The sequence below is a fragment of the Dryobates pubescens genome, chromosome Z, assembly GCF_014839835.1.
Source record: "Dryobates pubescens isolate bDryPub1 chromosome Z, bDryPub1.pri, whole genome shotgun sequence".
Taxonomy (NCBI): Eukaryota; Metazoa; Chordata; class Aves; order Piciformes; family Picidae; genus Dryobates; species Dryobates pubescens.
In genome coordinates, this window is record NC_071657.1 from 17988536 (window position 1) to 18060624 (window position 72089).

The 72089-nt window shown below is 40.6% G+C and overlaps 2 protein-coding genes across 2 annotated transcripts in view; one reads left to right on the top strand and one right to left on the bottom strand.

Annotated features, from left to right (window-relative positions):
- Positions 1-9371: 9371 nt before the first annotated feature.
- GRAMD2B (GRAM domain containing 2B) lies at positions 9372-46548 on the top strand. The gene is made up of 14 exons (XM_054178365.1): positions 9372-9476; positions 25944-26066; positions 26802-26889; positions 27190-27256; positions 27692-27795; positions 32757-32852; positions 33742-33813; positions 33937-34017; positions 34654-34762; positions 40064-40186; positions 40724-40811; positions 41208-41309; positions 42967-43060; positions 46465-46548. Exons 1-14 carry the CDS (start codon positions 9385-9387, stop codon positions 46504-46506), a joined length of 1281 nt encoding a protein of 426 aa, XP_054034340.1. The 5' UTR covers positions 9372-9384; the 3' UTR covers positions 46507-46548.
- Positions 46549-60046: 13498 nt separating this feature from the next.
- The window catches only part of ALDH7A1 (aldehyde dehydrogenase 7 family member A1), a 19029-nt gene continuing 6986 nt past the window's right edge, over positions 60047-72089 (bottom strand). The window contains exons 8-18 of the mRNA XM_054178412.1: positions 70155-70232; positions 68574-68671; positions 67628-67669; positions 66245-66339; positions 65295-65379; positions 64864-64970; positions 63097-63213; positions 62553-62650; positions 62318-62391; positions 61340-61415; positions 60047-60586 (exon numbers count right to left, since the gene is read on the bottom strand). Of these exons, the coding sequence (XP_054034387.1) occupies positions 60532-60586; positions 61340-61415; positions 62318-62391; positions 62553-62650; positions 63097-63213; positions 64864-64970; positions 65295-65379; positions 66245-66339; positions 67628-67669; positions 68574-68671; positions 70155-70232 (925 nt within the window). The 3' untranslated portion in view covers positions 60047-60531. The remainder of the gene's footprint in view (positions 60587-61339; positions 61416-62317; positions 62392-62552; positions 62651-63096; positions 63214-64863; positions 64971-65294; positions 65380-66244; positions 66340-67627; positions 67670-68573; positions 68672-70154; positions 70233-72089) is intronic.

Below are 72089 nucleotides of genomic sequence, written 5' to 3' on the forward strand. Positions count from 1 at the left end.
TTGCAACTCAAATGTCAGAGAGATATGTTCAAGCTTAAACAGAGAATAAGGAATTGGAAATGTTAACTAGTGCTCTCAAAGGTTTTTTACCCAGAATCACTTAGAGCCTGCCTTTTTAAAAAAAAAAATTCACATGTGTTTTTCTATGCCTCTTTTTATCTCATTTTTCAGTTATGCATGGGACATGAGTACATAACAGTATATGGAGGGTTCAACAGAAGTAGGTGCTGTTTAACCACCTCTGATTTGGCCAGTATAAAATTTGACCTCTTTCTCTATTCAGCCCAGAACACAACCAGCTGGAGGCCAGTCACTAGTGGTGTTCTTTAGGGCTCAGTTCTGGGCCCCATCCTGTTCAGTATCTTTATTGATGATCTGGATGAAGGAATTGAGTCCATCATCAGCAAATTTACAGATGACACCAAGTTGGAGGCAGGTGTTGATCTGTTAGAGGGTAGAAGGGCTCTCCAGAGGGACCTTGACAGGCTGGACAAATGGATGGAGTCCAACATGATGGCATTCAACAAGTCCAAGTGCTGAGTCCTGCACTTTGGTCACAACAACCCCATGCAGCACTCCAGGCTGGGGTCAGAGAGCAGTCAGACAGAAAGGGACCCAGCACCAGAACAAGAGGACACCATCTCAAACTGCACCAGGGGAAGTTTAGGCTCAAGGTGAGCAGAAAGTTCTTCAGAGTGAGAGCTGTTAGCTGTTGGAATGGGCTGACTAGGGAGGTGGTGGAGTCACCGTCTCTGGAGGTGTTCAAAAAGGGATTGGACGCGGCACTTGAAGCCATGGTTTAGTAGTCATGAGATCTTGGGTGACAGGTTGGACTTGATGATCTCTGTGGTCTTTTCCAACCTTATTGATTCTATGATTAGGCAGACAGAGCTGCCTACTTTTTTTTTTACCACTAGATAACCAGTACACAAAAAAGCTACCACATATGCTATGACAGCAACGTGATTAGCCCTCACAAAGAACAGAGTCCTTTGCCTCAGATTACTCAATAATGAATCTGTCTGCCAAGTAGCAAGCAGCACAGGGAGGCCTTCTAGAAAACCAGCTTACTCAATTGCTGTTTCAGTAAGAAGGATAATTCAATTATAAAGCTCTGCTGTGAAACTATACCTCTGACAACAGCAAAAACAGAACAGCAGGCTACAAGTACTGGACAATCTAATAAAACAGAATGCATGATTGCACACAATGAGCTAATAGATGGACATACCAAATTTGCTTTTCCTGTGTTTGTCAGTCTGGATAGATTTACCCAAAATGAGCCACATGAGAAATCAAGGAAAATGCTTTTCAGAAAAAGAAGTGCAGACTGCATTTTTAGGTACTATTTTCAATGCATCCCTATTCACTTAAAGCATTCTTCCCACATAAAAAGATCCACAATTTTCTATACTAATGATTGCTCTCGTTTATCTGTTTATGGCTGAAGACAAAAATTGACTATATGCCTAAAATTTTACTTACCTTTGTTTTCACTTCACTAATTTTGGATGAGCACAAATTTGACAGAATCCAGTGGGTCAGTAACATTTCCAAGAGGGAAGCTCAGAGTTCATCACCATAGGAGCATGCTATTTCTGACAGAGCAGAGCTGACTTAAGAAGCAAATTAAGTTTCTGGAGCTATAGCTTAAGTGTCAGCAATAATAGTTTGGATATTTGTATTGATATAAGTATTGGCCATATGTGCTTGCTGCATTTTATCAGCATGAATGTATAGAGCTGTTCTGACATTTTAAAACATTTTCCAATACTCCAGATCAAAATATTGACAAAAACAACAGGGAGCTGACCCTCCACCTGGAAGATTCGTAACAGGATCTGGACAGGTTCCTGTTCAGTTCTGGACCTGTCACTATAGTAAGATATTGAGGTGCTGGAGCATGTCCAGAGAAGGGCCTTATGAAGAGCCTGGAGCATATGACATATGACAAATGTCTGAAGGAGCTGGGGTTGTTCAGTCTAGAGAAGAGGAGGCTGCATGGAGATCTCATAACTCTTTAGAACTACCTGAAGGGATGACAGACTGAGGAGGGGGCCAGCCTCTTCTCCTTGATGACAGAGGAGGTTTACATTTTTCTTTGAGCACAAAACCAAATCTGTACATTAATATTTTCCCTCTGAACATTTTTGGATGGGAATGAGATTTGTTTAAGGAAACAATCTAAACAGTTGTGGTAAAGAGACAAGCACATACTTAAAATCTTCGGAAAATGTGTCATATGTACAGTTCCATTATGAGCACCAGAAACACTGGCAATCATTTTACTGCTCAGTGACTTGAACCTATGATTTGGATTTCACCCTTTGTGGCCTTGCTATGCAAGACATACCTACATTTGGTTTTGTTGTCACTGCTGGGGTGTTTGTTTGTTTGTTTTTCCCAGAGTAATGTAACTCCTAGTTCTAAATAAGACAGAACAGTGACTCTATCTGGATGAGGAGAACAGCTTATTATTCACAACCCATCTGGTGTAAAGCTGAACTGATATCATGATTCATGCTCTCACATAATGTTGCATCCCTTACTTCCTCTCCTCAGGCTAAGAATCCTTCCCTAAGCTCTTGGAGGTCTGGGCACTGGTTTTTTCTTATGGAAGATTCAATTTATTCTCAAAGAAGTTGTGTCCACTTTCTTACATATTTAACATACTATGCTGCTGCTGCTCTTCAGAGACTTCCAGATGACTAAAGGTTTCTTTCAACACCATGTTTAGATATATCATGAAAGTCTGCCTGCAGGCATGCATATCTGGTTCAAAGAGGCATGTGCAGTGCTTTACCATACATAGATTCAATACTTACACACATGCATGCACACTATTCATTATATGCAAATAATTTTGATGTCTTAAACATACTGGTGCACCTGGACTGAAATTTCTGTCCATGTTATCTGATACAGAGAAATTACACTTGGATATCACCTGGGATTTCCCTTGGACATTCATAAGCAGAGGATGAGAAATCAAACTGAGATGATCCACAAGAGTAGAACATGTAACATTTTTATTCATCTTTTCCTGCCTGGCTTGCCAATATATATGATAATACATATATAAATAAACCATATAAATATACATAAATAATGCTTATAAATGGAGACAAAATGCTTTTCTCTGCCAAGAGTTTCAGTACTTTCATTATAAATGGGAGGATCTAGGCATCACAACATTTTTACAATGCCATCTGTGAGGTGTCCAGGGCAAAATATTGCTTGGGAAATCTGCTGACTGCTTTTGTCTTATTAACTAAGTGGAGACACTGACTGTGTCAGGTGGCATATCACAAAGTTGTGTTTTTCAGAATATGAGAAAGTTGCCATGAACAATTTGGAGAGAGATGGACGTTCCTTTATTTTACCCATTGTGCCAACAGCCCTACTTCCTATATTGTTCTGATTAGCACAACACACAATAAGACACATCAGTAAGACAAACAGTATGCAATGTGTCTTCTGTGACTCCATGCAGTAAGTTGTGCATCAGCCATTGGTATCAAAATGGCAGTAAACGTGCTGTTGGGAGTACAATGTGTTACATATACACTGTAAGAGGGGGTGACACCCCATTACTAATATCCCAGAAGTTCAGTGTGAGAATTTCTCTCCTTTTTCCTGTTGGGTGCTGCAGTACATAATTGTAGAGTAGTGTGTTTCTTCCAATTGTTTCAGTATTCAGCCTTGGCATGCTTCACCAGGTTTGGTGAGGAATACTCCAACTAGCTTTCAGCCTGGCTTACTTCCTTTATATGCCCTATGCACTTCCCTGCCCAAAGGGCAGTTCAGCCAATACAGTAATCCAGGCTCCCTTAAACAAAAACCAGGAATGCACAGGCAGATGCCACTTTTTACCTGATATGGATGTATCTATAAAGGAATCTCACACCTTTATAAACAAGCAAAAAAATTACTGAACTCTTAATCCACGCAAGTGACCTCATTTCCTTGGCCAAAACTGTTTTTTCTTTAATAAAGTGCACTACTCACTGTGTTCTGGCCCTAGTTATCTTCTATGGACTATTTAGGACTTTGGAATGCACACTCCATTTATTTTGAGCAAGTATGAACTGAACTATGCCAAGTAACTTGCAGATGTTTTTGAACATTCCTGCTTGAGGCAGGACTATCACCAGCATCAGCTCAAATTGGGTATGGCTTTGCTTAGCTGGGTCTTGTAACCTCCAAAGACAGAGTACACAGTCTCCCTGTGCAACTTCCTCCAATGATGCATCACTCTTTAATGCATTCTTTTTTTGGTCATTTTTAGTTTCCACCTCCCAGGCTGCAAACCATTTTGTTCTGGCTTGTGGCTGACTTGCATATATTCTAGAAATCACATTTTTTCACTGTTTCAATGCCTTTCCAAATGTCTTACAGTTTGTGACTCATACTATTGCATCCTCTAGTTCTATGCTAGCTAACACATGACTGTTTTCCTATCATTTTTCAACAGAGTAATATAAGGACATATTTAGCAGGTCTTCCATCACTTAATAACTTCCAAGGCACTTGTGTAGCTTTCAAAAGAATCCTTTCAGAATCCTTCCAATACAGAGTATCATATAGAAAACTGAAGATAAGACACGTAGTGAGCCATAATCAAAAAGTTCATATAATAAAGTACCATTAGGCTGCATCTATTCTTGCACCTGCAAAGAAGTAAAGAAGAATTCTTTACTAAGGAGAAATGTTCTCAAAGTATGCAGAGTGCCAGAAATCACTGTACTCATTTCCTGCCTTATTCTTTCCCAACAAAGTCTCCTCACATCCAGGCATGGTGATACTCACCACATAGGATGAGAAATACTTTATTAATAGCCCTAATGACCACAATGAAACAAAACCCCAAGATACATAAATATAGTTGATTATGACAGTTTCCAACCCTGTTCATTTCCAGTTAGATTGTCTATATCATTCATCAGCAACAGCCTATCCAAGAATCTCTAGGCACAGATAGCACTCCTGCTGTGTTTTATATTGCCCTTTCCAGTGTATCTCACTGGGCTCCTTTAACTTTCCTTTCCTCATGTCATTCAAGACAGGATTCTTAATTATTCTGCTAAACTGAAGAAAGAACTTGAAAGAACACAGTGACATTCAAAAAAGGATACACAGGTCATACTTAGTCAAATCTAACAATCAGCTACTAACATACTAGAGAATAATATCTCAGTTGTCCTTTATAAAAACTTCACCAGGTCACAGCGGTTCAACAATTAAACCTGAGCCAGGCTCACTCTGCTGTAAAACATTTAAATACTTACTACAAAATACAAACAATGGTAGTGTGTATAGGACTGATGAAGTAATCTTTTAATCTTGCCTCTATGCAGCCTTAGTAAAGCTTCAGGTGTTGAGCTGGAGCAATGCACTTCAGAAAAGATCCAAAACTGTTACAGACAGTTCATAGGAAAAACAAAAGTCCACAAAATACAATTTATACCTTTTACCCAAGGCTAAAGAGAATAAGAAAATAAAGAAAAATGAAAGACAGTTTTTCATTCTTCTTTATACTGAATAAATTAAGAAGCAATGGATTTAAATATTTCAGCAAGGAAGATTCAGGATCATGTTAGCATGGAGGACTTCCCCTGGAACTGATTGGACATTGCTGACTTTTAAGAATAGCTTAGATAAGAGTCTGGCCAGGAACAACACAGGAATAGCAGGCCTTACCCTGGGATAGGGAATGAGCTTGATGACTCAGTCCCTTCCCATTCTGCTTTTCTGTAATGTCATATGTATCTTCAAATCTATTTTTACAATTAAAGTTTTTCCTATTACTTCATGTCATCCTTTGCTGTGTTACATATCATGTTGAAAGCCCTGATTATGAAAAACTTGTAACCCTCTCTAATTTAATGTAGTAACTTCAGAGAAAGAACAACATTGAGGTCCTGGAGCATGTCCAGAGAAGAGCAACAAGGCTAATGAGGGGTTTAGAGGGCATGTCACACCAGGAGCAGCTGAGGGAACTGGGGTTGTTTAGTCTGGAGAAGAGAAGGCTAAGGGGAGATCTTATTGCTCTCTACAACTACCTGAAAGGAGACTGTAGTGAGGCCAGGGTTAGTCTCTTCTCTGAAGTAACTAGTGATAGGATGACAGCAAATGGGCTTAAGTTGTTCCAGGAGAAGTTCACACTGGTATTAGGAAAAATTTCTTTACTGAAAGAGTGGTGAGGCGTTGTAACAGTCTGCCCAGGAAGGTGGTAGAGTCACGATCCTTGGAGGTGTTCAGGAAGTGTGTAGATGTGGCACTTCAGGATATAGTTTAGTGGTCACAGTAGTTGGATTACAGTTGGACTCAATGATCTCAAAAGTCTTTTCCAAACCTAATAATTCTGTGATGCTGTTTTTGCCTACATGGCACCACTGCAAGCACTAACCAGTAGTCCCCAATTTCACAGTACAGCAATTTCTCTTTCTCTCACTTATCTGCACTTCACCAGTTAGAGAGAAACACAGCCCAGATTTCCACACGATTGCTCAATCTTCATATACTTGCTTTACAGTTATCTGTACACATGACAAATTGTAACTATACCGTAAAAGGTCAATTGTGCTTTTTTTTTGTGCATAAAATTTGCCACAGCATAAAAAGAAAAACATTTTGTTTTGAAGTATATTCCACCCACATGAGTGGCTGCACATTTATTTGTTTAACCTAAGACACTCCTCACTAGATATTACTGAGAATCCTAGCATTCAGGACTTTATTGCTTGGGAGCACTCTGAAGCTGCTACACCACAGAGTTTGACACAGCCTGGCCAGAGAGTTTTGTTTTTCAAATCTTAAAAAAAAAAAACACACCCAAGATATAGTAACTGCATATTACTTCCACTATCATTAAGAGATAGTCACAAAATGCAATAAAGAGGCAGGTACAGACAATTTATCAGAATCAAGTCTCTGACAAGAGTTAACAGTATCATGAAATGGAACAAAAGTATTTAATATGGATTCATTTTCAGTATCTAGGCTGCAGAAATCAATGTATCAGAAGGTAAGTTTCTTCTGCAGTAAATACCGTGATTAAAAGAGAGAGCTTTGCATATCTTCATAACAGAGCCAGATGAAATTAAAACACAAACTCATCAGCAGGGACCCAGCAGCTCCTTTCCAGTTCTTGCACCACTGTGGTAGAAGCAGGAATCTCTGGAGACAGTCAGTAGTAGCTAAATCTGCCAGAGGCTGAAAATCTAAGCACTCAAGAGGCAGCTGATTTTATTTGTTCAAATATTTGTAAGTCAGATTCTCACCTCCTTTAAACCAGCATTGTTCTGCTAGAGTGGGCTGAACTACACAAGAGTTACTCAGCTATAAGTCTGCCTCCAGCATCAAAAATAGGCCAGATATAGCAAATGATGCCTTTCTAGTGTAACAAAATGCATCCAAAAAATTAGGTTAAGGGTAGGCAGTCACTTTTCCTACTGATTCCAGACATACTGTGCATGTCTTGGTAGTACACAGTGATGTGACAACAACTCACAGTGAAACCAAAACCTCACACAGGCTGCTACAGCTCAGCAAAGAGTCCTGGGTGCAAACAGAGGATGGCAACCTGACATTCCCAGGCTCTTTCAGCTCCAGCCCTAAGCACAGCCCAGACAAGCTGAAAGCTTATCCCCTAGATAAATGGGATGCCACTATATAGCTACAGGTTGCATCAGGCATAAGGGGGTGGGAGAGGTTCTTACAATGCAGTGTACAATGCAATTACTCAGGCACTCCTCAGGGGAGCATAAGACAGCAATGTTTCACAGGTGCAGGACCTAAACTTTTCTGTAAATTACATCTCATTTCTTTTCCATATGTGCCTTGGTTTTAATGTTAAATAATACACAAACATTAGTTAATGATGTCTCCCAGAACTACAGCCATCTTAAATGCCTTCCTTTCTGTGCAGCTTGGCACACAGTCTTTTTCATTTTTCCTCGACTTGAGGTAACTAAACTAACCTGGTCTAGCTCAGACCACAAAGAAATCTCACATTTTCTACAGGATCTGTGTGCCCAAGCAGCTAATGGTGTTCCAAGACTTTCCACCTTTAACATCTCTTTCTTGTGCAGCAATACCTAATACTTGGTTCTTGCACCTTCAAAATACTGTGTATCAAGCAATCCTAACAATACCATGGGGAGGTGGTAAATTTGCTTCATACATCTTTTAATCTGAAACGTGTCTGTCTCCTATCTTGATGTTCACTGACCCTACTCCCCTGTATTTATTCTTTCACTCCCTGTGAACAGCCCAGCAGTTAGGGAGAGAACTTATTCTATTATTAATTCTACTATATATTCTAACACACTGAATGATGAAAACAGATGGTTTTCTAAAAATGCTACTTTGAACCCTCATCCCAAGGTTGGCATTCCTTAGATTGCATATATAGCCAGAGACTGCACCTTTGCTTTTTAAAAACCCTAGTTCACCAAACTGACTATTAACTAGGTAAAGAAACCATTTTTCATGCATACATTGACAGTTGTGTCTGCCACACAAGATTACTTGTGGCAAATGCTGCCATCTGACTTTCTGAGTGCAACTTCCCCAACAGTCCCACCAGCAAAAACCAGGGGAAAGCCATGCACTCTTTTTTGTAGGCTACCAGATAATTTCCTGGACAGACACACCAGCCTAGGGTGATGAGCAGAAAAAGGAAACAAACAAACAAACAAACCCACACAACACCTGAAACAGCCACAGATGTGGCTAATCACCACAGTTATCGTTAGTACAGCTGTCTGGAGGCAGCATCGCTATCTGGACTACTGTCCGCTTCAAACAGACACCGGGGAAATGCGCTGACGGAGTGGTGGAGTTACTGCCAGCCTGCAAATTCCCTGCCAGGTTGGACCGTGAAACCGTGTGGGCTACACAGCTGCCTTCACCTCAGGGCGCCGGCTTTCGGTCAAGGCGACCTCCCCTCCTCAGACCACCTGTGTGTGAAACCACATCTACCGTCCCTTCGTATGAAACATTAAGGACAGCCCTTGTTCAATCAGCGGAAGGCTGCGTCACACCCGACAAGTTCTGACTAAATAATATAAGGCACTTAACAGATCGGCCGCGCAGGCAACGTGGGTCCCGGCGCCGCTACTCGGGACCGCCAATCACTCCGCAGCCAGGGCTGGCCTCCAGGCCGCGTCCCGTGACAGCAGCCGAGCGCCAGACTGACGAGCGGAACCGGATTTCAGCGGCTTCCCACCTCGACACCAGGCTCCGGATCCAACCGGCCCAGGACGACTACAGCGTTGTGGCCCGCCCCGGGGCGGGGCTGCCGGGGCGGGGGCGGGGCTGTCCGACTCGTCGTTTTGAGTGCTGAGCGGCGGCGGGTTGTAGAGTTTTGTCGGGGTGCCGATGGTGCTGATGACTGAGCCGCGGTGCGATGCAGATGAGCCCATGGCTGGGCGGGCCGCCGGCAGGCGGGAAAACAGGAGCACCTTGCGGCTGTGAGTATTGCCTAGACCGGGAGGCGCTGGCGGCTGCCTGCTGGGACCCCACGCAGCTCTGCGGGGGACGCCGCTTCATCCCGGCCTGCCTCGGCGGGGAGAGGCGGCGACGCGAAGCTAGTCGGCGGAGCCACGGCGGCCGCCAGGCCCTGTGAGGCGGTGCCGATGGGGTGAAGCCCCAGGGTGGCGGACGTTGGGCTCGGCGGCGTGTTGGGGGCTTCCGTAATTGTGGGCGTTGGCTTTGGTTTAAAGTTCATAGGGAAAAGTCGCCAAGGGGTCTTTGCTTCTAGGTTTAAATTTAAGCATGAACATCCCTGCTTAGTCCAGGTCTGCCCTCTTCAAGAGGCAGCCCTGAACCCAGCGTTGAAGTTCGAAGTCGTACTTTTAGGAGCAAGGCATACAAATACTGCTTGCAATAATTTGAGCAACAACCTGGAAATCTTTTATCAGCTGTGACACAGGAATCCATCAGCCATGCTTTTTCACTTAGAGTAATCTTTATCACTTACAGTAATGTTTATCTGCTCCAGTGGGAAGCAGTGAGCCTCTTCTCTGGGTGCCAGAACTTTGATGAAAATTGACAGACTTTGGTACAGGCAAGATGCAGTAAGATGGGAGTCCAGTCTGACTTTCATCCCAGAGAGAGACTGGTCATTCTGGCAAGGTGGTGAGAACTCACTTGCCTCGAAATGGGTTCATATCTTACTTCTTGCCCAGCACATACCTGGAACTGGCCTCTTGCTTTTTGACCCAACACATACTGAAAAAGTTGGACAAAGAGATCAAAAATCCCTGATACTGTTTGGGAGAAAGAAGAGGCCACAGACCTGGCTAGCCTCTGATAGTGCCAGGAGAAGTCAGGGCTTAAAAACTGCATCTCCTGCATTGGCCCTTGGCTTCCTCTGGAGGTTCTCTGGTTGGTCAGGTACTTACAGGCTATTGTATTGTTTGGACTGAGCGGGAGTTAATTCTCTTCATAGCATCTTTCTAGTACTGTGTTTTGCAGCAGTAGTTGGTAACACAGCAGTGTTTTGGCTAGTGTTGAGTAAGTATCCAGGCAGTGTCCTTTCAACAGTTTCCTGCCCCAAGATTACATTGAGGGGTGGGAAAGATCTTGGGAGGGGACATGGCTGAGCCAGCTGACCCAGATTGGCCAAAGAGGTATTCCATACTGTATGATGTCAGCTCAGATATAAGAACTGAAGTGAAAAGAAGGAAGTGAGAGGATTTGTCCATGGCGTCTGTCCTCCCAAGTAACTGTCAAGCTTAGAGAGCCCTGCTTCGCCAGACCGACCGTCATGATGCTGGTGGGAAGTAGAGACTAAAATCTCTCTCTTTGCTTTTTGCTTCTGCGTGGTCTATTGCTGTTTGCTTATTATTGTTATTAAAATTTCTCCTATGCTATTACTGGCTTTTGTTATATTTTTTCCCCCTATCTCCCTGTCCACTTAAGAAGGGGGAGTGATAGAGTGGCTTTGGTGAGCATCTGGCTTCCAGGCCAGGGCCAAACCACCACAGCTACGGTAGTTACCAAAGCTTGCTGCAATAAAGCAGTTGTCTGGTTTCATATGGAGTTCTGAATTCAAGGACGCTATCTGAGAAGTTAAGCATCTGTGAAACAAGAAACGAAAAAATCTGGGGATTTCTCATCAAACCCACAAAAAATTACTTTCTTCCAATCTGGGATGATTCGTCTCCCCAAAGAACTTTTCACCACAGAGGTTTAATCATCATCAGTCTTCAGAAAAAAAGAGAACAAGTTACCAGCTACTAGCTCTTTCTCTGGAAAGAAACTCTGAGGTCTGTGATTTGAGGTTGCTTTTTGGGTTGGTTGGGGGGTTTTGTTTGTTTTGTTGTTGTTGTTGATGTTTATGGTTTTGTGGGTTTTTTTTTTCCCCAGGGGTGGAGGTGTTTGGGGGTTTTCTGTGTTTGGTGGTTGTTTGTGTGGGGTTGTTGTTGTTTCATTTAGTTGTTTGTTTTTTTTTTTTTCCCCAACTGTTGTATCCCTGGTATCTAAGCAGGTGTATTCCCAAAGTGCATATCACAGTGAAATTGTTGCCAGAAATAACTTGCTTCTTAAAGAGCACTGGGGATCAAACTGTCTTCTAAGTGTCCTTTATCCTGTATGGTGTCATCACATCAGTGACTTTGCTGTGTGAATGAGACCTAATTCCTTGACCTTCTTCAGAGTCTTCTGATTTCAAGTCAGGTCCTGATCTCCCCCACCCTTGATCTCAGAATTATGCCAGTGAACTTAGTGAAGGTTGTGCAGATCTGTATCTGACTGTCCAAAACAAGTATGCAGAAAGCTTGATGTCAGAGACCTTGCACGTGTTCCAGCTAACTGACCTTCTGATTTTCCCCAGGTGTTTAATCTTTCAGTGCTGAATCAGCTGTAGTTGTAGAAGTGAGGTTAGTCTTAACCAGAATGATAAATGGAGAAGTCTCACTTACTATGACTCTCCTTTTTTATTAGTTGTCAATTTTTGCTGTTCAGTGTGAAGTAGGTGTCATGCAGGGGAAGGCTAGGCAGTCTCTTACACTGCAAGCTACAGGGTTCAGAAGTACTCCCTGGGCAGCAGGAGGGTAAAAAGACTGGTGTAGGCAAAAAAAGTTGAAATGACTTGTCTTAAACTAGAAAATTACTTAAGCATTTGCTGATTGGAAACAAAGTTGGAATTTACTTGCTTGTCCCATTTAACTGATAACCTGGATCCTTTTGAAAAGCTGTCGTGTTTATTTGACTGAGTTTATCTCAGAAACCGAGTAACTTTGGCTTGACTAATGTGAGGCTGCAGGGGTGATTGTTCCACTGAAGAACAAGAACAGAATTTTGGTTTTGATTCAGTTAGAAGCGAAATCACTAAAAATTGGATTGCTGAAGACTTGTTTATAGAAAATGAGTGTGTATGGTTAGGGTAGTGCTTTATTACCTTTATGTAGTTCCAGAGAACAATATGCAAACAGAGAACAATATGCAAAAGGTCAGCTCATGCCGACCTTTATTTGAAAGAAATCCTAGCAGAGTTACAGAAGTTCAAAGAATTTTTCAGTGTTTTCCAAAGCTCAGGGGAGAGGGATTTGTGTGTTTACTGTAAGTGTACTTAAACTGTCTTCCAGTACGGGTAAGACTTTGTAGCTCAGTATGTGTCTGCTGCTACCATAGATGCTTCTGAAGGATTGAAGCTGTAGAAGTACTCTGTTTTGGGAGGGTTGTGGGTTTTGTTTTGTTTGTTGTGCTTTTTCTGTTGGATTGGGATTTTTTTAATTATTTCATGATTGGATCAGAGAATACTATCTGACAGTGATTCAGGAACTTTACTGATTTAGAAAATGGGTTGCTCTGACATACTTACCTATAGTTGCATCTTGCAGAATTTGCAGTGCATCTCTGTGGGCTCTCAGTGTTATCACAGAGATAACACTGTGGAAGATAGGCACTGTTACTACGCAGACCTAGAATAGCAATGTACCAAAAGTTCCTCCCAGGCAAATCAACACATCTGGACAGAAAGCACCTGCAAACTGTCATTCCCTGACCATTACATCCTGATCCTCAGACCAAAATCGAATTAATCCATTGTGTTTTGAGGACAGTGTCCAGTTTTGGGCTCTCCAGTTAGAGAGACATGCTGGAGAGAATCCAATGAAGAGCCACGAGGATGATAAGGCGACCTGAGCATCTCCGCTATGAAGAGAGACTGAGAAACCTGGGACTGTTTAGTCTTGAGAAGACTGAGAGGGGATCTCATCATCATCAATGTCTATAAATATCTGAGGGGTGGGTGTCAAGTGGATGGGGCCAATCTCTTTTCAGTGGTGCACAATAATAAGGAACAATGGATACAAACTTGAACAAAGAAGGTTTCACCTCAACATGAGGAGAAACTTCTTTACAGTGAGGGTGACAGAGTGCTGGAAGCAGCTGCCCAGAGAGGTTGTGGAGTCTCCTCCTCTGGGCACATTCAAAACCCACCTGGATGCATTCTTGTGTGCACTACCCTACGTGATCCTGCTTTGGCAGGGCAGTTGGACCTGACAATAGCTGGAGGTCCCTTTCAACCTCGAATGGTCTGTGGAATGTGTTTTGTTTGTGGTGGTGCTGTGGAACCTGCCTCAGAAGCTGTCAGCGCTGCTGGAACAGTTTGTGGAACAGAGGTGGTATTGTTGCAAAGAGGGTGTGGTACATGGATGAGAAAAGAGAAAGTGCTAGTTATTACACTTTGTATTCCATGTCACCATCTTTCTGCTTCACACATACTTGCTTCTTTTGAAGTCATTTGGGTGTTGTCTGATTTCCACACACAGTACTTCACCTAGTATGATTAAATCACTGCTGAGTTACTGTATGGTACAATACTGCTAACATTAAGTAGTACATTCTGTCCCTTTACTGCATAAGATAATGTCTAGTTGCTGAGTGTAGTTTAGAGAAATGAGGAGGCTAGGACTTAAAGGGATGCAAAGTTTCAGATTGTTTTTTATTTTTTAGGAAACACATTGCAGATGCTATGGAAAATATAGTGCTAAAAGTAGTGGAAAATGCTTACAGGCAAAGTACATACTCCTTGGAAAAGAGAGAATGTGATTTTTACAGTTGGTATGATGTTCTATGCTACTGTAACATGTTTCTTAATGACTGTTCATCAGCTGATAAGTTAAAAGATAATTAATCACATAATCATAACTCACTAACTTTCTTTTAGTCTCTTACTTGAGTGAAATGCAAATGCAGAAAGGGGAGATTATTCACAGTGTCACAGTACATTAGAGGTTGGAAGTGACCTCCAGAGGTCATTGAGTCTAACCCCTCTGCCAAAGCAGGGTCACTTAGGCGTAGTCTGCATAGGAATGCATCCAGGTGGGTTTTGAAGGTCTCCAGAGAATGAGGCTCCACAGCCTCCTGAGCAGTCTGTTCCAATTCTCCATCACCCTCACTGTAAAGAAGTTTTTCCTCATATTTAGGTGAAATCTTCTATGTTCAAGTTTGTATCCATTGTTCCTTGTCTTATTATTGCACACCACCAAAAGGAGCTTGGCCCCCTCCACTTTGATTCAGGTTAACTCCTTTTGATCAACCAAAATTCTGCTATTCTTGTGACAGGAAAAAGGTATAGATATATGCCTGTATTAGTCATGTTCTGTACTTTAAGTGGATTGAGATGCTTAAATACTAAGTACTGTCTTTTTGATTCTTCCCTGGTTGGTGGCAAGTTGTAGTACATAATCTGAAAAGAACAATAGACCTGCGAAGTGAAACATTTAAATTTGAGGTGTGACAGAAAAGAGGTTTCCAATCTGAACTACCCTCATGATGATGTTCATGCTGACTTTGTTGTTTGGTTTTTTTTTAAGTTGCTTGTATTTTTCCCTTTTTTCCTATCATTCTCACTTTTTTTTCGCTATATATGCATGCTTAAGGTATAAACTGGGCTTTTTAAAAAGAACTCAGAAGGGTATAAATGCATGCTGTGAATCAGGGCATTATTTTCTTCATACCAAAGTGCGTCACTGGCTAATATGAAATACTCCCAGATTTGCTGCCTTCACTGGTTACATGTAGTCTCTGAGAAATGCATGTTAAGCAACCTAATACTATAGATAAGCTTGCAGGATTTAGTGCTGGTCTTTGACAGATGATGCATAAACATGATATCAGAGTATTGACTTCTTAACCACCATGTCCATACATGTTGCAGTCATGTGGTTAGAAATTAGTTATATGCTTATGTAATGATACCACTTCCAGGATGAATGATCTTAATGTTCTGTACATAGCAGTTGACAAGTCCATATATAGCCTTTCCAGTTAACCTTTTCAAACTTGTGTTACTGTTATACCAGAGAGATCTTGTGTTTGTTTCTCTTTACAGAAGAGAAGATCAGATGAAAATTAATAGATAGCTGTCTGGACCCAACTAGGCCCATCAGCAAAAGTCTCTCAAATATTGTTATCATGAAGCTATTTATTTGCAAATAATAGGAAAACAGTAGGAGAAGTCATCTTGCCCTGTTGCCACACTTCTCCTTGAAAATAAATTTCTGGCCTTATCCATAACATATCTGAGTTACTCAAAATTGCAAAAACATTATATTTTCTTGCCAGAAAGCAGTAAACAAATATTATAAACATGCTTTTTTTTAAATTCCAGAGATAGTGCAAGGGTCAGTGAGGGATTGCAGAAGGACATGGGCCACTGCTCCCTGCCAGCCCACTATATAGGACCCTTGTCTTCTCTTTGTAAAACAACATGATGTGCTGTACCATGCTGAGGTGATTGTTACAGTAATGGAATTAAATACTGGAGTGCTGGTGGGACACTTGAATAAAAGGTAAAACCAGGGGTATTCGGGGTATGTAAACAGAGAACAGTTGCCTCTTCTTAATTACTTGGTAACTGAGCTTCAGTGTGGTATAGTAGTATTCACTTTCTTTAACTAAACTTCTGCTTGGCACTGACTTGCTTATACTATCCATCCTTGAAAAATAGCACACTAAGGTGGGGGAGGTATATAAACTTCCAGAAAGAGTGGCAGGAAATAATGATCAAAGTGCAGATATGGAGCAGATAAACTCAGAAAGGTAGAGGATGTGGAGGCAGACTGCAGCATTATTCCTCTGTGACTAGGTTAGCTTACTATGAAACTGGTTTCTTTAGAAGAAACACCAGTTCCTTACATCCCTTCAAAAATCAACAATACCTAAGGCATATCCTCTGTGAAGATCCACTCCTATAGGCACCTCAGTGGTTTAATATTCCAGGAATCTTAGTTTAGGCTGCTTATGGGGGATGGACCACCTTGGCAAAAGACTACTGATGTAATTTTTTATCTGCCATTTACGCTACATGATTTAGGTTCATTCAGCATTTTTCTGGACAAGAAGGAATGTTAGAGTTTGAAAGTCCAGTAAATAATATAAGTACACATATGGCCGTGTAGTTTTGTCAAATTTTACAACAAATGTGAATATACTAGGACCAGCATAGAAGAGAGCAGGTGTTGCCAAAGGTGAAGACATATGCTGAAGAGCTTTACAGAGTGTTTAGGCTCAGTATCCTGATGAGAGAGAAAAGAGAAAGTCAAGCTATTTCTAGCAGGAATATGGCCATCACATATCACATCTGATTCAAGTAAGAAAATCTGTTTCCCAGAATTCTGAAGGAAAATGGTTCCTTGTGTTCAAAGGTACTGTTGTGGTCATTGTCAATTAGACCCATTGTTGGAAGCTACTATTTCCTAATGTGAAATAATAGCTTTTGTATTAGGTTATCTACATGTTTGTTTCCAGGTCTGTAAGAAAAAAATCATCAGCTGCAAACACAATTCTGGGAAGTTCAGCATTGCTAGACTCTTGCTGCACAGTGATTTCATTGTGATCTGCTTCTGTCCGTATGCAAGGGTGATGAAACAGGGTGGACTGACACAATTAGAGGTTCCATCTTCATCTCAATTCATGTTTTTCATTAGGCCTTTTTGTGCATTATTCTTCCTGAGAAGTCTGAAAAAAATACTGCATTCAGGCATCCCTTGAAATATCTACTTTAAATTTTCCCTGCTCAATTAATGTTGCCTTTTAAATAGAGAGATCTCAGTAATGCTTGTGGCGTATATGTTGTCAGTGTCAGTTCTCAAAGAAACTGCTGCATGGTGAAACCCAAACATCCTTCTGTTTGTGTATAACCTGTCTGAAGAACAAAGTTTTTTACCAAGCAGGGAATACATACATAGAATACATACATAGAATACATACATAGAATACATACATAGAATACATACATAGAATAAACCAGGTTGGAAGAGACCTTCAAGATCATCGCGTCCAACCCATCAACCAATCAAACACCACCCAAACAACTAACCCACAGCACCAAACACCCCATCAAGTCTCCTCCTAAAAACCTCCAGTGATGGTGACTCCACCACCTCCCCAGGCAGCCCATTCCAATGTGCAATCACTCTTTCTGTATAGAACTTTTTTCTAACATCCAGCCTGAACCTCCCCTGGTGCAGCCTGAGACTGTGTCCTCTTGTTCTGGTACTGCTTGCCTGGGAGAAGAGACCAACATCCGTCTGTCTACAACCTCCCTTCAGGTAGTTGTAGAGAGTAATAAGGTCACCCCTGAGTCTCCTCTTCTCCAGGCTAAGCAACCCCAGCTCCCTCAGCCTCTCCTCATAGGGCTTGTGTTCCAAACCCCTCACCAACTTTGTTGCTCTTCTCTGGACTCGTTCCAGCAAGTCAACATCCTTCCTAAACTGAGGGGCCCAGAACTGGACACAGGACTCGAGGTGCAGCCTAACCAGTGCAGTGTACAGGGGCAGAATGACCTCCCTGCTCCTGCTGGCCACACTCTTCCTGATGCAGGCCAGAATGCCATTGGCCCTCTTAGCTGCCTGGGCACACTGCAGGCTCATGTTCAGTCTATTGTCGACCAGCACCCCCAGGTCCCTCTCAGCCTGACTGCTCTCCAGCCACTCTGACCCCAGCCTGTAGCTCTGCATGGGGTTGCTGTGGCCAATGTGCAGAACCCAGCACTTTTTTTTCCTCCAGTACAGTGGTTAAAGCAGTTTGTGTACAGCATGTTAAATCAGTATTTCAATGCAGCATATTGAGACAGTCTTTCTAAAAGTACCATAAAATAGTAGCTTCTGGTCAAGTGTTTTGTGGAAGCTTCATTTTTTAATTTTGTTTTTCTTAAACAGCAAAGAAAGAAATAAAGGTGTTGGAAAGAATGCTCCCATATTTCTGCTATCATCTCTGTTCTTTATTTTTAGTAGAAGCTGTTAAGAAAAGAGGCACCAGCAATTTTGTGGGTTTTTTTGGTTGGTTGGTTTGGGCTTATTGTTAGGTTGTTTGTTTGGTGGGGTTTTGTTTGTTTGGGGGGGTGGGTGGTTGTTTTTAATTGTAACTCAGTCTGATACAATCACTCATGTTTTCAAAAACACAAATTAGTGCTGGAAAACCATGTGCCAAGTCTTCTGTCATATGGAGGCATGTTGATCTGGATTTCTTAGTGTGGTGAAAAAAAAAAAAAGGCCATCAAGAGCTGTAGGTTCAGATAATGAAATCTTTATGCTTCTATTCTAGTGATCAGGCTTCTTTTGTAAAAGTCAAATGGTCAAAGGTTGTTCCGGAGCAAGTTTTGTGCTGTTTCTGCCCAAGTTAAGGAGCAGATCTAATGAATAGTTGCTTATATGGTCATGCTGAACAAGTGGATTGTGTTTAGATGCAGTTGGTTGTTTTTTTCAATTGAATTCAGAGTAGAACAACTGGTAGATCTGACACTTAAGTGCTTGTGGTGGTTTGGGCTGGGTGCTGGCCCCTGATGCCACCTCACATGCCACACCTGGGATGTCCCAAAGGGGGCCCAGCCCAGTGGGTGGTCACAGGAAGCTAGGTATTTCATCCCATAATGCCCTGCTCCCCTACAAAACATCAGCAAGGGGTCCTCACTTCCTCTTTCTTCCCTCGCCACTGCCTAGATAATGGTGTGAGCCACCTCCCTTGGGCCTGGTTAGGTCCAAGGCTGGGTTGGGGGCAGAGAGGGGAGAAGGAGCCCTGGGCCGGGGGGGAGGGGGGTGGTGTTGGGTGTCCCCCCAGGTGGGATGCTCTTGGGTATGTTTTGGGATATCTCTCTCTTTTGTCACAGTGCTTGTGGTTTTCTGTAAAACTTTTTCATTGGTCTTCCATTTAAACTTTCCACCATTTTTGCTATCCATTTTGTCTGAGTCTTTCTTTTGCCTGTGGTGGGAGAACTGGTCTCTCAACCTCCCACAGTGTTTTGCTCTCTATTCTGCACCCTGAACAAATTGTAGATCTGGAATTTTTACTTTTCCCTTTTTTTCCTGTTACCACTGGAAGCTAAAAATGTGATTTGATAAAAGGCTGTAGTAGGATTAGAAGACAAGGTTGTCTAAAACTAGGAGATAGAAAAACGTTTCCTCCTAAATGCTGCCATCAAGTTGGAGAATGAAAAGAGCACACAAGCAGATGAATGAGCATCTCCTATAAGGTCTTTTGATGAATTTCCCCCCCCCCCCCCCCCCCCCAAGAAATGCATCTCTCATGTTTGTCATGTGCAAGATTTGGCCATGCCTATGTTCAGACAAGTCGTTGGTCAGCCTGGTGAGACTCCCGAAACAACTGCATCATGGGAATGTTGTGCAGTTGAGTGAAGATACATATGAGAGGTCTTTTGCTTTTTGAAGTGGATATCTGAAACGGAAACTGTTGAAAAGGCAGGAGAGCTAAATGGCTTATGTTCCTAGTGTTAACTTAATAAAATATCTTGTTATAGTATCTCAAGTTTCAGAGCACAGGGAGTTCTTCTGTGGCTTTGGTTTTGGTTGGTGGTTTGGTTTTTTGTTGCGTTTGTTTTTTTTTCCTGTGGAACTTGATAGTGGTCTGGTTTTGATTAGACAGGGAATACAGACAGTTAATAATAGATGGTATTTAGACCAGAGAATTTACATACTTGCTAATGACGTCTGCAATGTCACAGTGATCTTGCTGATGTTCAAGTGGTAAGGTAGTGTGAAATTTGATCTGGTTATTGTGCGAAATGCCTGTTCAGTTGAGGGGGGAAAAAACTTGCTTCCTCGATCCTTAACGGTGTTTGGAGTTTCTGTTTTGTATTCACTCCAAATTTTCATTCATCCTCTTAATAAAAATACAGCAGCGCAGACATGCCAAACCACTCACAAATGAGTGGCTGTTTCAAGAGACAGCTAGGAAATAGAACACACCATGACATTCATTACCTTGATACGTTGAGTAAGATTCACAATTTTTGAAAGTTTTTAACAATTGGTTTTGTTCCTTTTCCAGTGATGACATCAAAAGTCTACCTGTGCCTACAAACCTGCTTCAACTTAGAAGTGCCTCAAGAAATGTGTAGTGTATATGAGTGTGTGCCCACCTGTATACATACAATATTCAGTTCAAGTGCAGCTGTATAACTTAGTCTCTGTTGTGCTGTTTGACTGTGATGTCATGAGAAGATAAATAGCTTGCTCTTTGAACAGCCTCACATAGTTTAATCTGTCTGGTTCCTTCCTGTTCATATTAACAAACTGACCATTCCTTCATGTAAGATTTCACACCTCTGCTCCTGTACTGATGCTTTGCATTCTCCCTGTTTGGTATAAATACATATGCTGGCTGTACATCTCTTATATAAAATACATTAGAAAAACTGTACTTTAGAGTTGGCCACTTCCTTAACTTTCTAACCTTAAGTACAGGCTACATGCTAAGCATATGGAATCCTACAGATACCAAGTGCTTACATTGGCTATCCTTAGCTTCTATTATAGCAACTGTTAAGTCACCTCTTTTCCTTTGTCATTAAAGTAGCTGTACCACATTTTCTGCCTGTTTAAATAGTTTTGGAGTTCCAGTGATAGTCAATGTTTGGCTTTCCATTTGTGCAGTAAAACTTATATCTGGTCATAGAAGCAGATAAAATTATAATGTTGTTCTGAGGTTTGGGGTGTTTTTTAGGAGATGTTTTTTCTCCCATAGAGTGTGCCTCGTGCCATGTAACACTGGAGCATGGCTGTAGAGCTAGTGAAGGCATTTTGCTTCTGAGTCACTAGGTTTTGTAGAGAGAGACAATATCTTTAACTTGATCACAGTTAGTTTACCTAGTATAGAGCACACTCTAATCTGCTATAAAGAGGACAGCAAAAGAGTTTCCAGTGGAAAAAGCATTTTCTTCATTCCAGGAGTGAAATAATTTAACTGTGTAAGGTATGAAAGCAAACTCATCAGGTAAAGCAGTCTGGATTCTGATTGCACATCCAAAAAAAAGGTTTGTCCAGACTAGTGCAGCATAGAAAAGAGTGGAACAATGGGATATACCTTCCAAAAGAAGACTTAAGACTTTAGCCTAGCATAAGGAAGGTCAAGGTGACTGCACCTTCAGGATATGGTAAGTCAAGGAAAGTCTGTGCTGTGGAGGGGTCCTCTGACCTGAGGTACGCTTAGCAGGGTGTTCTTTCAAACATTACTACGTTCTATCTCATGTGCAGTCAAGTCTGTTTGAAACACATTGACAGTATGTCTCCTGGATGCTTCTTGAATAGGTCTCTTCATCCTGCTCCATTTCCTTCGCTTTTAAGCCTGCTGAAGTCCATCATCTTGATTTGGGATCCTGAAATGTTTTGAGCCACTCTCTGTGGCTTTTAGTTTCTGAAAGAATAACCAGTTCCTTTCTCTGAATAGACTCATGTCCAGGAGTAAGAATAGCTTAAATAACACTATATTTTAGTATTTTGGCCTTTCATACTACTTTCATTCTTTTGTCAAATCCTTTAGGTCTGCCAACAGCTGCCCAGTAAGTGTAATATCTACCCAAAGAACCAAAATATTGGAGTGTCATATTTATGGTGTGTATTTCTACATACATTGTACCAAGCATGGTTATGGACAGTAGGGAAGTAACTACTTTGCACACTTTCAATTGACCACTTACCAAAATACAGCAATCTGACTGCTATTGCAAAATTAAAAAGACAAAATAGGATAGCAGGGTTTCTACAGTAGCTTTGTGTTCTGATACATATACTCCATCCACAAAGAATGCTGCAGCAGTGTTGACTCATGTTAAACGCTAGGGAAATACTGGTTTGGCTGCAGTTTTGCAAACAATTGAAATTTTAGCTGACACCTCTGGTTATTCAAGATGCCTTTTTCCTCCTACATAATTGAGCTACAGCTTGTGGAGTGAGGAAGTAGTTTGTTACAATTTATTTTGGCTTCTGAACTGTTTAGACCTCTTATGTGGACCAAATAGTGTGGGTTTCCTTTTGGGGTTGATCTCACTGAAGGTGGTTTTGTTTGGTGGTGAGGAGTTGACAGCTGTAACCACTGTACAGCTCTGGAGTGTTTGATATCTTTTGCATATGCCTGAGAATTGTTCACATCTGGTAAGACTATATCAGAGTTGTCAAATGCAACAGTTGTGCTCTAAGGCTCAATTTGCAAACTGTGGCCTGTTAACACATCTCACTCGTTACTTCTCTTTAGTGCTTCTGAGGTTTAAATTACTCCATTCAGTTATTGGTGCATACTTAAAAAGGAAAATAAATATTGGTTACAAAATTTGTTAGAGTGCTTGGAACTAATATTAAACTTGCTTAGGTACGAGATATGATCCCATAGTAAGCACAGTCCTTGGCTTTGAAAATGTCCCTTTTGACACCTCTTCTTTATTTGGAAACCAGAGACCTTTGTTTTTCCTTTTAGCTGTTATTTGGAATAGACTTGGTAATAGTACCAAATAAACTGGCATATAGTCAATCTGAAAAAGTTTTATTTTATTTTCATATCAAGGTCCTGATGTTGAAAAGTTTACATGTGTTGCATGGTATTTGCAAATTCAGTCAACTTCTGTGCATCTGTTGCTGACAGCTATAGAGAGCATCACTTTGTTTCTTGAGTGCACGTCATCTAATTGTTTGTGTTTTTTCATGGATTGCTGACTTCTGTGCTCTTTTTACAAAACATTTGTGAGTACTCTCTTGCATGTGGAAATGTGAGGACTACAGCAATTTGCTTGTGACTCAATGAACACTATTGTCTTTGGTTTAGGTCATACCTATGATGGTTTCTTCTTCAGGCCTTCTAGAAATTTCAGACACCTACTATGAGCTTTACTGGAGCTATAGTTAGCAGATGTGTAAGGACAAATCCTTATGTAGTTTTTTGCTGTGTGAAGGAGGCATATGGGAAATAGGCTGAAGGACAGACATAGTAAACCTATTAGCTAGTTGGAATAAATCTAATGTGCTGCTGTCAGTAGCATGTATTACACAGGTGGATCTCCTCACACCTGTAATATTTTGGGGGAAATTCTTGCTGTATTGATGATGTATTCTCAGCTGCATGAGATGATCCTGGAGAGATGACTAGGGTAGCATTTCCACACACAACAGTTAGCAGGATTAGTATGCTGAGATGCCCAAGCTCTCCACCATCTGAAAGCAGCTGGAGGGAATGAGTTCAGAGAGTAAAGGTTCAAAAATAGTAATGCTTATTAACAGGGAAGCCAGGGTAGAACAGACTCATAGGTTTAACTGCAAAGCAGGAATTAATTTATGAATGAGAGAAAGGGGAATATGGGTGGTAAATAATGCACTTAAGAGCAATAAAACATCTAACTGGTGGGAGATGTAAGTGAACAACAAAAGTTCAGTTATGGGTATTTTTTAAGCAGATTTGTAATATGGTCTAAGTGTGATATGATCCACTTTAAGTCATTAACTTTGCCCTGTAACTTTGCCCATGGCAGTGATGGACACCAGTCAGCCTCCAGGTTCAAGCAACTACATCTTGCAGTCTTACTCACTTGGGAGTTTCCAAGTTGTGCTGCTCTGTTGAAATGTAATTGTGATTGAACTTGACATTTTTGCCTCACTCTGTTCTTCATTCCACTCCTGCCTAGTATTCTCTGGCCCCTCTTGAAGCCCAAGAGTGTAAGAGAAGGGCTGTTTTCAGATAGTATTGGAAGGCTATGTTTAGTCTTTGACTCAGAAAAGAATGTAAACATCTTGTGACTGAGGAGAGAAATTGGGCATAATTTGGTTGGATGTGTTAAAATACTGTTTTGTATGCTTTAATTACACTCATGCCAGTAGAAAATAACCAATTAAGATGTGACACATGTGTCTTCTGATAGACTGTATATCTTTGCTGTGTAACATAATAAGCATCTTCACCTGCTTACATCTTGTCCTGGAAGCTGTGCTCAGGGTGGTCGAACACCTATACTACAACACATGATTTTGGAGAGCAGTAAAATAACAAATTTCAAGACTGTGATTAAGGCATTTGCAGACTTTGGGAACGCAAGCTCCTTTATACTTGTGAGGAGGACCTGAGTTTACAGTTCTCTCAGCTTAAAATCTCAAACAGCATAATGCTGTTTATGTAGGATTTTCAGGCAAAAGATTAGGTTGTGCCTGAATGTCTTGAATTGCCCATTTAATTGTAGTTTTTGTCATCTCAAAAGTTGAGGCCTTGTGGTCAGGCAGGGCTGATCCAAGACTTCCTAGTGGGGAGCAATTGGTTTCTTACTGACTTTTTTAGTGCTGTAACACTTCCACATACACACTAAAGGGGACTTAGGAAGGGTCAGTTTGGTGGGTTTTTGGTGCAGATTGCTAAGTGTTGAGGAAGGATTTGATAGGGGAGTAATTGATGAATGTAAATGTAAGACTCCTTGAGAACAATTCACAGCACCAGTAAGGCAAAAGTCTATGGCTTCTGTTCTGTGACATAAGGTCTAGTTTAACTTTGAGGTAGCTTTTTCACTTCATTTGGTCTCAGTTATGATGTTGTGGGGTGTGTCTTCTGATCTTATTCACTGAAGTGTGATAGAAACAATGGATCTTCCTACACCCTTTGTAAAAGAAGGAAGATAAAATCAGTCTGGGAACCTCTGTCAGCAAAATTTAAGTCATAGTGGGAGGAGAAACTGTTTATTGTAAAGCCACTCCCTCATCATAGCAGTAGCTGTGTTGCTGTGAAATTGCAGGAACTACACATTATAATGGTAAGCTTTTGTAAATGGGGTCATTCAGGACGGGCATTAAATGAATGGACAACATGGGTTATCTTTTTTCTTTGTTCCTTAGTCTTCCCAAGGCTTTTAGTCTTTCATGGAAAGGTTTGTGTATGTATTTCTCATGTTTTATTTTAAAATATCATCATTATTCAGACCTTGCTCTTAATAACAGCTTTTTCCCTCTAGATATTCTGAGTCAACATTTTTTAGAAAACTTCTGCAAAAGGAAGCCAGGGGAAGGCTCTGATGGCACAATCTCTTATCCCTTAGACTCCAGTTCCTTAACATATATTTCTGAGGCAGTAGCATGTGCTGTGAAAATGCAGTGCACTGTGGTGGCAGTGCTGCTTTTCTGAAACAAAATCAGAAGTTTTGACACTGTGATAGGACCCTTTATTGTGAAAATCCTGCAGATGGACTCTCAAAGAGGTGAGTGAGAGGCAAAATGAGACCCAACTTTCTCTTGCAACACACAGCCACAAATAATCTGCTAAACACCAGGTTTATCATGCAGGATGTTTTTTCGTGGCCTGCCAATCAAATTAATTTCCATTAGTCATCAAATCTGAGTACTGAACATGGAATGCGTTTTTCCTAAACAAGACATTCTCTTTGGATCAGAAGCTGGAGATAAAAATGTTGTGAGTGATAAAATATCCATGGCAGTATTTCAGTTTTCTTCTCTTCAGTCAGGAAATTCCAGTATTGGAGCTCAGGATACTGTTCAGATACATATTGTCAAGTTAATAAATGAAGACTTTCAGGACGTTAATATAAAAGATGTCTCATCATTTTGTTCTTTAATATATGCTGTGTTATCAACATGTTGCAGTGGGATTTGGCATTGGTACAAATCTTGCAATACACATTTCTTTCTCTTTTAATTTCCCCTGTGCAGTTCAGATGGAGAAAATGGAACAGATGAAAAACGAAAGGCAGGAAGGTCACCTACTGTGTTGCTGCAGACCCCTTCCAGTGAAATGGAATATTTTGATGACCGGAAAAAAATTGATGTTGCTAGGTAATGTCAGAAATTACATGAAGGTTCTTTTCTAGCTAGATAATCAGAGTGGTTATAACCACTGCTTCATGGTGTAGCTGTAACAAAAAGTTTTAATTTGGGACTCTGCATCAGATTATTGTGATGTCTCTGCAAAAACAGTCATTATTCCTTTGTTGGAAAATTGGAATGCATCTGAAACTTTTCTAGAATAAAAATAATCCTAAAATTGCCCTTTGAGGGCTTCAGTGTACATTTTGCATTCATTTAATTTTGTTGACTGAGCACCCAGTGCAAAAGTCACCAGTCAGACTGGTTTTGGTCACAAGGCAGATACTTTAAAAAAATAATCACTGAATTTCCTGAAGTATCTTCAGGGAGATATTTGAAGAAGTACGTGTGATGGCTTTTTTATTTCTTTTGGGTTTCTCCATTACACATGGTAGTTCCATGGCTCTCACCCTCATAGTTTTTACTGGAAATTCTTAACCTCTCAGGTCTAAGAAAGTAAAGATGATTTCTTGTGTGGTATAAGGTTCAGTAATGGAAACTTTTTGTAGCACCTCTATTTCCCTGTTGAATCTTTATCATAATGTGTTCTTAATGTCCTTCATTATAGAGTCCTGTGTTTTGTTTTTCAGTCTGCAGCTGAGGATCCCTGTATAACAGAGTACTTCACTTTTATAGTGTCTTGTTAACTTCCAAGACTAATCAACTGATGCCAAGCTTATATGAAATTCCTCTTTTAATCTTTAGGTCAAAGAGCAGCACAGATAGTTCATTCCTGACAATGGATATCAAGAGTGACTCCAAGATTGAAAAGAAAAAACGTGCCTCAAATCAGGTAGGGCAGAGGACAGCCTTGTTTGTTTCTATACAGTAACAGTAAACACATAACTACCATGAGAACAATATCATAGTTTATGGTTGTATAAGGACATAGGTTCTTTTTTCATCACTATATTAGAGTCTGGGCACAGCAGAATACAGACTTAATAGCCATAGGGCAAAAATGAGGATTTACTGTAAAACAAGTGGGCAAGATGAGAATGTATTGGGAGGACAGACAGTAGAATGAAACACTTGATTGTAAATCTGTCTAATAAATTGTGTGTCACTGGCTGTGTGGCTTTTTGTTTTTTAGCTGAAGGCAAATGCACACTTTCATAAGCTGTTTCTAGATGTTCCCATTGATGAGCCACTGAAACAAAGTAAGTATTAAGCCTCTTGTCATTGCTGGCTGTGGGTCTAAGATAATGTCATTGCCTGCCAACTAGTGGTATACATGGGGGGGACTACTTCAAGGTTAAAAATTTTAACTCCAGCTGCCTGGAGCTGTGAGGCCTTCATCCACAGGCAATGGGTGTTTTTGTAGTCTTTCAAAAATGAAATCTTCAGATGCTGGGCATCTTTGAGAATTGTTGCCCACTTTATATTTCTTAGAAGAGCAACTGCCTGTGAAGTGTTCTGAGCTTGTTCACTATTAGTTAAACTTGCAGAATATTTCGAGGTTGGGCAATCTTTATCAAAATGCATAAACCTAAATATATTATAACTTTGAAAAAGAGAGGAAAAACAGCCAAACTGATAACAGTTCACTTGGGTTATGGTTACTATAATGATTATAGAGTATTTGTTTGTTTCAGGCTTTACATGTGCTCTGCAGAAAGAAATTCTGTACCAAGGAAAGTTATTCCTTTCTGAAAACTGGATCTGCTTCCATTCCAAGGTTTTTGGCAGAGATACAAAGGTTAGTGAAATCTCTGTGTACACAAAAGTAATGCTATTCCTTAACAATTTGTTTGTCACCAGAAGTTCACATTATTGTACAAGGCTAGGATGCTACTAATACTCATAAGTATTATCAAATACAATCTCTGTTCATAATTGATGCTTGAAAGTCACTCTACAACTTTGTCTCTGGAAAAAAACACCTAAAATGCTAGAATGTGGCGTGCAGTAATGCAGCCCACGTAGCACAAACTGTCTCTCTTCTTGTAAGCATAGGAAAGGGGAGGGGTAGAGGCTGAGAAGTGTAAGAATAGCAAGGCTGTAAGGATAGCAAGGCTGTACTTGGGGAACTGGAGGGAAGGATCAAGCATACCAAGGCAAGTAAAGAGGAGAAACTACAACTAAGCTGAGTGGCAAAGGTCTGTAAGGGATTCTTGTAGCACTCCTGTGTAAACAGAATAGGGACAGAAAAAACTTAGTTTTCACTTGTGAGCCTAATATGAAAAGGAGAAATGGGACATGAACAGTCAGGAAGATCTTACTTTATAAGGTCATTTACTCTCTTGGTGCAGAGAAGACTCACCTAAGGCTTGGGTGCCCTGGGGTGAACAGTATGTGTACTGATAAAAGTAAAGCCTTTCCAAAACGGGTTTGTGTTCTGGTTCTGTTGATTTGGAGCTTTTGGAGTGGTTTGTTTATGTAAACTCTGGTTCATGTTTGAGCTTTTATTGGGAAACGGTTTTATTTGCTGCAAGGATTTCTTCAGCTTCTTTCTCAAGCCTTGAACAAAGATCCTGCTTAGATCCTCAGTCCATCTGTCAGTGAATTGGATGCTGAAACCAGTTTAGGACTTGTCAGAATCTCATTTCACTGCTGTCAACCATTTTGAGGGAACACCATCTACCTTTGAAACTGCTTCTAAGAAGGTGGAATAGGTTTGAAGACTGTTTAAAATTATTAACAACATGTTTTTAATAGAGACCTTATTGGTTATGTTTTACTGTTTGGCCCAAGAAACTGAGTTGTTGAGTCCTGGTTGAGGAATTTTATTAGTCCTGGTTGAGGAATTTTATTAGTCATATGCAGCACATTAGTGCAGATGGTATATATGTCACTGAAAGCTATGTGGCACAAACAAGAAAATCAAAATTAACAAATGGTGTGGTTCATAATTAGTAACCACTATCTTGGCAATTAGTTTCATTAAAACTGAAGCTGCAGTGCTAGCAATCTCCTGTTCACTGCTTGCAAATGTGACTACTCCACACTGTGGGACAGCTTTCTAATTTCAAACTAAGCTAAATGTATACAAAAATGTAGTGGAACTCTAGTAAGTAGAATAGAAAGACTTGGAAAAAGGGTAGAGTGGTAATGATGTAGTACTAGGAAATTATCTTTGTCAACAGGGTTTTAAATGCAGGGATATATACATATTTATATAACAAAATGGCAAAACATTACAAAATAGGGTGGAGAAGACAGTATTTGTAAGTGTGACTATAGTAGTATTCCAAATTACTCAGTTTTAGTTGGTGGTTTTCACAAAACATTGCAGGGAAAACAGAGTGAAAGGGATGCTTCCAGCTGTCCTCCCTTGCCCTGCAACACACACTAAGAGCTTTGCTCAGTTGTATATATTAGGCTCAAATTTTTAGGTAATATCATCAACAAAAAAAAACCCAAACAGGAATATCGAGGATATAATGAAAATGTAAGTGGAGGGACAGGTGGAAATCAAGCTTAACAGGAAGAGGCATTTTCTTAGCAGTCAGGTACATCAACAGTGACCATGAAACAGCAGTGCTCTTGTGGCCAAGAAGGCCAGTGGTATCCTGGGTTGTATTAGAAGGGTTGTGGTCAGTAGGTCAAGAGAGGTTCTCCTCCCTTTCTACTCAGTCCTGGTGAGGCCACATCTGGAATGTTGTGTCTAGTTCTGGGCCCCTCAGTTCAAGGACAGGGAACTGCTTGAGAGAGCCACGAAAATTATTGAGGAAGTGGAATGTCATCCTTACAAGGAGAGACTGAAGGAGCTCCTCTTCAGCTTAGAGAAGAGGAGACTAAGTGGTGACTTCATTTATAAATACATAAAGGGTGAGTGCCAGGAGGATGGAGCCAGGCCCTTCTCGGCAATGCCGAATGACAGGACAAGAGGCCATGGGTGGAAGTTGAGGCATGGGAACTTCCATGCAAACAGGAAGAAGAATTATTTCACTGTGTGACAGAACACTGGAACAGGCTGCCCAGGGAGGTTGTGGCGTCTCCCTCCCTGGAGATACTCAAAACCTGCCTGGATGAGTTCCTGTGTGACCTGGTTGGACTGGATGATCTCTCGAGGTCCATTCCAGCCCCTGACATTCTGTGAACAAAGCTTCCAAGGCACAAAACCTCTATTACTTAGAACTTATTTTACAAATTAAGCTTAGTGTTAAAGTAGTGTGTTGTAAGAAATAGTGGGTCTGCACATTCTAATAAATTTTTCAGCTTGAACTCTTCTAGCTGCACGGTTTCTTTTATTGAAAGCTTTGGTAGAAGGAATAGTTGCAAGTTAGGAGACTTGTGCATATTCAAAAATAAAAGGTTGCTTCTGCAGGCTTGAATAGGCTTTGGAAAACATCAATGTCTTTCCAGGTTGTTCTGGTTTTGTTGTATATATTGGCCTTGAGTCTTTCCTGAAGGTAAGCATTGTCTTGCATATTTCAGTTGCTTTCCAAGTTGCCTTTTTTCCCCAAATAATTATTACTCGAGGTAGAAATAAAGTACATTGCAGTGATTTTTACCATTCTAATCTAATGCTGGGATAACAGTGCTGTAAGCAAGTACTTAACCCCACTTAAGTACACCTTAGTCTTGATTACAGTAATGTTATCCATCAAAATAGCATGCAGTAGAATGCCATTTACATCTCTGATTTGAAGTTCTTTGAGGTGAACTGAACCAATTAGAAAACTTCCAAGCTGCTGTTTTTTATCATTATGATTAGTAGGATTTCTGTTGAAAAAAATATTTTCTTTGTTTTTGTTTTGGTTTGTTGTTTTGTTTGGGGTTTTTTCCTTGGGTTTTTTTCTGGATTTTTTTAAGTTACAGAGAGTTGAGTTCTGACTGCCTGAAGATTGTGGGGTTTTCCTATCAAACACATAGCTGCTCCTACTTCCTGTAAAACCTGTTTGGAAAAGTGTTTCAAAAACTTCTTAAACTGTTCCACAAAGAAAAGGTACAGTGGAGGACCTGTTTAATAACCCATTTTTAAAAGGCATGGCTTCTGAATCAGGGTAAATAGAGTCAACATGTTTAAAAAAACCCTCAGTATATAACAAATGATAGCCAGATTTACAGATTCTTAGACCCAGGCCTGGAACTAAGAACATTTAACATTTTATGCTTTGGACTGGCTTGGTTTTGTCTGCTATCCCATTTAACCAAGTACCAAGTAAAGAGTAAGTTTCCAGCTAGATACTTGTCTAGCTATGTGTGGTGGTTTAGGCTGGGTGCTGCCACGCAAGCCATACCTGTGATGTGCCAAAAGAGGGCCCAGCTCAGTGGGTGGTCACAGGAAGCCAGGTATTTCATCCCATAATGCCCCACTCCTCTATAAAATATCATCAGGGGGGGTCCTCTCTGCCTCTTTCTTCCCTCACCGCTGCCTGAGTAATGGGGTGAGCCCCCTCTCTTCGGCCTGGCTAGGCCCAAGGCCGGGTTGGGGAGGGGGGGAGAAAGAGCCCTGGGGGGTTTGGGTACACCCCCAGGTGGGGGTGGGATGTTCTTGGGTATGTTTTAGGATCTCTCTCTTTTGTCATGGTGCTTGTGGTTCTCTGTAAAACTTCCATTGTTTTTCCATTTAAACTTTCCACCATTTTTTTGCAATCCGTTGGTCTGAGTCTTCTCTTTTGCCTGTGGTGGGGGAATTGGTCTCTCAACCTACAACACTATGATTCAGCCGTAGTTGGCAGTCTTGCAGCCAGGCTAATGTTCACAAATACTCTCTTCTTTTTGTTTTGTTGTTTAGTTGGTTTGTTGTTGGGGTTTGTTGGTTGGTTGGTTTTGTTTGTTTGTTTTGTTACCTGAAACAATCTTTCATTTCATGCTGCCCTTAATGAAAGTTAACATTTTATGCAACCATGCACAGAGTAACTTCATTCTCCTTCTGTACTGACATGACCACTCATTGAACAATCTTTGGATACTTGGAAACTTGCTTCTAGATTTCAGAAGTAGATGTGACAGTGTGTGTCAAAGGAATTTTTAACAGGAGCAGTGTCTTAATTGTGTGTATCCAGTATTATTATACTTGGCTAAGTTCTAGGCTTTTGAACTGAAATTTGGTGTTTTGCAATATGGGGTTTATAAGAAGAGCCCATTCAGAATATCCCATGTTAAACAGTCTGAAACTTAGCAGGTATTAAGCTAATGGTATTAGATGTAAACACAAAACAGGAAGGAAAGTTGAGAACTTTTCAATGTAAATGTGACGGCCCACATAGGAATCAGTTTGTCAGTGACTGTGTGGGTGTTGGAGCTTTCAGCATGACTGAAGGATGAGCTGTTTACTCTGCTGCTAATTGCAGACTAAAGGTGAGAAGACTTTTATGTTCTTTCTTCAACAAGCTTCTCTTCTCTGATGTATTCTGAAATACTTTGTTTCTAAACAAAGCCTAGCTTTAAGACTGGATTGTTCTGCAGTTCTACAGTGAACTAAACTTGGAGTCTGGTAGGAGCTGTGACACACCAGGAAAAGGAAGACACAAACAAAAGCTTGGATTGGCATCTGATAAAAAACCCAAAAGTCGAGTAGTTAAATGGTAATAATCTGAAACTGTACTTGTTCCATATGAAATATTAGGAAGCAGAGATGTAACACAGAAATTTTTTAAATGATGTGTTGAAGCTTGGCTTATCACATTTATTAGGCTGGCACCTTGTGAAAAAGCATGCAGATTTATATGCTCATATTCAGACTTTAACACTACATTGATCTTGTTTCAGATTAGTATACCTGTACTCTCAGTGACACTGTTGAAGAAAACCAAAACTGCCCTTCTTGTGCCAAATGCTCTGATCATAGCAACAGTTACAGACAGAGTAAGTACTAGCACAGAGCAAAAGTACTGCACTCTGCCTGCAGCTCTGAAGGGTGTGGTTTCTTAGGAGATGATTCTAGCTTTTTCTGCTTTCTTTCTTATGATAGGCAAGGACCATTTTTAGGTGTGGTGGTGGTTGTTATTTTGGGGGGTTCTGGTGGTGTGGGTTTTTGTTCTGTTTTGGTTTTTTCTCTTGCTAACACCCTATATTTTTCCTTTGGATCTACAATAAGTTTGTGTAGAACTTGATGAGAAAATAAATAGAATCTCTAGTTCCCACCTGCTCTCTGTAATCTACCATTCCCCATTTTCCGAAACTACTGTCTAGTAGAACTATAGAACTGAGACTGCTGGATCAGGAAGTGCATGCACAGAGGATTACCTGCCTTGGTGGCAGCTCTGACAGTATTTTTTTTTCATTTTCTTGTGTCTCTTATGTAAGCAGCAGCATGCCAAATGCACAAAATATAGTTGCTTACAGTGATGCCCCGGAAGAGTAATTGTATCAATCAGTAGAAAATGTGGTTACCCTAAGAGCAGCTTTAGAACAAGCCCATTTTCCTGTCATAAATATTTTATAGATGCAGGAGACTGTACAAAGAAAATGTTTGGTTTGTTTTTTGAAGGGGTAGGTAAAACATACCATGAAAAGCTTTTTTAAAATAAGAATAGATCTGTGCTATGCTCTGATTCCTACAGCAGAGCATGATAACTTTTACATGCATGTGCTGTGTCCTTGTGATTAACCTCAGGTCATAGGCTTGGCAGTGGAGGTTTTTCCTGGTATGCAGAAGTTCTTGAAAATAGTTACTTGGTAAGCAAAGCCACCAGGTTAAAGCAAGGTTGTACTGTATGTCTTCTCAAACAGTTTTGGAATTTTTGTTTTTCAGTACATGTTTGTGTCCTTGCTCTCCAGAGATACCACATACAAGCTATTAAAATGTATCTGTAGACATCTCGAGGTAAGTACTAATGGGAGTGAAGATGTTTTGTGGCTTTGTGTTCTGTGTTACTGATTTCCTGCTTTTAAATGCTAGGCAGTTTCCAAGTGTTTTCCATGTTAACACTGCTGCTTTTTTTTCCAGGATACAAGCATGGGCAACAGTCCAAATCCCTCTTCTGCAGAAAACAGCTTCAGGGCTGATCGTCCTACAACTCTGCCCATGGTGAATCACTTAGATGTTTGTTCTTCTGTTGCATGGCACATTTCATTGCACATACTACTTAAAACATCTGATGAAATGAAACTGGAGGAAATCATGACATCTGTTTCTAAAAATTCCACAAGTTTTAACATTAAGAAGCAGTGGGAATGACTAGCATAGGTGTAATTTGATCTGATTATACGCAGTGTATATACACGAGTATGCTTTGGTTGTATTCCAAGGTTTGTGTGTTCTACATATCTCTGTAGCAGTCAGGTCTCACCATGTTCTCTAGTGACAAAATATTGCTTCTTCCTCTGCTATGAACAGTTTTCCAAGTGTTTCTAGTTGCAATCCTTCCTCTGTGAGCCTGTTCAGACATATGAAAGAACTATGTAGCCACATGTGATGACCAGAGTCCAATTCTAACAATGCCTGTCATGGACTTTTCAGCTTGTCTAATGTAACAGTCTTTCTTTTGCACAAAGACTTAATCTCTTTAATTGCATTTTGCTAACCATGATATGAGAGATTGCTCCTGGTTAAACAGTTTTAAATATGTAATTGTTGATTCTGTTTCTAGGGGAAGGTCAGAGAAAATGAAGTTGTTTAGGTTTAGAGCAGGATTGTGCTTGCTTATGACTTTCTTCCCATCAGGATTTCAATGAATATTCTGATCTGGATGGAATAGTGCAGCAGCGGAGACAAGAGATGGAGGAGTCCAGCAGCACAGACTCTCAGACCCCAGAGCTGGAATGCTTCCAAGGTGACTGGGATCATGGGGCTCGAAGAAAACTTGAATGGCTTAGCTCTCAGTTTTGGTTCTTTAATCTCCTTTAAATGTGGACTCTACACTCTCTACAGCCCTGGAGAATGACGTGGTTTTTAAGGTCTTTCTCAAAGCCACAGTAGCAGAGTTTCTATTATTACATCCCTTTGCAATCCAGACTCAGGCAATGACTTGGTTAGCAGCAGATCTGATTTGTCCCTACTGCCTTCAGTTGCTTATCCATGTGCTAACTGTCCCCCACATCCCTCATCAGTTACTCTAGTAGAAATACAGAGTAGGAGATTTTGGGGATTTAGCCCCAGCTGGCCACTAAACACCAGGCAGCTGCTTTCCCAGTCCTTCCCTCGTAATAGGAGGCAGGGAACTGAGTGGGGAAAGAGAAAGGTAAAACTTATGGGTTCAGTTACCAATATTCTAATTATTAAATTGGCACTATTGTTACTATTATCAGTATTATTACTGTAATAATAATGAAAATTGGTATACCAAAAAAAGATAAATAAAAGCCAAGAAAAGACAGGTGATGCAGAATGCAATGCACAAGCAGTGATCTGTCCCCACTGGCCGGTGCCCTCCAGTTTATACAGTGAGCATAATGTCCTACAGTATGGAATATACCTTTGACTAGTTCAAGTATGCTGTCCAGGCCATGCTGCCTCCCAGTTTGTTGTGCACCTGCTTACTGGCAGAGCATGGGAAACAGAAAATCAGTCTTTAATTTAGGATAAATACTAACTTAGCAACAACTGAAACATCAGTGTGTTATCCACACTGTTCTCACACTGAAACCAAACCTGCATCATTGTACAGCTACTGGGAAGAAAATTAACTCTGTACCTGATATTGGTCATCAAAAAAAGATTATTTTGGACATAGTTTTCTGGGTTTGTTTTTTAAACCTTCATTTTATTCTTTGCGATTTTAAAGGCACTTGAAGATAGTGTCCAAAGTTTTTCATTCTTAACACTGTTTTTCATAATCACACATCCCTCAAGCTCTTCACCTAATTAGAAGAAATACTGTGTTGAAGCTCACTGCATGTAAGTTTAGTGGAGCTTAACATTCAGTGAGGGCTAAGAAAGGTATTTGTAAAACCCAGAGTGTTATTCTGCTGTATAATTGACAATATTGACATAGTAATGTGTCATTACACTGTTATTACTGAGTTCCATCTTGACTAAAAGAATTTGTATAGTAAACTCTCACAGTTACTTTTAAATGGAACACTAACTTTTTTAATAGTTTTCAGTCACATTAGCTTCTGTTGTTGTTGTTATGTGTCTTTTATTCAGGGATATGATTTGGGTCTGTTTGCTTTCATTTGTCTTTGGTATTTAATGTGTATGTATTTTTAATGGGCAGTGGTTGTGAAGCAGTGACTAAATCACAGAATTGTTAGGGTTGGAAGGGACTTCAGGATCATCTAGTTCCTGTCTCGGTCCGGAGAGGGAAAGAGACTAGTTCTTTTGAATATTCCCATGTTGTGAAATTAATCGGCACAAACGAGGCCAAAATATCAACAGCTAGACTATTTAGTACATAAATAAAATGGAAATAAGAAGGGGAGAGGGAGAAGATAGAGAGGGAGAGAGAGAGAAGAGAGAGAAGAGGAAAGGAGTTATATTACCACACCCCTCACCCACCCCAAGACAGTCTGAGTCTGTGGAGGCAAGGTGCTGCATGAGGTGCTGGGTTTGTGCTGAGGCTTTGGCTGGAGATGCGATGTGATCCCTCTGGGCAGCCTGGGTCTGTAGAGAAAGGGTGCTGGGGCTTTGGCTGGAGAATAGATGAGGTCCCTCTGGGCAGTGTGGGTCAGCTCCATGAGTAGCAGCAAGCGGGACTTAGGACACGGAGAAAGGGTTCAGTCTGCTTCCTTCCTTCTCAGTGGCATGGTCCTCCTTCAGCGTTTTTGTCTCTCTGCGTTTTTCTTCCTCCGCGTTTTTCTTCCCACTGAGCCAGTAGTGGTCAAGTCTTTTATACAGTTTTTAGTCCTTAGGTATGTGTCCAAGCATTGTCCCTCAGGAATTCAGGAGCCAGGAAATCATAAGTATCCAGGTATCGTTCCCCAGGAAGTCTTTTTGTGTATTCATGTGAGTTTGGACAGTGCTCTGGATGGGGGGCGGGGAGGGGGCCGCCGCCTCCTTTCTCTCCATCTCCCTGCCTACCCACTTACCACACATCAGGAGACAGGTGGAGAGTCCATTGACTCATCACCTTCCCTTCCTGGGGGTATCTGATAGCTAGGAATGATCTTGTGATGGCTGGGTCCTTGGGTCATTGTTATAGGCCAGCTGCAGTCCAGTGTTATCATGATGCAATCGCAAGGTGATTTGCATCCAGGATTGGTACTGTCTGGGCAAGCAACAAGTGATTTTATCTTTGTTGAGTCACACTAGGAGTAGACTCTTACAGTTCCAAACCGCCTGCTATGGGCAGGGACACATCACACTACATCAGGTTGCCTAAGGCCACATCCAGCCTGGCCTTAAAAACCTCCAGGGATGGGGCTTCTACCACTTCCCTGGGCAACCTGTTCCAGTGTCTCACCACTGTCATGGTGAAAAACTTCTTCCTAACATCCAATCTGAATCTACCCATTTCTATTTTTTTTCCATTCCCCTAGTCCTGTCATTACCTAACACCATAAAAAGTCCCTCACCAGCTTTCCTGGAGGCCCCTGTTAAGATACTGAAAGGCCACAATTAGGTCTCATCTTGAATGCAATCACACAGCACTTCCAGGATGGCCAAGGGATCAGGCCCAGCCAGCATGGGTTTAGGAAGGGCAGGTCCTGCCTGACCAGCCTGATCTCCTTCTATGATCAGGTGACCCGCCTGGTGGATGTGGGGAGGCCTGTGGATGTAGTCTACTTGGACTTCAGCAAGGCCTTTGACACTGTCCCCCACAGCAAACTCCTGGCCAAGCTGTCAGCCCATAGCTTGGATGGGAGCACACTGCATTGGGTTAGGAACTGGCTGGAGGGCTTAGCCCAGAGAGTGGTGGTGAATGGTGCCACATCCAGCTGGCAGCCAGTCACTAGTGGTGTGCCCCAGGGATCAGAGCTGGGCCCCAGGTTCTTTAACATCTTTATTGATGATCTGGATGAGGGCATTGAGTCCATCATCAGTAAGTTTGCAGATGACACCAAGCTGGGGGCAGGAGCTGATCTGCTGGACAGATGGGCAGAGTCCTGCTGTATGAGATTTAACACATCCAAGTGCCGGGTTCTGCACATTGGCCACAACAACCCCATGCAGTGCTACAGGCTGGGGTCAGAGTGGCTGGAGAGCAGTCAGGCTGAGAGGGACCTGCGGGGGCTGGTCGATGGTAGGCTGAACATGAGCCTGCAGTGTGGCCAGGCAGCCAAGAGGGCCAATGGCATCCTGGCCTGCATCAGGAACAGTGTGGCCAGCAGGAGCAGGGAGGTCATTCTGCCCCTGTACACTGCACTGGTTAGGCCACACCTCGAGTACTGTGTCCAGTTCTGGGCCCCTCAGTTTAGGAAGGATGTTGACTTGCTGGAATGTGTCCAGAGAAGGGCAATGAAGTTGGTGAGGGGCTTGGAACACAAGCCCTATGAGGAGAGGCTGAGGGAGCTGGGGTTGCTTATCCTGGAGAGGAGGAGACTCATGGGTGCCCTTATTGCTCTCTACAACTACGTGAAGGGAGGTTGTAGACAGGCGGAGGTTGGTCTCTTCTCCCAGGCGGCCAGTACCAGAACAAGAGGACACAGTCTCAGGCTGCACCAGGGGAGGTTTAGGTTGGATGTTAGGAAGAAGTTCTATACAGAGAGAGTCATGGCCCATTGGAATGGGCTGTCCGGGGAGGTGGTGGAGTCGCCATCATTGGAGGTGTTCAGGAGGAGACTTGATGGGGTGCTTGGTGCCATGGGTTAGTTGTTTAGGTGGGTTGGATTGGTTGATGGGTTGGACTTGATGATCTTGAAGGTCTCTTCCGACCTGGTCTGGTCTATTCTATTCTGTCCTATTCTATTCTCCAGACTGAATAGCCCCATCTCCCTCAGTCTGTCTTCACAGGCCCTTCATGGCCCTTCTCTGGCCATGTTCCAGCACATCCATATCCTTCCTGGAATAGGGGCTCCAGACCTAGATGCAGTACTGCAGGCGGGGTCTCACCAGAGTGGAGTAGAGGGGGAGAATCCCCTCCCATGACCTATTGGCTATGCTTGTCTTGATGCAGCCCAGGATGTGATTGGCTTTCTGGGCTTCGAGTGCACACTGGTGGCTCATGTTTAGTTTCTCATCCACCAGCACTCCCAAGTCCTTTTCTTTAGGGCTGCTCTCAAGCCAGTCACTGCCCAGCCTACATCAGTGCTTGGGATTGCCCTGACCCAGATGCAGGACATTGCACTTGGTCTTGTTGAATCTCATGAGGTTGTCATGGGCTCACTTCTCCAGCCTGTCAAGGTCTCTCTGGATGCCATCCCTTCCCACCAGTGTGTCTGCTGCACCACACAACTTGGTGTCCTCAGCAAACTTACTGAGGGTGCATTCAATGCCACTGTCCACGTCGCCAACAAAGATGTTAAACAAGACTGGGTGTGATGTCATTGCTTGACACATTAATGATTATAAATAATCATTTAACTTGCTGCATTACTTCTTTACAGTTGTTTCAATCCTTTCTGCTGTTGTTTTCCACAAGTGAAAAATCAATATCCAGTTATAGAATAACCTTGAGCAAAAGAATTGAGAGTCTTGGGGGAGCATGTCTGTTACTTGTGATTCTGTTTACTATGCTTCATTAGATGTGCAAGTAAAGCGTGAGCAAAACTGAGTGTGACTGGATTTTTCTCTCCTCTCTCTTTTAAGACATAGTCTGAATTTTAAAAACAGTCATGAAAGGGAGTTATAATCTCTTTAAGGAAACAATGAAATATCTTCATTTGGTGTTGCTGTTAAAATAATTTGGAATTGTTAGTGTAGCATATTCAAGCATGATGAGAGATGGCTGGTTTTGTCTCTGTCATCTTCTGACTGGAAATTCAGTGACAATAGCCAAAGTTTGCACAAGTTGCCATCTTTCAAAGGAGCATACATCATCATTTTCAAGTCCAGGTGCTTCTGTGTTTTGTAATGACTTGTGATTACTGTGTAAACTGTTTCACAGCTACTGAACTAACTGCTGTATTATATCCAAGTTCAGAAATCCACCTTTTCAAATCCTCACCTTCCCCTACTCCTTGACTAATTTAGGTTACCAACATCTTCCTGTAACTTCATATGTCAGCTTCATTAAAAATCTTGCTTTTAACAGATTGTCATGTCATTGAGACACAGCCTCACTTAAAAGTTTCCAAGAGTGAGGCAAAGTCTGCCCGTTCAGATGCACACGGTAAACGTGGACCTGATGGAAAAGCCTGTAACAGTCCTCGAAATGGTAAGGTATCGGGGCAGATCTTGAAGTGCAGTTAGTTGAAACCATAGAGTCATAGAATGGTAGGGGTTAGGAGGGACCTCCAGAAGTCAAGTTCAATCCTCTTGCAAAGCATGGCAGCTTAGGTCAGGTCACATAGGAACAGTGCCTTCAGTGCTGAGATGAAGGACACTGAGAAGTAACAGAGTTCTGTCCATTTGCTTTGCTGGGGAAATCTAAATCGTTGTAGCTAGAAATCCATTTTGGCTATTTTTTTGTTTGGGTTTTTTTTGGTTGGTTGGTTGGTTTTTTTTAAACAACACAAGCTACTACACATCCTGAAGACCTTCCTGCAGCACAGTAAATATATCCATACTCTCAAGAGCAACACAAGAACAAGCAAAATAAACTTCTTTTAAAATTGCATAGTTTGGTCAGTTCACATAATTTGGAAGATCTCCTTCTTATTTATCCCTGTTTATTTTGTCTGTTGCATGCTTCAAAACACCGTGTGCCATGATCTGCTTTGATTATAGTAATACCTGGTTCTTTCCCTTGTAGGCCATTCAGAAGCCCTCAGGCTCTTCTACAAAGTGAAGTCTCAGAAGCTCTTATCTCTGAACCACGTACTTATATTATATGCCATTGTGTAAGTTATCAGTTCATACTAAGACTGCCCACATACTAGCCTTTTCTAGCTTTACATGGAAAAAAAAGGAGATTACTGAGAATTGTGGCCTGCATTCTTCTCAGAAGTAGAAATGCTGGACCAGACTTAATGGGCTTTTTACTTTTAAAAGGAAAAGGTCTTTGGTTCAGGAAATGTTTAACTGCTTGCAAGTTCATTTTACACATCACTTAGGATAGCCATACTCAAGGGTGGGTATGTCTGAATGCTACTGATGGGTATTCATGAGGTGTTTTGAAAAGTGATAGCTTTACAATTCAACATGTACATGTAACAATATAAGCAGTTTAACATGAAGTTTTTCAGGTACCTCTGAACTTTCCCTTAATGGATGTACTTTATTTTTTTCTCTTCCAGTGTTTGTGTATTAATATTTTCTACCTTCTACATGAGATACAAAATCAGTATCTTGGAGGAACATCTTATTTCCATCGCATCTTTTGATTCGCATATTAAGGAGTAAGATACACTTGTAAACATTTGGGGATTTAGAATCTTTTTTCCAGTATCTGTTATGCTCATCTGTTTTCTTCAGAAACCACTGTGTTACCGTAGTGCTGTTGCGATACTGTAGTGTCCTGTAGTTCTTGTATCTGTACTGGTCTCACCTCGGCTTTCCTTCTAAGACTTTCAGTACAGATATGGTACATCATGGTGTACTGCTGCTTTGATAATGTTTCCAACAGCTGTGAGTAACTTTGGTGTAAACTGTTGAAATAAGCAATTCCTTACCCGGGGAATGATTTTATGGAAAAGGTATAACTTTGGTCTTCAGTCTGAATGTCATTTGGTTGGCCTAAGATGACAGAAGGTACTTTATAATCTCACGTGCTTGTGTAGTGATTTCTAAAGCTCTGAGCTACCTGTATTCTCTTCAAAAACCAATATTCTGTCATGTTAATATAAATGTTTTAAAAAGTTTTAAAAACCAAAGCAAAAGATGCCCAAAATGCACTAAGGGGAAGCTGTTTGTGTATTTGAAGGGAAAATAGAGAAAGTGACACAGTTCCATAGATCCATCCTGCAGCTGTGGCTTTGTCTGCCCCTCCATTTTTTTTTTATTTTAATTTTTTTCTTTTCATCTTCATGTTGCATGGACAGAAAATATACAAATATCAAATAGAGAGGTTATGCTGGAGCATACAAATTTGGCCTTAACTCTTCTCCCCTTCTTATAACTGATTTTTTAAATTATTTTTTTTTAATTTGAGCTGCTCTGCAAAAAACATGGCTTCAAAAGTCTTTTGTATCTCAGTGCAAAACCCACAGCCCACATGCACCATGAGTGAAAGTGCTGACTGCCAGAGAAACACCACCTGAAAAACAGAGGGAGAAAATAATGTGTCTGTGACAGGTGGAACTTCTAAAGAGTGATTCAAACTTGTAGCAAGCTCTTGAATAAGTGTGCTCATTAATTCAGCTTTGTTTGACCATCCATGACAAACAGGTCACTCTGACAATGCACTTGTGGACATATTGAACAATGGCTTTGCTGCTTAGGAACCAGCTGCTCTTTGCTGTCTTCTGTGGAAAGCAGTGGAATTTTTATGTATGTCAGAGCTAGGTGCTTGGTAGAAAAGGAAGGAAATTGTTCTGTATTTTAAACAGGTGTGCATTTATATTTCACCAATAGTGCAAGGAGAGTGGGAAACCTGCCTCTTAGAGGAGGTAATGTCAAAAGCAAATTTTCCCCTTTTGTCTTGTGTTTATTAGCAAGATGCCACGTTCCTCTTCTGAAGCTCTCTTACAAAAGAGACCTGTTTAGTGTTGCTCGGATCACAAACACTACAAATTACAGTATCATGTAATGTGCATTTCTATGGTGTCAAAAGGTTGGGCTTTTTTGTTTCATCTAGTTCCCAGGACATAGAACTTATGTAACTTTTCAACTTAGTTTTAGTGGAAATAGCTTTGAAGTTTTCTGTCCAGACTTCTGGTGAATGTGACAACATAACAAATGCAGTAGAGAGTTTAGAAGTGGCAGTAGGCATTTGTTTCTGTAAACAAGTGCAGTTTACAATGTAGCCCTTGTAGTACCATATACGCGGTGCTGGAGATACAGTTCTGTTTCCCTCTTCGGCTTCAGTCACACTCACTTCTTCATTCTGTTTGACAGAAATCCAGCGCGACAAGGTTTGGGATCTCATCTGCAAATTAATGCCGATGCTCTTTGTGATGAGTTAACTGCTAATCTTATAACACTGGAAAAGGTAATTTCCTATGATGCAATGCAAATGCTGATATACAGTTGTTTTTTTGAGGAACTTCTGTGATATGTTATTTTGAGAAGTGCAACATTACCCCTAGATTTTGTACCAGAAGCTGGCATATTTTTGTAGACAAAAGGACTTGTTTTCTGGACTATAAATTAGTACAAGTATTGATCTGTGTAGGTGTTCTGTCTTGAGCTGAGGCTTACAACCAGGAATGCTAAATAAACTGGGCACTTCAAGGTGATTACTGCATGTAATGATCTCCTTTTTTTTTTTTTTCTCTCCATCAAGGCTGAGGGTTCTGTACTTAACCTTATTGCTCTTCAATGAATTTTCTGAGTCCTTTGTTTGAGTTTTACTTTCTTTGATTAAGATAAACAATACTGATTTGCATATGTAGTCCATCTCTTCATATAAAGTGTCTGGAATTTGTCTGCTTCACTTTAGTAGCACAAATGCTGCTGTACCAGTTGTGTAATTCCCTACCTTTACTTTTTACCACTCTCCAATTGCAAAGCTAAATGCATTTACTGGCTTAAACTAGAAACCTATGCAAAGCAAAAGCGAGTATGCAGACCATATTTCCACTCTAAGGGCTTTGGTGGGCTAACCCTAAGCAATAGTTCAATGCCCACCCATCTGATATTTCTCTCCCACCTTTTCTAGCAGGGCAGGGGGAGACAATAGGATGAGAAAGCTTGTGGGTCAAGATAAAGTCAAGGAAACTGCTTACTAGTTACCACTACAGGCAAAACAGACTCAGGTTGGGGAAAACTGATTTTAATATAGTTCCAGTTAAAATAGATCTGGACAGAAAATAGAGCAACATGTTTACTTCCCCTGTCCCAAGCTCAACTTGACTCCTTTGCTTCCAACTTCTCACCCCATTCCCCATCCCCTGAGTAGGGCTGGTTGGGGTCACAGTCTGTACATAGCAATTTTCTCTCTGTTGGTCTTTTCTTCATCCATTTCCCCCCTGCTGCAGCATGGGCTTCTCCAAGAGCTGCAGTTATTGAGCAAGAACCACCTGCTTTGGCATGGATTCTCCATGGGCTTCAGCAGATAGATATTGTCTTCTCAGACAATGGTGTTCCTTCTACTGTTTTTCACCCTCCTACTGTCATCCTTATTCTGTTTGGTGTCTTTCCTCTTTCTTAAATGCACTTCATGCTCACTCCAAAATCTTGGCTGAGGACTTCAGCTGTGCCCTTCAGTGGGTGCATTTCTGGCTGCTGCAGCAGCTATGTACAGCAAGGGTCAGACCTGTCCTATTCCCAGAGCAGATGCACTTTCAGCCCCTTGTCCCACCCATGCCCCCAAACCTTGACAGCTGCACCCAGTGCAGATGTAGGAAGGGGAATGTGTATGTTTAGGAACACATACACTGGCCAAGCATTTAAAAAAAAGTATTAGTGGAGCAAAAATAAAATTGAATTCCTGTATGCTTAAGTCACATGGGTTATTTTTGCTTGTGTTTCTAAAATGTGAGAGCATGCCAAGGTCTTTCAACACTGTTTATTTTGGGGTTTTTTCCCCAAACCAAGTTTCTTAAATGGCATGAAGCTAGGATTATATAATACCACTATTTACCTGTATGGCATAGGTTTTACAGAGACTGTCAAAAAGTGGTTTCACTCCCCACATCTCTAACCCCTTGGCTTTGGAAGTTTAGAATAATCCTAGTTGTACACCCTGTGTATGCTCTGGATAATAACAATATGAATACAAAGGGAAGCTGCTTGCCAGATGATTACCACATACAATCTTTAGCCAAATTTGGCCATTTAAAAGGTTACCGTTTCCCAGCAGTCTGAGGCAGGCTGGCAAAATGGTTCGCAGGAGACCTCACTTAATTTCTGTGGGAAGCCAGCCAGCCTTTTGCAGCAGAGCTAGGCACTCTCCCCACTCCCTTATATAGTCTCTCCTTGGAGGCAGTAAAAGGCATCTGGATGGTTGGATCATCCAGCTATTCCCAGAGAAGTGACCCTTTGTCCTGAATTAGAGTCTTAAGTCATGGGCACTTCTTCAGTTAGTGTCTACTGGATTGGACCCTTTGATTTGCCAAATACTCAATACACAATCACCTATTGTAAATTAGTATTGCCTGTAGCTGCATATTGCCACATCCCAGTCCTGTCTGATCTCCAGGTGGTTAAAGCAGGATGTTTGACACTATTCTTGTTCTGAAAAACTGATAGAAAGCTATATCTTTGTGTTCTCTGAGAAGTTAACTGCGGTTGCTTAACTGTTTCATATACCTTAGTGAAATGTGCTAGTAACTGGCTGCACCTGGCTTCCGCAACAAAGGTGGCATAAAAGGTTCACTGTTACTTTTTGCCTCTTCCCTTGCTTCCTGTGCAACCACAACATTGTAAACTAGGGCACAGAAATTAGCTAGGTTAAAAACTAAGAGACACTCCCCAGCTGAAAAATGTTCAGTGCAAGAGTATGTTGCAATGACTTTTCCAGTGTGACCTTGTTATTTTTACAAGCTCTACTTCATATTTGGAGTCAAGGATTTGCCATGGTTTAGTGTAATTTTGCTTTGGAATTTAAATACCTTGTGTCTATCAGATGATAAAACGTTAAGCAGAGAGAGAGAATACATGGCCTTATGTTGTTCCCTTACCCTAATGTAGCTTGATAAAATTAAATTCCTCTGTATGTGTTAAATGACTTACAAAATTGCTTTTTTCCTTCCCCAAAATGCCTCTCCTGAAAAAAAAGTTGTGCACCTGGGCTAGAAATCATGAGGTAGGAATGGTGTACTTGAAGTACAATGGCTCCTGAAATTAAACCCTTCTGTAGCCAATGAGTGCTAGTTATTAATATGTGCTAGGAGATGGGGCCTTCCCTCTCCTCCCCATCCCAGTCAGTGTAAAATAACTCCGGGGAAATAATCCTTGAAGATTTGAGTGGCTGGCATTGCCGTTAGTGCAACTAAGGGAACATAAACCACCATACACTAAATCTGCTAGATGGGACACATCTGCTAATAGTTACACCTTAATTTGCTGTGCACACATTGTAGCCAGCTGTGTGTCTGAAGCTCTTAACAACACTATTTGAATTATCTACTTAGACCTAGGAAGTGAGACTTTGAAGTCTGAAGCTTTAATTGGGTTTTGATCAAGTTCAAAATAATTGGATCTCTTACACCTTTCTTTCTAGCTTTAGTTTTTTCCTGTCGTATTTCCTCATACCTAATAAAGGAAGGAATCTACAGGAGGAATTGCAGGAGATACTCATAATATGAAGACTAGGAAGCATTTCAGATGAATACCATTTGTATGAATAGCTGTGACAGAATTAACATACATGCAGAGTATACTGAAGGTTATGTATTATTTTCTTTAATGCAATCTAACACCACCTGCCTACCTTTTTTTTTTTTTTTTAAGATACAAAACAACTTACAAAAACTACTTGAAGATGGAGAATGAAATATCAATATTCTTGGATGGCTTTAGACTTTATTCTTCTCTGTTATCATAGAGTTACAGTATCACAGTATAACCAAGGTTGGAAGAGACCCCAAGGATCATCGAGTCCAACCTGTCTCCACAGACCTCACGACTAGACCATGGCACCAAGTGCCACATCCAATCTCCCCTTGAACACCTCCAGGGACGGTGACTCCACCACCTCCCTGGGCAGCCCATTCCAATGACGAATGACTTGCTCAGTGAAGAACTTTGTCCTCACCTCGAGTCTAAACCTCTCCTGGCACAGCTTGAGATTGTGTCCTTTTGTTCTGATCCTGGTTGCCTGGGAGAAGAGACCAACCCCTTCCTGGCTACAACCACCTTTCAGGTAGTTGTAGAGGGCAATGAGGTCGCCTCTGATCCTTCTCTTCTCCAGGCTAAACAATCCCAGCTCCCTCAGCCTCTCTTCATAGGGCTTGTGCTCAAGGCCTCCCACCAGCCTTGTTGCCCTTCTCTGGACACGTTCAAGTGTCTCGATGTCCTTCTTAAACTGAGGGGCCCCAGAACTGGACACAGTACTCAAGGTGTGGCCTAACCAATGCAGAGTACAGGGGCACAATGACCTCCCTGCTCCTGCTGGCCACACTATTCCTAATGCAGGCCAGGATGCCATTGGCCCTCTTGGCCACCTGGGCACACTGCTGGCTCATGTTTAGGTGGCTGTCAATCAGTACCCCCCAGGTCCTTCTCCGTTTGGGAGCTCTCCAGCCACTCTGACCCCAGCCTGTAGCTCTGCATGGGGTTGCTGTGGCCAAAGTGCAGCACCTGAGATCATCAAATGAAATGATCTTTACAAACAGTTCCAAAAGAGCTCTGCTGGCCAGAGTTCAAACTTTGTTTTCAGTCCAAGCCAACTTTAAGCTACTGTAAAGCTCATGTCATCATGCTGGAAGTCAGAGCATTCTTGAGCATGTATCTGTATGGTTTAAAATCATGTATGTTTTGATCTACATTTGAAAAACATGTATGTTTTGATCTGTGTTTTGAAAATAAGGGGATTTTTCTTTATTGTGTGTGAATTAATAGATTTTGTAGATTATTTGTTTATAAACTTACACCAGTGCAAAGCTGCTGCAAGTCCTTTGATGTCACCATTTGCTTTCTGCCTGTTGTCATAGAAATGTAAACAGGGAAAATTTCAGTTGTGACTCCTGTGCTGAAGTATTGTGTGAATGAGCTGGTGTCTCATGGTGGTTATGGATCAGTCCTGTGCTCTTCATTTTTACTACTCTGTGCCCTTGCATCCCAAAGATAGAAACCAGACATCTCTGGATTCAATTATGTGGAGTTCTGAATGTTCAAGGTGTGCTCTGATCTCACCTGCTGTAAAAAGGCACAATTCCACTTTCTGTGGTATTGCATCGCTGGTGAGGGTCTGTTACTACTGGGTATTTAATTGTCATTAATTCAAGCTTTGAATATGTGTGGACTTGATATCTTACAGTCAGGTTCCTTATGAATTGTACTGAGTGGGACACATCTGCACAACTTAAGAAAACTGCTAGAGTTTCTGTCTGCTCATAATCTCTATTAATCGGTCTGAAGACCCTCAGTCAGCTGACTACCAAGCCAGCTTTCTTTGGAGTTGCATGGGGATTTGGTTGGCAGAGCAAGTGCAATTTGGCTCAAATTAATGAGAATCTAGTCTTGGTATGCAACTGCAGGGGCTGAATATTTCCACGTAACAGGAACTAGTGAAGTAATAATGCAGCAATACAATCAGTAAAGGAAATGAAAAAGTGAACATCTGCTTTGTTAGCCTACTATTATTTTTTTTTTCTTCACAGTGCCTAAGTTGGGATAACTGGGGATTCGTAGGTTTCTTGATTCACCAAGCAGGTTGCTTAGTTTAAAAGCAATATCTAGGATAATAACAACTAGTATCAGTAAAATGACAGTATTGTTTACAATATGCTATGCATTTTATAACCATTTCTGTGAAATGTACCTACTTTGTTTAAATAAACTTTTGTAAAACATGTGCCTCTGTACTCTTACTGGGATGAAGCCAGTTCCTTACGTCATAATTATGAGGCTGATACCTCACAGTACATGTTTATCAAACAGAAAGGGTTAGGAACTGTATCCTGTGCTTCCTCTTACTCAGATGTACTCAAGGTCTTCCCAGACTGCAAGAATAAAGCACTAGGAGCAAATTTGGTTCCCAGAGTTTCGAGGAAACTTGTGTAGTTTTATCTTGTGATTCATCCTTGAAGGATAGTGTGTGACATAGTATTGAGGCAGTGTAGAGAATGCTAATACGCCTGTCTGGATCAAGATTCCGTTTGAGCATGGCCTATCAAGAAATCTGTGCGATATGACTCCTTATTGCAGCCTCTGCCTCTCCTTCCTCAGCTATCATCAGTTTTTGTAAGAAACTTTTTGTTTTGTTTTGTTTGTTTGTTTGTTTGGGGTTTTTTCCTATGCTCTGCTTCCAAAGTTACACAGCTTATGTAAGTTTTGGACCCTTTCTCTTTGCTATTTACTTCCATTTAATTCTGTAGCAGTAGCAGAAGTCTGTGGTTCTGTTTATGGTTTAAAACATGATGCCACAAGTTACCTTTATCAATGGAACTTCAAAGGCACAGCAGGTGAACTGAGTTAGCCTGTTACTCCATTACATCAGCAAGGATGTGCTATGCTGTAGGAAAACACAGGGAGAGATAGTATTTGGCATGTGCCTTACATGATGCAGGCAGGCTACCCCCTTACCATTAGCCATAAGCAGACAAGATGATAACCTGAGTGACTGAGTAATCAGAGGTGGATGTGTGCCCTTTAGCTCATTGCAGCAGGGGGAGGCGAGTCTGGGCAAAAGTGTAATCATACATTTGAAATGGGAGGAGAAGCAAGTTACACTCCAAAGAAAGGGCTGGTGCTTTGTGTTGTGACTGTAGTCATATCAGCTCACTGCCACTATTCAGAATGGCCATCTCTTCAGCTTGTACTCTAACTACTCCTTTTCCTAGAGAGACAAGGATATCTCAAGGATGTCATACTGTTCAGAAGTCACTGCGCAGTTGGGCACTGGTGTAGTACTTCAGTATTCCCAAACTAGGTGGGAGAGCCCATGCAAGACCCTGTTGAGGCGAAGTTTAGAAGTATGAGTGAAGTGGCTTCAAACCTGAGATTCAGTCTTGTGATTGAAGAGGAGGGCTTTCCCCCAGTCCTTCTTGGGAGAGAAGTATGAACAGCAGTGATGAACAAGCAAAAGCTGCTTTCTGAAAGAGTGGGAGTCAATAAAAGAGGTAATGGGCTTTTCCACCCACCATCTGTGGTAGGTGATGCAAACCAAGGCTGCAGCTTCTTGGGCAAGCTGACTTCAAGCAGGGAATCAAGACAATCGTGTTCAAGACAATCAAACTTTCTTAAGTTTTCCTTTCTAATACAAAAAGTAGAAGAGTATTCCACCTACCCCTTTCTGAAGTTATACATACTTTCATGAATCACTTCACTTTTTTTCTTCACAATGGGCAATTTTTGTGCCAAAAATCTTCCTTCTCCTGGAAGGCCCAAACACCATTCTAAGAGTGTAACTGTTAGTTTAAGGAGTAACAACCCTGAGTTGAAGGTCTGTGTATTAGGCATCTGTGCCAAAGCATGTGGAAATTAACCTCCTTAGACATGGTGTCCTAGAAATTACTGCTTTCCATATACATGTCATAGTGACTATGCTTAATAGCTATCAGTCTGTGAATTCACTCGAGATGCCTTTTTCCCCACCTGCATTTCTTTTTGTCCTTTGCACGTAGAGCCTATGTCAATATATTTTATTGTATGTGTGACCTTGCCTTGCCGATCTTTGCACTGAGTTACTTTGGATACTGCTTAATAACTCATTACATTCTTAAAGTTTAAGATGTATCTTTTCCCAGGCTTTACGTAATAAACAGCAAGCTCATGATGTGTGATGATGTAGTGACTCCATTCCGTTCTGGAGCTGTGACATTCTATATTAAGCTAATATATCAGACTAATATATCAAGGATTTATTAGTCTCTGGAAATGCAGGTAGTTTGGACTGCACAGTAAAACCTCTTCAACTGCTGTTCTTACTTAACAATATTGATAAGGTAATTTTCCACTGAGTAGGCATTTTAGGAGTGCTTAGCAGGAGATTAAAGGAAAATCATTCCAGTGTGCTGTCAAGTAGAAAATTAAAAACCAGCTCTTCACCCTATCTACAGGCAGATAAGAGCTTCTTCCAAGAAGAAAAGGTAGTGAGTAACTTAATTATTACTTTACATGCTGGACCTGCCACGTAGGGCTAAATATAGCTCTGAACCTGTCCTGCACTTACAGCTTGCTATCGTGGCAATATGCACATGTGGCCACATTCTGGAGCAGGGGAAAGGTGGGAAGAAATTCAGCTTTTACTGATGGTTGATTCCATGACGTATATGGTGAACCATGAACCTTCTGTCTCAGATGAATGATGTGAAAAATAAATGCTGGCAAATTGTACTTGTGTGAAGAAATGTCCCATGTTTTCATCCAAGAGAGTTCTAAGTGATGCCATTGTCAGCATACATGAAAAAAATAAAGAAATAAAGAAATACAGTCTACGTTAGCCGATTTGGAAATGTTCAAGCTGGTAATGTACAGCTGGTAATGGCTGTAAGGAAGATGGTTGTTGAGCTGAAAGACTTAAATGTCTTGATTGTGGGAACTCAGAAGTCTATCCTAAGGACTTTCATACACTTCTGAAATCATGCTTTGATCATACAGTAACTCCTTCCCATACAAACAATTCATGGTTTGGCGTCTAATAAAATGCACAAGAGTTGGGCTAAAGAAATGAGAATACTCACAGCTGACTGTTTTGAGCTGCCATACTTAGTTACTCCTTCCTTCTGATTATAGCCCATCTTTTGCCTCCATTTTCCTTCCTGTACTTCCAGATGCAACTCAAGTTGGAAAGTTGATTGGTTAAATAGTAACACAACCAAAACCCAATTTCTCAACAGAGATAAGAAGAGTCTTGCAAGACCAACTGGTTGGTCAATGATTGAAAGCATATTTTAGGCCTTTTTCTAGCATTAGAACTTTTTCCCTCTGTTGTTTTCTGTAATTTTGTTCCATGCAAAGTGACACAACGTTGGAAACTGCAAGACTATTCCAAGGTGATTTCTCTGTACCCCTGCCCTGTATCTCTGTGCTTCCCCAAGAGCCATGGCCACAGACAAATTAAACGGACCAAATGCATCAGCAGCAACGACTCAGGCTAACACACAACTCTGGTTGCACTCCTCAGTTGTAAGCATAAGAGAAAACACTACTTAATGTGTGACGGTAGAAGATTAGCAAAGAATAATATATTTGTGATGATGTTTGTTATTTCAGTTGGTTTTGTTTGTTGTTGGGTTGGTTGGTTGGTGATTTTTTTTGGGGGGGTGTTCCCTCATGAACCAGATAGAGTTATCTAGTGTGATTAGGACTGTATTACAATTTTTCAACCTATGGATATCAGATATTTTTCTTTGAGAGTTGTGACAGCCTTTGATGTTAAGCAACGTCAAAGCTGTGAAGCATATCCGTCATAGCAAACATGCCCCAGGTTACAGTGGGTTGTAAGATAAGTGCATACTCATTTTTCTCCTAAAAAACTAAGATTCTATCCTGCCACTTAACTGGATTTTTCCCTCCTTGTTTTGAATTGTGAAATTACCTACCAGGCACCAACACCAAACAGAAATCTTTTGCTAGCTGTTAGTTCTCCTGGTGACATCACCACTTAAAGCTACGTGCCACTGCTGTTGGATAAAGGAATGCACTTCTGGTCTCTCACACTGGTCCCATCAGGGAATGAGGAAGTCCTGGGAAAAGAGAATTGTTCCTCCCTATGTTGAACTTGACACAAAAAATGTCATAAACTTGCTCACAGGCTAACAACCACAGCCTCATGACAGGAAACTGCAGCAATCTTGCCATTCATGCTGGGATGAAAAATGTAACATTAAGTGCTGCAGAGGTTTGCCATCATTGCAGAGTAATGAAGACGTGCAATTTAAGCAAATGAAGCCACAGATCATTTATGCACTGAAATGAAATCTTGATGTTTTCTTCAATATATGTATCCTCATATCTATCATCAGCCTAGAACTAATTTTTGCACCCTTATTTAAAAAGTGGGTAGAAAATCTGCCCCATCAGAGACTAAGCATTAGCAGCCTAGATGATCTATTCAATACATGATCAATAATTTGTTTAAAGGACAAAAATATCTCCATTGTGGTGGTCTTTGGACTTCTTGGGCATTTCTCCACTGCTTTGTATCACATACTCTTACATAACACATATGATAATGCAATTTGAGAGTGAATTGCTGGAGTGGGTGAGTGTATATTGGCTCAGAGGTCTAGCAAACAGTGCCATCTGGTTCAGGACGCTCACAGCCGTTTGGCAGTAGTACAAACAACAGCACCTGTGCAAGTTGCTTCCAAGCTGCTACTTTCAATTGAGGTCTCTTGAGGCGGGGGGAGTGGGAGTTAAAAAAAAAAACCAACAGTAAATAATTTTGCTACCAAAACCTATTTGGCCTAGAGGCACAATTCAGGAAGTGCAAATGAGACAAACAAACAAACAAACAAAATACCCATTTACACCTCTGTTGTAGTCTCAGTGGTTTCCCTCATTCCTTTAAGTCAGGTGCAATCAACACATTTCTCTCCTGAGGCTGGTTGGTCATTGCTCACCCGTGATTTTTGCCAAAAGCATACGCTCGTGAGCTAGGCCACAGCACTGTGGGGCTTTTTTGAGTAACTTAGGCTACCTGATCTGCCTCCTCTCTAACACCTGCAATGAGCAATCACACAAAATCCTTGTGCCTTCTAGTTATTTATTGCACCACTCATAAGACAGAGCAGCTGGTGTCTTTCCTGAAATTAAAAATTAGTGTGGTGAAATCAACATTGCCTGATTCTTAAGGGTTTAGTCCTATAGCTGCCCAAGTCACTTCAGACACATGCACATCTCCCTCTCCTCTACCACTAAGCTTTTAAGTGAGGCAGACTGGCAGCTATCCAACCTGCCAACAGTTGCCAACAGAGCAGTATTACTTCCACCTCCCTTCCTGGTAGAATAGAATAGAATAGAATAGAATAGAATAGAATAGAATAGAATAGAATAGAATAGAATAGAATAGAATAGAATAGAATAGACCAGGTTGAAAGAGACCTTCAAGATCATAGCATCCAACCCATCATCCAACACCATCTAATCAACTAAACCATGGCACCAAGCACCCCATCAAGTCTCCTCCTAAACACCTCCAATGATGGCGACTCCACCACCTCCCCAGGCAGCCTATTCCAATGGGCAATCACTCTCTCTATGAAGAATTTCTTCCTGACATCCAGCCTAAACCTCCCCTGGCACAGCCTGAGACTGTGTCCTCTTGTTCTGGTGCTGGCTGTCCGGGAGAAGAGATCAACATCTGCCTGTCTACAACCTCCCTTAAGGTAGTTGCAGAGAGCAATAAAGGTCACCCCTGAGCCTCCTCTTCTCCAGGCTAAGCAACCCCAGCTTCCTCAGCCTCTCCTCATAGGGCTTGTGTTCCAAACCCCTCAGCAACTTTGTTGCCCTTCTCTGGACACATTCCAGCAAGCCAACATCCTTCCTAAACTGAGGGGCCCAGAACTGGACACAGTACTCAAGGTGTAACCTAAACAGTGCAGAATGACCTCCCTGCTCCTGCTGGCCACACTGTTCCTGATACAAACTACTGCTTACCATTCCCGCTATTACACCTGTGGTGCACTGCCATCATCTAATTTGCTTCCAAGAAAATTAGCTGGGGTTGTTTTGTGCAAAGTACAGAGGGCAAAGTTTTGTTACATCACCTTTACTGTATCAACTCTGCTAAACAGATTCTAGAGCATGTGAGTAAACAGTGTAGCAGAGAAGGAGGAGCTGGAAATGGCGAGTATCCAGGGTAAAAACTCTTTTATTCCATATAGGTAGATGTGGAAGATGCTGCTTTGGATATCTTAACTCCCTTTTGCCAGCAACTGGCTCTACTGATGGGAAACTAGGAGGACTTGGGCAGAGGCCATGCCTGCAAGCTTGCCCATCTCTGCCCACTGCCTTGGTGATTGGAAGCGTTCACAGCAGGGCAGCTCAGGTCACAAGAAAGGGCAGATATCTTTTTTTCATCTCTTGGTCAAGAAGAGCAGCAGAATAGCTTATGGTTCAAAAATACAGCAGTGAAGCAGACAAAAGCTGAACAACAGTAGTGTACAAGAGAGATCAGGGAGAATCTGACTTCTGCTTTGGTTGTGCTCACTATGTTCATCCTCTCTTGGTAGAAAAATGCAAACATTTTTATCTTGAGTCATAATTGTCTGGTAGAGAAATACAAATGCTGCAGTCCCAGCAAATTCTGGATTACACAGAGTTCAAACAGAAATAGTTGCTGAACTAGAACAATGAGAAAAGAAGAATGCAGATGTTTTCTAAACCATAACAGAAGTTGACTAATCTCACCTTGTGCTGAGGAATGAGGAGCTACAGAATGGTGAACTGTGATAAGCAAGTAAAACAAATGCAAAGTCAAGGAAATGCTATAGTAAATGTATGTTTATCTATACATATTTAGGGGAAAAATAATTGTAATGAGCCAGGGCATCTCTGCTGTACTTCTGTGACAGAACTCATTTTCATCTCTAGCAGGGAAATAGTGAAACACTGATTTGCTAGTAATTTAACCCACACTGCAAAACAAGTTTTCTTAGCAGCTTACATACCAAATTCAAAATATATTTTCAAATAAGGGCCCTTGAAAGCAAATGTTTGCAAGCCCAGAAAACTCTGAAATACCAGCATCTTAACCAACATTCAAAAAGGCCCCAAACATGCTGGCACTCTGAGGAATTATAAACTTCTCAGAGCCATTAGGAAATTAATGAATTGAAAAGCTTATAAAAAGAGTAATGCAAATTATGCTTCATATTTATTATTGTCTGTAGGAAAAAAACTCATATGTAGTAATGCAGGCTAAGTATCGGTAAGTATTAGCCTTTTTTGTGAACTTCCCATTTTTATTGTTCAGAAAGAAGGTGTCACTGAACAGCCAGAAGAGAAAAAAAATTTCTATGATCAGGATGCAAGTTAGAGTACAAATACTGGTTACCATAAATCTAACAGATACAGAGATGTGAAATGTGTTTCTTATTATGCAGCAAATGGACAGAGCTTATTTCTGAAACACATAATCATGAGCACACACCGTCGGTAAATACAGTCACGTATGAGCAAGACAGTAGTTAACATTCTGAGGTTATAGGAGTATACTCTGGTGATGTGTAAAAATACTAAAGCACCATCAAGTTCAGTAAAAAATGGTTAGAAGAAATCCAGGATAAAGAAGATGTATGTGGTGTACTTTTTAGATGCTTTTAAATGCAGCTGCCATATCAGGCTGATCTATCTATAATGACATAAACCTATGTAAATTACAGGCCAATGAGTGAGTAGCCTCTTAAAATCCACAAAAAGCAGGAGATGGTAACCATTCAGTAATAGTTTGGGGATTAAATAAAAGCCTTAGAAGCAAGAGAGATGGTATTTGTACTGTGCTTCCTCAGTCTCTCATTTTTAACCTTGCATGCTATCTTTCCATTGCTTTTATTACACTCCCCTAAGTGAATAGGTGATGGTAACTTTGCTACCACACCTAAGGAGCTTTGGAACACCTGTAAGAATAGTGCCAGGAAAGTATGAAACAATTGCCATCAACTTTGAGCTTTCCAGACTTTAATGTAATGAAAGGGTATGCCTTTCTCCAAAGTTCAGAGATCTAGCTTGAAGTGTTTGTTCTCTTTAATTCCACCTTGAAATCAGGTTTGCAGGAGAACTGGGATGTTATACTGGAGAACAGTAATGTACTGGGTAAAGTATGTCATAAACAATCTGTTCTTCCCTTGAGATGAATACCCACCTGAAACACCATTCTTATCATCCTTTGGCTTTTGGAGTTGAAGTTTTGTGTATAACAATTGCTCCAATCATCTGAGGCTTTTGCAGAATAAAGTGTTATTTCAGCACCAGCTCAGAAGCGGTGTTCCCAGATATGCTGCAATATAAAATACACTCAGAGAAGGAGGTCTGCGTTTTACGAAGCTGGCTAGTGAGCGCGGGGGCTGCCCTGCACTGGAGGGATTGTTGCTGTGCAGACCTTGGGCAGGCTTTGCCTGGCCAACAGCGACACCAGGAGGAATGCAACCATTTAAAAAAGAGCTCCACCGTGGCTTATCGTGCAAGCTCCTATTCCAAAAAGCACCATTTCCCTATTATTTGGAGGAAAACAACGAGCTGTACAGAGAATCAGTGATAATAATTTTGCAAAAGAGAGAGATTATGAAAAAACTATGTGCCTTTGTACCACATACCCACAGGCAACAGTGTTCAAAATGACACTTTTCATCACAAGAAGCATTTTAGTGGCAGCAGAAATTTGCAAAAAAAGATTAAATTAATCCATTAGTTTTTATACATTAGGCATGTACCAAATAATAGCATGTTTTGAAGATCAAGGAATGCACATTTCAGAATACCAAACACAAGGCATTGAAAAAGTCCATGCCAAGCCATTGTTTCTAGTTAAGAAACAATGAGATTTAAGTAATTTTGTCCAGGTATAAGCCTTAAATCTTCTATCTTTTTCACAAAGAAAACTGAGTCTACACTTGTACACAACACATTGGTGCAGCATGAAGGGGGCAAATGAGTCATAAAACAATGCAGGCAAAGGGAACTCTGCACTTTGTTATTTTATGCTTCATTTTTTTCAGACAGCTCCTGTTAAGATTAACGCAGACTTGGATGAATGAATACAGGCTAGTGACCCTTACATGCAGCAGCTATACATGTAACATCTCATGCAGAAACAGACTGCTGCCAGACGTGAAGGAGTTCTGGCAGCCATGCAGGTTTGAACCCATGCAGCAACATGTGGAAGTGAGTGACAGAAACACCTTGAGAAAAGAACACAATATAATATGAACAGGTTGGGCTGTTAGTACTGAAAGGTAACAGTGAACACTTCCACATTTGTTTTAATTTCAGCACTGCAGGGCAGCTGTTTGAAAAACCTCAAGCTGAGACCCACTATTAGCAAGCAGTATTACTGGTTCCCCAAAGCAATTCCCTTACCAACTCTGCTATTAGAAACAGCAGCTCACAGCCTGCAGGTTTGACTTGCCACCATTCATTCAAAAAGCAATCACTCTGTTTCTCAGTAAAAATAACTTTAGTACTATTTGAATTTTTCTTCAGTTAATAATACAGCAAAAAGAAAGGAAGTTACTTGCAAGACTGTTACTATCAAGGTCATTTCACAGTAAACAATACTGTGCTAACAAATGAATTATTGATCATGTGTCATTTAACACTTTTTATTCACCGGTGTTATACATTCAGTGGTAATTAAGTTTATGCAACAGTGGAAGCCACTGATAGAACTTGTACTAAAACTGTAAGTCCCATTATGTTGCACACACCAGTAGTTAAAAGACACATTTTATGAATTCTCAAATTGCTTTCACTAGTTGAGATAGCCCAGTGAAAGCCAACACAGTTTACACTCTCCAGAGCTGACTTTCCAGATTAAAGCAGAAATTGAGAAATAGGGTGCTTGCAGTATCTTTAAACTTCCTTAGTTTAACACTTCATCATAATAACCGCTTAAAGGCACTTAAATCCCTGCCAAAATGTATTTATAATCTGCAGCTGTCTTTAAAAGGCACTTTCCCTAGAGCCACTTAACTGGAAGTCATTCAGCTAGTCAGTTCAACCTGGATTCTTCAACATCAGGTAACTAAACAGAAAAGTGGAGAGAAGAATAAAGCAAAAATCATCTAAAGATTTCAAAGCTGTCTAGGAAGCAGACAAAACTGCTGTAATGCCATACTAGCAGTGCAATGACAATGCAGGTAACATATTTGGAACAGCAATTCATATACTCAGAAAAAGTATATGAAGAATTTGTAATCTATTTACAGATCCCATTCTTTACTTACGTAAAGTGGATCTAACATGTTTAGACACAATACAGAGGTAGTTACAAAAGTATTTCAAGCTGATTTCTCTGTAAACTACTCAAAAAATTGTGCTGGAGGTGTTACATATTAACCTTTCCAAAAGTGCTAGGAACTTTGCTACAGTCACCCTCTTTGATTACATTCCTACATTTTTTCCATTCATACTCATTTTCAGATAATAATTTGAAGATCACTAAAACACACCATTTTTGTTCCATTCAAATGGCTCGAGTTCACTTGCCTAAAGTCAGATGACAAAGTTAACTCTATTCCTGCAAATTAGACCACTAGATCTGTGAAATTATTTTGTCAAGTGTAAAAATACCTTTATTTTCTAGAATAGATGTGACATAACAAGGTCACCCAGAAACTAATAGTAAGAAGCAACAAGAGGAAAGTGATAAGTTTTTGAACTGTTTTTCATTGTTGAGTTTCATAGTTAACATTCAATGCTACAAACAATGTTAAAGAATAGAGCTTCCATAACTTGTGCTATTTTTAGAATTGTTGAATTTGGAAATGCAGTTGTTTCTTTGTGCTTTGCTAATGATTTCTGTCCACTCAGGGAATTTCAGGTATTGCTGTATGCAAATCCACATTTATTCATGAAATCTTTCCTTGTTAGATGACCAAACACAAAGAACTATAGGCAAGACTTCATCTGGCTATTAAAAAGACTCAGTAGGAAAAAAATTTGAAGCTCAGGATGGAAAAAGCTTCAGCTGCTGACTGTTCTATAGGTGACATTCAAAATGCCTTCTATAATACAAATGTAAGATTCAAAACACTATGTATCTTAAAACTAGGTCTTAAAAGTCAAAGTCCAGCCAGCATTGTGGTATGTTTGACCTTGACCACCCACAGGTTGGGTGACATCTTAGTGTCAAAATACATCAAAAGCCAAATCAGAGTCCTAGAATCTGAGCCCAAAATGGAAAGCTCTACAACATTCAGGTACTGTGGAATTTCGGTGCATAACAATAAGAGGAAATCTCCTCCAAATATGGTCTGTTAAGAACCTCAGAAGTTACTCTCTGCAAAGCTAAAATCAGCCTAGCATCATCATGCTTTTTCTCACCCTGAATTCTGAGCAAGGGTCTGAAATGATCTGCTGATGTCTGTAGTCTTCAGTGCCCACCTGCAACCTCCAATTAAGGTGAAACAAACAGACACCATTTTTCTCTACCAAATTCCCTCTACAAGAGTATTCTCTCATGGCTGCACATCCGGTTCTTAAGCTGGTTTGGTTGTAGGGTGTCACAAAGGCTGTGACAATCTGATTTGGCTGTGACTCCTTTTACCTTTAAAAGGAGGTTCTTCCTTTGATGGAGAGGCAGGAAGGCTAAAGCACTCCTTTCAGCTTCTCCCAGCCAGCAGCTTAGTGTGTGAAAAGCAGTCAGGTGAGTCTTCCTGCACCAGCAAAATGAACAAAAAAACAAACCAAAACAAACAAACCCCCACCAAAAACCAGAAGCCCAAAGTATCTCTCAAAATGTACCTTTATTTGCACTTTGAAAAAGAGCCCTGTACTGCCCACCCCACAAGCACCAGTTGTCTGTTAAAAACTCAGCATGTTACTTGAAGCAGAGACCTGCTAGCTGAAAATACCAGCTTGTAGTGGGGAGGTAGAAGATACAGACAGTGTTTGTAAGTAGTGCTAAGGCAACAGATTATTCAGGCCACCTGAATCCCAGTTTGTTAGTTTCAGTCAATGCTTCCTTATTCCCAAAGACCACAGACTTCTCATCTGAAGACTGAAGCAGTAATTTCATGCACTGAAAGTGAAGCAGGTTTAAAGTAGCTGATTTTTTTTTTTTTTTTTTACAAAAGCAGTATCTTTGCTCCAGATAAGTTTCAGAAAATTAATTTTCTTCTCCACGAGGCTTAGAAGGTGCTTGGTTCTGAAATTCTAGGACAGTTCACAGCATCCCCATTCATAGCACGGTTACTGAAACTTGATTCCTTGAGCCAATGGCAAATCCTTGCTGTAGTTGATTGTACTGGAAGAGAAACAAGTATTTAAAGACCGTATTTGATCACTATGACAGGTGATACAGTCTATACAAGGCTTCTGATTTCTGTCACACATATACAAGACACTCCTGTAGGCAGCTGGCTTATGTCAAGTTAGGAACTGACTTTAGTTCAATTTTCAATACAGTAAGTATGTATGGGGAAAGACAACAGTGACCATTATCCCTTTCTTGACAGATTAAAGAGAAAGCAAAGAATGTCTTACTAGGATAACATCCAGGCAGAAAAAGCAAGGTGGTATTTCTCATGTTCATAAGCCTTTGCATGGAAACCAAAGATAGCACAGGTAAAGGCTAAGGAGGCCAGCAGAGTGGGAATGGCCAACCACTACAGGATGTCAGGAGATCTATGGATAGATACTCAACAGCTACCTAAATCACCTACCACTGGTAATAGCAGCACCTCACTGTGGTTGTCACTTCATAGAGATCCTGACAAGTTTCACTAATGTAATTTTTAGCCAAGCCTAAAATTAGGCAAGGGGGGGGACAGGGAACAACAACAACAAAAATACTGTTTTGTTTTTTTTCTCTTTGAGGAACAGGGAGCAAAGTTCTTTATCCAGACACTTCAAATCATCATGTAAACTATTGCCTGCAAATGTAATTACACTCACATGTGACTGTTTCACATTTAGCTAAAATAACCTGCCAGTAGTCAAGTTTCTATACATTTTAGGTTTATCCGTAAGTTACAGTTATTAAAAAGGTTTGTCTTACCAAGTAGACCGCCGCATATAAAGCTTCCAAGAATCACTTCCAGATTCTCTTCCCCCACCAGTGTGCTTTTCACCACCTGTAGGACAAAGGTTATACATTAAAATTTGAATTTTTTTTTCAAATGCAAGCTGAGATATTTTATAAAAAATATTTGGGAAAAACTATTCCTTTGCCCTTACTTTACAACTGAAAGGAATTACTGGAACACTGCCACATACAACTCACTCTCTCTCTTCATGCTTGATTCAAAAAAGATCCGCCTGGAGTTGAAAGTCTCGTCATGCTGGCACTCAAGGACCTTGTTTTAGAGATACTCTTGGGGTATTTTTCAGTAAGATTAGAGTACCAGAATGTTCTGGCTATTGTACTGTTTAAATAGCAAGGTGAATATTTCATTTCTTCTCCTTTCACCTCCTTCAATATATATAAATAGAGAAGTAAAGGCAAAAACTTATTTAAATGACTTTCTCACACAAAAATATTTTATGCTGTAGTTTTTATACATGCATGCAATCATACACAACAAAAGTGCTCAGGACTGTTTTAATTAACTGTGTTTAAAACAGTTTTTCACTCAGCCACATCTCCATCACATTTGGAACATATTTATAAGTTACATTTACTTGGGGTATGGGGAATTGTATATGAAATATTTTAAAACCAAATACAAATATTCTTAAAAGCTGAAATTCAACTACCTATGGTCAAGTTATGCTTTCTGCTAAAGTGGTATAGTGCAAAACTAACTACAATCAGATTTAGTTATTTCAACAGCCTGACTAAAACTTGTAAGACTAGATGAGTAGACCTATTGTTTTGCAGAGAAGATGAAAAAAAAAATATAATTCCCCAGTTTTCAAAAAAGAAAAAAAAAGAAGAAAAATAAAAAGGAACCTGAGGAAGAGCACCAAGTCTCTAGACATGATGCTAGAGAATTTCAGCATTTAAAGAATAAAGAAAACAGCTTAAGCAGCATACCAAAAGCACCTCCGATCTCCGCCCCACTAGTTGGGATGTTGACATTCACAATGCCACAGTCAGATCCCTTTGGCCTACAAACACAAGACAGAATTACTCATAAGGATCAGGAAAGCCTCCTCTCCTAAAATGAGATCAACAAAATGCTCAGGTGGCATCCTGCATAGGTTTACAAAAACCAAGGCAGACTCTGATCTTATGCTTCACAAAGGTAGAAAAATAATTTAACTTTTACCCAAGCCAGCGGAAAATCCTTCCCAAATCCTTGGTAAAGATACTGCTGGAAAGACCTTGTTTTACTTCATTATTCCAGGCAAAAACCTCCTCTTCTTCCTAAAAGAAGAAGGTGTCAATGGTTAAACCATAACCATTCAAAGCAAGGCAGTTACAAAGAAGCACTGTGAGAAAATAGCCAGTATAACATAGCCATATTGCACATACATTGAATGTCACTTGGCAAATACATATGCACAGTCAGGCACATGATGCCTCCACCACTACACAAAACACACAAACTGCTTTTGAGCAGGCTGATATTGACAACACAAATCTATTTCTGTACAGATTCTCATCTTAACTCCAGTGCTCTTCACAGAGAAAGAATCAATGTAGCTACACAGTGAAGTAAGCTATTATAGTAGGTATCCCACAGTGCAGAACTGTTGACGCCTCTTGAAGCGCTGGATCCATTACATGAACCCAGCTCACATATAAAATCTCTCTCCTAACTCCTCTGTTAGCATACTCGACACCTGATTAATTCCCCATTGCCATTTTACCTTAAATTTCAGCACATAGAGTATGGGGGCAAATGTCTCAGTGTGGACAATGGGTGCATTATGAGGAAGGCCAGTCACAATGGTTGGTTCAACATAGTTTCCAGGGCGATTTATAACCTTTGAAAGACATAAGAGAAGAAACAATTGAGGAAGTTCAAACCAGTATCCTACTTAGCACTAGTGTAGGAAGGGAAGCCCACACGTTCTGGTTACTACACTTGTGCCTAGCAATCAGACATAGGATGTCAGATCATCTGAGTAGATAGTAAGTTTTACTCATCTAAGTATTTAAAATATAGGAGCATAACTCCTATTTCTGGCAGCTGACAGAAAACACTTCCTTCCCCCTACTCGTAAACTGATTATTAAGATTTAATGGGATTAAGAATAAAGAAAGTGCCCATGAAGGACAAGAATTTGCAGAATGCTAAGTCCATGATAATTAAACATCCCAGAAGAATCTTCAGTATTTCCTGGTCTAATATGGTGAATCCAAGGACAGAACAGCAATTTTTGTTTGCATATTCACCACCTGCAACCAGAGTCATGCAAGGAACCTCTGAAAGCTCTTAGCCATTTCTAGCAAAAGAAGGTAGCTGCCAAGCTTCCCATTCTACCCTGAAGACAGGACTGCAATTCAAACATTCTCAGGCTGACTAATTCAGCATACTCTAATGGCTCATGGAACAAACTGAGGTAAAATCTTGGCCTAAGCTATCACATTATTGTTTTGGGTTTTTTCATCCTAGCTGTCCTGGAAGAGGGATTAACAAGCCAGCTAAACCTGTTCGATCCACTGCCCTTTCTCCTCCCTCCCCATTTGCAGGGTCCAGGTTTGAGATCGAGGAGCCAATAGGCAGGCACCGTTAAGGCTGCCTGGAAGGGATGGAAGCTGGACCCAGAGCCTCACGTTTCAGAGAGGCAACTGCACGTCAGAGGCTAAGAGAGAAGGCATGTGCAGTTTTGCCACCAGACAACATTTTGAACTGATTGGTGGGATTTGAATAGCTAATGTGCCATTGGGCCGTTCAGTTTTCAAAAAGGGAATTTATAGGGGAAGATTTTACTCTCTCTCTCATCTTCTCACCCACCCCCCCAGCCCCGTTCATTATAGGGATTCAAGGCAGCAACAAGCACCTACTTCAAGCACCTACTTCATGCCCCTGTCTTCAGGGCAATTAGCTTCTTTTGTCCTGGCAGCATAGCGTTTGAGTCATATATCTCTCCACCACAGCAGTGTGCTCTCTCTCTCACTTCCTCTAATTTTGGATACTACCTTTTGGATTATTCCTGCTCTTTGGATTACACATACAAACTCAGAGCATCGCTTCATTGAGCAAAGGTTTTGGTAGTTAACAGCTCAGTGGTTCGTGAGTAACTTACACTAGTTTACCTGGTCATTCCTAAGGTTCATAGCTTGTTTACCTGTTGATTAGCTCCATTATGAACCCAAGGTGGTCTATCTTACCACCCGAGGCAGCATTGCCGTTTGTTTCTGTGCTTATAAGAAGTTTCCGGTTTATTCCTCTGTATTCCAAATTCTGATTTTTCTAGACTGTTATTTCACTGCTTATTAGCCTCCTATCATGTGTAATTAACCAATTATCGACTGGGCAAACAAACCTGAATCAAATTGGCTTGGGAAATTTTTTTTATATATATTTAATAAATCATATTCGTATTTTATCATATTTCTGGCTTATCAATTTGATAAAAAACTAAATCACTAGAGTACTAAATGTAGCAGAGAGAATAAAAGTAACTTGCCTTTCCTCCACAGACCACAGAGCCACCCTGCTGTTTTGCTTGCTCTACTGCATCAAGGAACATTTTCACTGCTTCCTTGGTATGAAGGGGCCCATACAGAGTGTCAGCTGAAAACAAAAGATTCAAAGACATACTTTTAGAAAAACTGTACCTTTGCAAACATCCCTATCATTACATTTTGGGAACAATTATTTCATCTGGCCTTTTCATCTTCAATTCAGAGTTTGTATTCTGAATGAAACCAGCTATCCCCACTCCCTGGTAAACTGTCAGCCTTTGATCTGTAATGCTTTTGCAATGTAAACACAAAATTGGGAAAAAAAAAAAAAAGGAAGAAAAAAAAAAGAAAGGAGAAAAAAAAAACCAAAACCAAACCACCAAACCCAAACAAACTCATATCCTAAACCTCTGAGTTGGAAAGAGCTACTTACAATCCCATGGATCACCAATGCGGACTTGGGCATAGGCCTTAGCAAGCTTTGCCACCACCTCATCATGGATGCTTTCGTGGAGGAACTACACAAAATGTGGTTAGAAGGTTGTAAGACAGCTCAACCTATATATATATATAATTTTTAATATATATATATAGCCTATATATATATATATATATATATTCCTGAAGTTCTACTGCACTTTGAAGAGCTGAGTGAAGTCTAGACATAGTGCTGCTCATGTTGTCAAACCCTCAGTTAGAAACAAACACATGAGCAAGACCTCAAAACAGCACCAGCATGAAAGGAAGATTTAAAGGAAGTAAGGAAACAAAAATTCATTTTAATTTTACCCCACCTCAGACCAATGGTGTCAATTTGTTCTCTAAACTCTTTGGTTAAGTGTTTTACGACAAATATTCAAGTGATTTTTATTGCTAAAACCTGAGGGATCACTGCCCTTCCTATACACCTTAAGTTAACCCACACCAATTTTGACTAATATTTACCAAATCAACCCAAATCTGAAAAGACTGCACAAACACAGGCTAATATTAAAACTCCTTTAAACCTGTGAAAATTAGTTAAAAATCAGTAATAAACTAAGCAACTCACACACCCTTGTTTTGCTGAAATCTAAAACCCATGACAAGATTTACAGCAGGTACAGGCAAAGTTCTGACAGACAGAAACAGGAAGCACAGTAAGTTTTACTTTCTGGAGCTTTAGCATCAGGCACATTTAAAAACATAAACTCTTCAGAGCTAGAATTATAGCAGAAAGACAAAATACCATCTTACTTTCCCATCAAATTGATTTTTCATAGAAAAATGTTTGAAAGACTGTCTGTTACTCTCTAGAGTCTTAGTAGCTGTTAGGCATTTTCTACACTAATTTGGAAGTTAAACTTCAGAGCTACCCAAACTAGACAATACACATTTACTCACTAGCCTTCTAGCAGTTGTACACCTCTGACCCGCTGTTCCAACAGCGGCAAATAGAGCAGATGGGATGACAAGGTTCAGATCTGCATCTTCAAACACTGAAAAAAATTAAAACATCAGCATGTTACAAAGTAAAGAGGTAGTCTGCAAGAGTTAAGAAACTAAACAACATAACGAAATTTGACAGGCTGGTCAAGAAGCATTAGGAATAGTCACATCAGCATAGCACACTCAAGACAGAAAGAAACACTTCAAAAATCATTTTACACCTGGAATTAGACAAACACATTGGACATAAATGTAGGTCAGAACTACTGAAAAAGAGCCTTTTGCAATAAAGCCTATAAACAATTTCAGCTTTATTTTAGTTCAAGAAGCTGCAAACAATTTCTTGCCATTTCTTCACTTTGTATTTTTCTCACTGAGAAGTCTAGCAACATACAGAAAAATGGTTAAGTGTACACAGATAACATAAAAAAAAAAAAGGTGCTAAAATAAAGAGGTATATAATAATGTGAACAAATCCATCTGGATAGATGACACTAGGGTGTTTAAAGCAAAGATAGTATGTATAAGCCTAAACTATCATTCAGCTTAAACAGTCCCACACAATTCTCCAACTATTATCATTAAAACTGGGACACAGTTCAAGTAAGTAATGCTTCTGACATCATTCAAAGTGAATTATGTGAAAAATCAGGATTTTCACATAAAAAAGGGAACTATTTTCTAAGTATAATGCAAGTTTATGCTACTGGCTGGAAAGCCACATGGGGAAAAAAAAAGACCTGCTCAAATGTGATTTGCAAGAGATCTTAATATTCTAGATAGTCAATTAAGTTTGTTCAGAACTTGAGAAAGGTGACATAGAATACTACACACAATGGGACAGCACCTCAGGTAATTAACTAGCTTGTATTTTCTATCTGCGGCATTGCTCAGCCTCACAGTGTTTATGCTATGTTTATCGGGAAATTAGATCATACCCTAAACTACTTAAACCTGTAAAATGTGCTGCTGAAATAAATATATTCATGCTTTTTTATATTCTAAAAAGCTGAAATGTTGTGCTTGTGACATTAGAACTACCTAAAAGGAAATTTATTTAGCACTGCCCATATTCCTTTACTGGAGTTTACTGCTTCTCATTCCTTCAGCACCTCAACAGTGAATAAATACAAGAGCATGAACTTTCATTTTTTATCTTAAAAAATAAATACCTTTCCATACTTTCCATACCATACTGAAGACAAAAAAGAAAACAGTATTCTACTGTGTACTTTTCAAACACTGACTGGGGGGGATGGGAAATAAAAATGCTACAAACATTTGCATGCTAACTTCCAAGTTCCATTTATGGGACTAAATTTCTACAGTGTGTATTACCAATAATGGCATTGTTTCCTCCCAGTTCCAGCAGACTTCGACCTAATAGGAACACACAAAACAAGGTATGTCATGCACAGATGTATTCACTGCACCTCATTCAGTGACATAATGTCTAACTAGAACTAAATTTCATTAAACATTTTTCTGGTTAGTCAAGACATTTTAGACATCCCAGTCAACTGAACACTCTAGTCAAAGTAGAAAATCACACTGAATGCTGTAATGAAAGGTACCAGGAGAACAGTTATGGCAGATACAAGCTTTAAAAGGTAGGCAAAAATAGCATTGACAAGGGAAAAGCTATTGCATAAATAGTATGATGCAGTCAAAGAAGAAGAGGAGATGCTAGAGAGATCAAAATGCACATATAAAATTTAACTGGGCTTATTTCTCTGTCAGCTCAAATATGAGGGAAACAATCACTGTCCACTTCTGGGTGAACATTTGTTTTGGTATTTTATTTCTCTCCACTCCTATGAGCTTCAAACATACAATCTTGTGAATAAGACTTTCTATTTTAAAAGTTAGAATCCAGCAGCAGCATTCTATGGGCTCATGCATCTAAACTTTTAAATATTTGCAGTAAAATGAGTGTTTTAAAATCTTAGCTTTTCTCCTGTACTCGTAAGGCAAGAGAGCATTTCTCCATGAACACATTCCCAAAAGATCACAGACTCTGCTGTTCATTTTGACTCTCTGCATGATTATATTCATGGATAGCCTCCCCAAACTAACTGCATGACCACAGAAAACCTAGCAGAATATTATTAGTTTCGTATAAATGCAGATCTGTCTCTGAGCAGTTTCAATATCCTACTTGCACCAAGTTAAAAAAACAATCAAAAAGGGTAACACAAGAGGTAAGTGAAACAAGCTGTTGCCTGTGGGGCACCTCTGCCTTTTCCAGGCATGGAAGTAAGTAGAGGAGACCCTACAAACTCACCAAATCTCTCCTGAACCATAAGTGCTACTTGCTTGCCCACTTTTGTGCTGCCAGTGAAAGACAACAGGTCCATTCTCTCATCTTTCGCCATTGCTGAACTGCACAAGAAACACAACGCCATATTCAGCGGCCAACTGCAAAAGTTGCTTGCACATTCCACACAAACCAAATTCAACCAGGGAGATCTTTTAAACTCACAATTACTACTTCAAAAGGCACCAGGTAAGTAATTAAGCAGATGGTAGGAAAAATGGTTCTTAGAGAAGTGGAATGAGTCTCTTTTCATTCAACTAAAATCAGCCCCAGTTTTTATGTTCACTAAGAAAATAAGCATATCTATGGCTGGTTTTAATACCACCTATTTTGTCTTCTCTTGAAACACTAAAACATACATTTGAATATACATTTGTATTAGGAATTCCCACATTGTAATAATCAAACAAAACAATATTATTTGCACAGCTTCCAAGCACAAGTATCCATGTATAAGCAAGTGCAGACTCCTGTACAAGCATGAGACAGTGAAAACTAAGGACTTGGGGACCCAACCTCAATTGCAGATCCAGGGCACTGGGTTTGACCGCACACTGGGGGTGCTAGAGATGGAGCTTTGCCTGTGTGACTACTTGGCAATGCTCTTTTAACAAGCAACACCCAGTGACATATGTCCAGAAGAATACCCAGGCCATGGGCAAGCTGCTGAAGGAGGCCAATCACCAGAAGACTGTCCTGAGTGCCAACGCTGACTGCATGGTACAGACTGAGGGGCTACTAGATGACATTAACTTCAAGGCCAAAGTCTCAAGGCAAGAATTTGAGGATTTGTGCTCTGACTTGTTTCAGAGGGTCCCAGAACCAGTTACAGCAGCCTCTGAGGCAGAGAGCACTATCCCTCCCACAGACAGGAGACAAGAAGACAAATCTGAGGATATTGATCCAGACAAGGAACCACCTACAGCTGACAAAGTAGCAATGAAAATGAGGAATTATTCTCCTTCACAAGTGATCCAAAAGGCCAGTGGGCTAGAAAATTAATACTCTTAGAACATTGTGAGTGAAATTCAAGTATTAGCTATTAATATTCTTTGGGTGCAAGCATATGCATAAATGGAATATAACCTTATTCGTGCCTCTTAATTAAATAAACAGTAAGCTATTTGTTAGCAGCTGATGTTAGAAAAAAGTTCTATACAGAAAGAGTGATTGCCCATTGGAATGGGCTGCCTGGGGAGGTGGTGGAGTCGCCATCACTGGAGGTTTTCAGAAGACTTGATGGAGTGCTTGGTGCCGGGGGTTAGTTGTTTGGGCGGTGTTAGACTGGTTGATGGGTTGGACGCGATGATCTTGAAGGTCTCTTCCAACCTGGTTTATTCTATGTATTCTATGATCTCTCAACATTTAATAGAAACATGTATTATGTTTACAGCAGGGCCAGAGTTTCAGACCAGCTGGTAAAAATTATGACAAAAGGTATGTGAATGTACTGGGAGCTCCTGGAGATCAGAATAACTTTATAAGTACCACCTCTAAAGACATGCTTTGCTCTCTAAACATCTCCAAAGCGCAAGAAATGTTACTTACCCAATGTCTGCTCCACCACAAACCAGTGAACAAATTGCTCCAGGCAACTTGTTATCCTCCAAAACTTTGGCAATTATTCTAGAATCAAAGTTGCAAAAATTACAAATATTTCTGACAGATGCACATATATGGGAATGAACTATCAGACCTGTCTGACCATGCACATGAAGAAGCTACAGAACTCAAAAAGCAGCAGTCTTGCAGTTAAATGACATGCAGCTTGTACAATACATAATACGCTTCTTTCAGCAAGGACTTTGGTGTTACAATAATAGTTCACATAGAATAGTGTAAAATATAATCACTATGTGTCCATACAAGTGGCACAGGCAAGTATTACATTGGCATGTAGAAAACTTGACGCTACACTCACCATTAGAAGGAGATACTTATGTAACTTCATAGATATATATCAAATACTTATCAGCTTCAGGCCATTGTCTTTGGAAGTTAATATTAAAACCACAAAACTTGACAATTAGTTATTTTAAAGGAGCCTTTTTATGTTCAGCACACAACTGAAGTATTAAAAAAGTTAATGAAATAAGCAAAGTAACAATAAACCTAGAATATGTAACACCCGGTAATTTATTCTTTGGATAATGTCTCCTTTTTATCCACAAAAGAATTCTGGAACCTGGAAATGCATGCTAAGCTTTTATTAGGTTTGGATAATAAAGGATTGTGTGAAGACATCTTCAGGATATAGATCTACATAGATGTTCTGAAAGGAGAAGCCCCAAAACATGCCCTAACCCAGCCAATGGGCTAAACACCTGTGAATTTGCAAACCTGATATTTCCTAGGATCCAGATGGTCCAGGTAAACATGCAGCATGTGTGACTGACCTTGTAACACACCTGTGAACTGTGTCTGCCCTTGGCTATGTTTGGACTTGCCCCATTCTATAGGTTAACCTATTGGGTTTCTCTGTCACCAGTGGACATAAATTGTCTTCGGACAATATTTAAACCAGCCAAGATGGTGAGCTGAATGCTGTCTAAGTTGCAGCTGAAAAGCCTGTCTTAGCAGGCAAACCACACCGTGGCCAAGCCAAGAGCTGCAAGGGGACAAGCTTCCCTGAAAGCACCCAGGAGCTGCCACAGTGAGAGCACCAAAACAAACCCCCACAATGCAGCTGGACAGCCCAACACATCAGCTGTCCTGCCACCTACACAACCAGGATGCATCACTCAGCAACAGAGCAAAGCTACCAACCAGAAGCCTGTCCCCAGTACAGCATCCCACACAGTGGACACCATCTTTGCTTTGTTTGCCTGTGCAAATTTCAAATGAGCACTGCCCTTCTTGGGTTATAAATAGAGTCTGGAAGATACCAGAGGAAAGCAAAAAAGCCATGAATAATCTGGCTAATTTGCTATAGTGTCCCTCTGGTGTGAAACTGCAAATCACAGCACCTGAATTTCCAATCCAAATCACTATATTGGAAATTCTCAGATTTTTGCTTAAATTGTTTAAACTGCCTTCATATTCCTTGTATATGGAATATATAACCCACAACCAATTATCAGTACCTGTAAATATACTTTGTAAATAAGTTACAGCAGTGTCTGAAGATACCACTGCCTGAAATACTAAATGTAAAATATATTTATATTTTATTACAACAGGCAGACAGAAGAATTTGCCAAGGAACTAGATGCTGATGTTGGGCTGAGACTCCCAAAAAGCGATGAGTGCATCATTAAAGGAAGCTGAATTTTGTGAGAAATTCATTTTCTACAAGGAAGCTAACCACATAACTAGCTGTACTTCAGGTCTGTGCACAGCTCTGGCCCCAGAAAACGAACAAACTAACACCACCAGTATAAATAGTGTCCTACATACACAGTTACGTTTTAGGTAACAAGGGGGAAACAACTCTTCTGGCCCCTAAGCACTAGCTCAAACTGAAAGTAAGTTGCTTAAAAAGCG

Bases quoted from the DNA above. Each gene is read 5' to 3' on its own strand.
- GRAMD2B (XM_054178365.1), top strand. From the start codon at position 9,385: ATGGTGCTGATGACTGAGCCGCGGTGCGATGCAGATGAGCCCATGGCT. The intron at 26,067-26,801 runs GTAATGTCAGAA...TTTAATCTTTAG, and splicing joins AAAAAAATTGATGTTGCTAG to GTCAAAGAGCAGCACAGATA. The intron at 34,763-40,063 runs GTGACTGGGATC...TGCTTTTAACAG, and splicing joins AGAGCTGGAATGCTTCCAAG to ATTGTCATGTCATTGAGACA.